Raw genomic sequence first — 72,089 nt, forward strand, 5'->3', positions numbered from 1 at the left:
ATTTGGATAAAAATCCAAAATATTTATTGGCTTTATCTAATTACATTTATTAAACCGTAAATACAGTAGAGTCTCGATAACTCAAAGGGAATAAAAATAAATTCGGCTTTTGTATTTTTCGAGTTAAATATTCTCAAACACAACTTAAAAACACTTCAAAGGGCAAGAAAAAAATTCGAGTTATCAAGACTCGACTTTATAACACATTATATTATGTATTAAATAATATATAGAATCGTTAAAATGTATGATGTATATATTTATATATTATTGCACTTAAACGGCTTAAACAATTTAGTAGGTATGCATTAAAATGGATACATTTTATTGAATATTTTTTTATCGATAAAACATAAATAGCAATACAATTAAAGTGTCGTACCTGATGTACCTTAAAGTTTGATAATAGTTTAATTCACTATAATATTAAAAAGCGGGTAAGTGTATGTCGCTCTTATGTACAGTAGATTACAAGCGGATCTCTGTATAATGGATTGTATTAAATTTTAATTCAATGATATCATATCATTGTATACAAAAAAACTATTCTGAGCGGAGGCGGTTCATCGGTCTGGATATTTTATATTGTTATTATATTTTATTATAGCCTATAAGTTGAATTGATATTATAATATTATAATTTTTTATTCGTTTCTATGGTGATAGACAAATCGTTGGAAATTAATATCCTATTTCGTAATTTGTCGGTGTTTTTTTCCGTAAAATTTTTTTATACAGGATAAAAAATAAATAAATAAAAAACACCATTGTAAAACTACTAGATCCCTTGCTCCGCTCACAGAATCTAAAATGATTTCACTAAATGTGACTGATGAACGCAAATGACAACAAAATATGCAGAAGTGACGTTCTCTATTCATGAAATATAATATTATTAAACATTTTATACATATTTTTTTTAAATTTTTTTATTAATTAACCCGCGGCAACTTAGGCCATTGGGTGGTTTTTAACTGTGGGGGAGAGTACTGTAAGTTTAAACACGTGTGTTTGTTAGTTTGGCAGATTTTTTAGTGGGCACCGGTAGGTATCTGCCATACCCGGGTGAGGGATGGCCGGATGGTGACACTTCTCTCCGGACACCGTTACTTTCCCGAAGAAAAATGGCGCCTGCAGCCGAGGTTTTGAACCGGCGTATATATACAATATACATATTTTAATATGGCCCTAAATTGCCTATCTATTGCGCCGTCCTAGAATGATATATTAATATAATAATCATATTAGGGCCCGGTGCAAAAATATATTGGCCCGTTAATATATTTTTGTTTTCTGTTTAAAATTAATGGAGATACGTCATATACTATGGACAGGCATACTATGTTTTATAATTTATTCTAAAATGTTGCCATTACACCAGTCCACCAATATAATATTGTTTTATCCTTATCAACAATTTGGCCTCCACTACCATACCTGGTAACCCCCCAAAGAGCTACAACACGTTTGAGCATAAAGCATCTTTTTAGTGACACGATTAAGCAAATTTGTCGACGTATCAAAGGATATAGAAATACAAAAGAAAACCTACACGATTGAGCATAAAAAACTCTGCAACGTTGCCATTTTAAATTATGAACTACCTATTTTACACAAAACATATTTATTTAAATAATAATTATAATAATTCAAAATATAATTAAAAAATAACATGATTTCGTAGTAAATAATAGTCACATTTCATAAATCTGTTTATCGAACAATGATATTATTTCTATAATAATTTTGGAATTGTATCTTAATAATCTTATATTTTCCAGCAATGCTAAATATTTAAAACGTTTTAGTATATTAAGGATAAAACTAATATTTATTGCTCTGGAACTAATTTATTAATCGATAACATTGTCGATAAAGCTGGGCTCAAATCACGACTCGCGGTTTGTTTAAGTTTGGTATCATAATAATTGGTGTAATAATACTTTAAAACTTAAAATAATAAATTACAAAATTTCGGCAACGTGAATAAAATATTCTATGCTCAAACATGTTACTAAAAAGGTATATGCTCAATCGTTCTTTACGATATATAGCCCTTCGTGTTTACTATATATTCTGGCGGATTTTTAGTATTTGTTGTTATAGCGACAACATAACTACATCATCTGCGAAAATTTCAACTGTCTAACTTTCACGGTTTATGAGATACAGCCTGGTGACAGACGAACGGATAGCGGAGCTTTAGTAATAGGGTCCCATTTTACCGTACAGAACCTTAAAAAACTAAAAAAATTGTAAGCTGACAAGGTCCGTAAACAGCTCAAAAAGAGTCAAAATGTTATGGTGTATAGAAAATAAAAATATAAACATTTAGCAAAATTTACATGTATCTACAGTTAGGTAAGAAAGGTAGACAAACTTGTGAGTAATCTTGTATAACATTTTCAAATCTTAGATTTAAAAAGAAAAGTTTTCATGAATTCTCAAATCAAAAAAAATTTGCTAATTTTTGCGATTTTTCTGTATTTTGTAAGATATGAACTTTTAATTCTTATAAAAAAACTGTGACTAAGGATTTTTAATTTTTTTCAAATGTCATTGTAACACTACCTATTGTAGGAGTCTTGTATTACATTTTCAAGCTTTTTTACACAACAAATAAGTTTTTTATTTTTGGGTAACCCGCGGCAACATAGGCCATTGGGTGTGGGGGAGGGCACTGTAGGTTTTTATATTGGGTAGGTTGGTACACGTGTGTGTTGTGTTTTGGCAGAATTTCTAATGGGGCACCCATAGGTTTCTGCCGTGCCCCGGGTGGGGGGATGGCGGCCAAATAAGTTTTATTGACATTCATAGAAACAGAATACTAATAAAATTGGAAACTGAAAATGTTCCTCAACAGTTCAACAAATCAAAATATTTTGAAAATTTTATCGAGCATAGAAAATGCGAATATAAACAACCAGTGAAAATTGTATGTATTTGTTTTAGAGTTACACCAAAAACCAAAATCGATTTAGTCAAAAACCGATTATGCGTAAAAATTCCCGTTTTTCTTTAATTTTTATGTTGTTTTTCCCGGCTCTTTTGAAAACTACTGGGAAATGTTTACTTTTGACCCCCCAAAGTACAAACTAGATTCACTTTCCTATCAGTGAAAGTTACTGTTGAAGAAAATCTAAGCACTTTTACCGTCCTAAAAGGTGACGACAGACAAAAAAAAAATAAAAAACACATCATTGTAAAATCAATAAATTCATCGCTCAGAATCTAAAATAAAACACATCATTGTAAAATCATACATTCATCGCTCCGCTCAGAATCTAAAACAGTATGTATAGTAAAACAATATAATTTATTTAAAGTTTAAAAACTATAATATTTTACTCACACTAAGAATATAATACAAACATCCATAAGTGTGCCGTGTGTGGACATATATCACTGGTCCAAATTGTTTTTAATTCACTGTCAATAAAGTACAATAAAGCTTGATGTACCTATGTTAGGTAATTGCTTGTCGAATAGTACTTTGATTTAATTTCCCTAGCTGGAGAGTTTGAGGAGATAACAATGGTCTTGTATAATCATTTTCTTCAGAACCTTTAAAATACATGCAATAAATTATTTGTGTATGGTATTCTGAATAAAATAATATTTTATTTTATTTATTTGATTTGAAATTATTCAATCATTCAAATAATTGGGGTACTTTAAAATATTTGTACATGATCGTTATGATAAAATATTTCATTTTTAACGCTGCACTTGCATAGTAGGTAGGTACCTCTAGTTATAGTCGTTTTACATAGTTAACAAACAAAAAGTACCTACCATCTTCCGTAATGTAAAAAATAATTTAAGTAATTCAGTTTGATTTTATATCATTATATTTAACTATGTCCAATGTTAAATTATAGAATTATATTAGGTACCTAAGTGATTAGAAAGAAAAACAACAGGTAAATAAGTGATTATTAACCTTTATAGTTTGTTCCTCAGGGGAAGGGTATGATAATAACATACGCTCTACAGATAGTATACCTGGATCCCCACTCCCCAAGCATCACTGGCGGAAACCAGCAGCCAGGGGATTCTGTTGGCCCGAATACAATTAGTATTAAAGGCCTATTATTAAACCATAATTTAAGACCTCACTTGTTCTTATTCGGAGTATTTTTATATACAAAGATCAAAGTTCGATAGTTATAATTTATAAGCATTGTTATGATGAGCAGAATGGCGAGTGGTACAACAGGGCCACAGGGATATCCCCGCAAAATGTTTTTGACTACTCCGTTTATCTAAACTTTAAATACTTATAAGTTATAACTAAAGAACTAATTCTCCGAAATTTGACTTTTATACATTGAAATACTCTTAATAATATACTGCATCAGAATATGAAACAAAAAATATTTGGTATGATTCAAATGAGTAAAAAATTAAAAAAAATTATAATTTTTTTTTCAGAAACGTAGTTTTAAAATGACGATCAGATTATACAAAAACAAATTTATAAATAAATGATTGTAGGCAGTAGGCACTTAAATGCATCACCTGGTATAATACCGTCGGTCACTGGTGTCGACCGGTCGTATTTTTGGTGTGGCAATCGGGAATCCGAGGCGATAATTGACTATGGTACTAAAGTAGGTATTAAACAATCACCGTGTTAAGCTGGGTTCTCCTTCTCAAAAATCACAATCCCACGACTCGTGTACTTACTACTTAAGTACCTACTCGACGAATATTTGCTACATACTTGCTACCTAAGTGGGTTCCCGGTAGAAACAAACTAATAGAGTAATTTTACGAATGATGGATGAACTTTTTTTGCATAATATTTATATTGATTTTAAAATAAAGTTTTGAACAAAATAAAATATATAATGTTCAATGTAGCTGTATGTGCAAGTATATTATTTATAGTGATTATAAATAAATATGATTATAAATCACGGGTATATACTATATAGTATATAGGTATTTATAGTTATAAGTGCAGCTAAAGTACAGAGCAAAACTGTATCTAGATACCGCTCAACACTTTACATTCATGTAGGAATGGAAACTGAAAAAAAACTTTAAGCATTTTAAATATAAAAAATACTAACAGAATTAACTATTTATGTATTTCAATAATCAAAAGCAAAAATAATTCTAAACAATAAAATTAGTAACATAAAGCTACAAGAAAAACAAACTATAGATCATACTTGCATTAAAAAATATCATTGCATAATAAATTACAAAAATATTATTACAACCAATTTATATTCAAATTTAATAAAAATAAATATTTAATGATTAATAATATTTAAATTATTAAATCAATCAAATAATTTGGTGCTAGATTTATTATTTCTTTTTTCTTTTTTGACAAAATAAATATGGGTTTGTGTTAAATGACAATGATCAGTTATTAAAGAAATAACAGTTAACTGAGTATAATAATGTATAACTTATATTTTACAAACATGGATATCCATATCACAGTAAAAGTTTTTGTACGATCTTCTCATCAAACATATTATATCCAGTAACCGTTCAAATTTTACAAAAATAATAATAATTAATAATTAATAAATAAAAATAATAATAATAATAATAATAATAATTTTACCATGTGTTATATATTTGAATACATACATACATACATACACAACAAAGTCAACACATTTGTATAATTCGAAACATGCACCATGATAACTGATAATATAACAAAGTCAACTATAAAAAAAAACATATATATTATATACGTAAAATATATAATAACTTGTTACAGTAACATAATAAATAAACTAAGATTTCGAAGAAGTGTATCATATATTTTATATAGGTGGGTTTTTATATAGTTGATGATTTTTTCTTCTTCGAATTCATACAGAATAATTAAATATATTTAATTTTTAATCATATTTTATAGAATTTAACAAAAATATTTAAAAATTAAACTTATGATCCCTGTAATTCAAACACTAAACTAAACACACTGAAAATAAATAATTACATAGGTAACAAGTACTGTCTTTCAATAAAAAAAAAAATTTATAAATAATTTAATTATGTGTAAGAGTACATTTTATTCAATAAAAATGTTTGTATTATTTTTTAGAATGAATAGATTTATGATAAATATTGATGTTTCGTATATAAAAACGGACGGACACTTTTGAAAACATACACGTAGATGACTATTGATCATAATTTATGTATAAATTAATAATAAAAAAAAAAGTTTATAAAAATCATAATTTATAATTTTTGTTTTTAAAAATATTATAATGCCATTAAGAAGGTTTTAAGGCTTTAAATTACCATTACCTATCTACAGAATTCACATCATGTGAATTTGCAACTAAAGACGTATCTGAAGTGGTTGGTATAATTGGTACAATAGGCAAATCCTTTACACTCGATTTTGGAGAACTACCCGCCAATGGTACATCATTGGGTAATTGATCAGATAAAGATGTATTTGATGCAAGTAAATCATCATTTATTTTATCAGTCATCTCTTGATCTTCCAAATGTGAGTCTAAATCAATAACATACAACCATAAAGGTTAAGTTACATACATCAAATTAATTTATACATATTTTACAGTTAACACTAATTCTTACGTATCAAATTGTCTATTGACATTGATGCATTTTCAGGTAACACAAATGATGGAGCAATATCTTGAAACAATTCATGATCAATTACTGGATCACCATTAGTCTCTTGATCTTCCAAATGTGAGGCTAAATCAATAACATACAACCATATAGGTTAAGTTACATATATCAAATTAATTTATACATATTTTACAGTTAACACTAATTCTTACGTATCAAATTGTCTATTGACATTGTTGCATTTTCAGGCAACACAAGTGGTGGAGTAATATCTTTAAACAATTCATGATCAATTACTGGATCACCATTAGCCACCAATGGCTCACCAAAACTTGAATCAAAATTAGCCCAACCAGTTTCTAATTTAGGTGTAGGTTCTGTAACATTTTCTCCCCAAGGGCTTGAAGAAAAAGCACCTGAAACTTAACATCCAAAGTTAGGGTTTAAATCATAAATCTACATACTACACTCTGTTCAAGTTAAGAAACACAGTTGGCGGCAGTCAGGCAACACCCTATTGTCACCCCCACGAAGTTAACTATCTATATACCTGCCGTGTAGAATTACGAGGCTCCTGCGCACAAGTTGGCCGCCAACTGTGTTTCTTATCTTGAATAGAGTACTATAGATCTTTAGTAAGTCTAAAGTTTCAAGAACTGAGAAAAAAAGTGTAAATATAATCTAATTAGTAATGACTAATACTAATTACTGACATAATACTATTCCACATAAGGATTTCACACTAAATAGTCATGAATTTTAAAATTACAAAACTGTATCTAACATTTAAACTCTTTTTAAGAAACATTTTCCATGTTATAAGTTTTAATTATTTTAAAAGATACTTACTATTAATAGAATTATTATCAATTTTCATCTCACTTGATGGTTTTGCTTTTAATTGAGACCTAAAAGTTTCCCAATCAGAGGTTTCTTGGGACCAATACCTTTAAAAAAAATGTGTTTGTTTATAAGTGCATTTTAAGCAAAACTTAGTATAGTAAACTTACAAATTACAATCTTTAGACACTAAATTTTCTGATTTGTCATAAGAGCTGTTAAAAATGTTAACACCATAATCCCTTTTAGATGAATCTGAACCAGAATCCTTCCAAAGTTGATTATTAAATATGCCTAGAGCACCAGGTTGATCGTCATTTGTATCTTTGCATTCGGGTTCATCATCAATGATCATTTCTGATGACCTTACTGAACACATACGATTAAACATTTCAGCTTGCATTTCCATTGAATCTCTAAAAATAAAATAATAAAAATTTAACAATTACAATAAATTTAAAATAAAATCCAACTTACTTATCATCATCATCATCATCATCGTCGTCGTCTTCATCAAAGTTTATATCAACTCTAGATACCCCAAGCTGATTGTCATTAATATTAAATTCTGTTTCAGGTCGCCCATAAATAGCTTCATCTTCTTCCATTTCTTTTCTATCATCTAATGCTTTTTCTTCTCGAGGATGAATCCCTCCCTTAAAATACACATTTACAAAATAGTATATTACATAAATAAACAAAGTCATAATTTACCAAACAAGTAGAAATTCTTTCTTCATTATCTTCTAATGTGGTAGATGTAAAAGAATCCCACCGACTAACAATATCACTATCTAATGTATTTACAATTATTCCACGGAAATGATCAGAGTAAAAAGCTTCAGTGTTATGTAAGTTTTTAGCAATTGTTGCTAAGTGACCAATGTATCCTTTTCTTTTCTTTCCTGGCTGAATACTAAACAACAACAATTTTACATTTAACCTTTTTTTTAATGTGAGGAATGTGTTTATTTTACAACCATGAGAAAGCATTTTAGGGGTTGCAGTTATACATAGATAAAAAAAATAGATATGTATGCAGTCTTAAAATGTATATTTTTTAAAACCTGTTTTTATATACATCTAATTCAAATAAAATATAATTATTATAATCCATAAAGTAAAAAAAAAGTGGAATTCCTGGCATAATCATTTTTAGCAAAATTGATTTTGAGTTATTCTTTTTTTTTTTGTAACTCAACAAATCATAGACATTTATTCACCCATAAATATAGTAATTGGTATTTAGAAAAAATTTTGATGGCTCAATAGATAATTAACATAGTTAAATCTTAATATGTCAATCTAATGCTATACTTCCAGATCAGGGTTATTGACTAAAGATTAAGTTTGTGTAAAATCCGTTAATCTCCAATTTAAGGACAAAAACTTATTGATAATAATATAAGAAGTTTATTTTCAATGTTTCAATTTTAAAGCAAAGCATAATAAATAATATAGTCAATAAAAAATATTATTTAATAAATTGTGATTATAATAATGTATGTTAATTATTTAGGTAATTAGGTAATATTAAAAAAATAAAATATGTATGCATTTCTAAATAAATAATGCTCTACTTTTCAATTTTATAATAATCTATTGTCGTAAAAAATGTATGTTCTAAAAAACTTCTAAACAACGAAAGTTGTACATAAAAGAGTTTGTAATTTTTTAAATAGTATACCTTAATATTTAATTGACACATACCTTTTCTCCTTATCAAGAATAGATTCAATTAATTGACAATCTTTGATAACCTATAAAAAAAAGTAGCATCAGTATATAATAAATAATAATTATAATTTATATATGACTCATCTTACATGAGCTATAAATGTACTGTTTTCGGCAATTGAATGGTTACAACACATAACTTCATGAAAGCATTGAACTACTTGAGTATGTAGAAAATTATTTAAATCGTAATAAAAGAAACAATCCTGAAATTCAATAATTTGTTTATTAATAAGCTAATAATAAATTTGAAACTTTTAACTTTCATGCAGATTAATCTAAAACATTTCCAAAATATTTAGACTCAACAAAATTAACATAATAATAGTTTAAATTCAGAGAGATCGGTCTTATGGATTTATTGATTTTGGAATGATGTGTGTTTTTATTTTTTGTGTCTATTATCACTTTTACTTCAGCATTTTTTCTAATAAGAAAGTGAAACTATATGGTACTTTAGAGGGTTCAAAAGAAGAATATTTTCAGTAGCTTACAAGACCGCTCGGGAAAAAAAAAATGTATTGAGGGAAAATGGAAATTTTTAACGAATTAAATTTAGTAAAATAAAAAGTTAACTGGTAAAAGTAAAATCTTAAAACAAATATTAGTTATTAAAATTATATAGATAATATTGAGTTTGTTTTTTTATTATACAGAACATAATATTATTAACAGTATAAGTATATAATTAAAATAATATAAATTAATAATACCACAACAACCAAGTTGTCAAATTGAAATAAAGATCAATCAAAAATATAAATATTAAATATTATATTAGTCTAATATAATATATTTAAAATTAATACTTACTAGAAGAACTTTTATTGTATTAAGTTGAGCAAATCGTTCATTTATTTGTTGATTATGCATGCTTAGTAATGAACTTATCAACCTCACAATTTGCAAACGTACATTACCAAAAGGTTTTTCAATTACATTTCCCATACATTCTAAACTTTCGATCTAAATTAAAATAATAAACTTTAAGTATAAATAAATGATATACAACTTTTAAAACAATGGTCCAAAAGTCAAGTTTAAGAAGGTTTAGTTTAGAAATCTAATATGAATAAAACTTAATAAAAGTTATTAGATTCTTAATATGTATATGAGTTTCTTTTAAGTTATAAATTTAAAGTAATTATTTTCTAGCATTGAGAATTATTATAGTTTTACTAAAAAAATGTATACTCTAAGAATAAGTTTCATCATGTTTATTTATCCTAAACAGAGCAAGTATGGAGACTTGTGGACCATAGTTCGTTAAATTTTTATGAAAATAAAAAATTTTAAATTTTAAACCTTAGGAGGAATCAACAAAACATTGTGAATATGTTCTAAAAATGGTAAAATTGTAATATACAAAATCTCGGCCAACGATTGCTTTTTGTTATATACTTCATTAGAATCTTCACCTCTGATGAGAAAATAAATATTAGTATGTTTATAATCAATTTTTATTAAAATCATGTGTCTAACTTGAATTTAGTTGCCATTAACAAAGTTTGCAGTATCGATATGCCGCCCAATAATGTGCTCTCAGTCTTCTCATTTTGGCCAAACATTTTCACTAACACTGTATTTATAGTCTCTGGTCTAATTAATTAAACATTCATTTTATTTAAAGTCCTCAAAAACTAACAACAAAAATCCTTACGATTCAATTGAAATAACAAGTGGATTTTGTTCAAGAGGATGTAATTCAGACGCAACTTCAATAGCACAAATTATTTCTGCTGCATTCAATTGTCTAACAGGAAGATTTTTTGAATCCAATGTATCTACTAACTTGAAAATTAGTTGTTCTTTTTCAAATAACTGAAAAAAAATGTATTTTATTTGTATGACATTAAATAAAATGTATAAAAACTATAAAAATAGTTGTACATACTGTGAATATGTTACTTCTTAAAGGAGGTCCTTCTAAAAGTGTTGATATTTTTATAATGAGATCCATTATGGCAGATGTATCGAGATGTTTTAGTAACAAATCTATAAAATTTCCTTTATCTGCAACTTTCTCAAGTGCCTTGAGACAGTTAAACTGATATGTATACCAATCCTATAATTTTTAAATTAAATAAACAAACAATTATCAAACAATAATTTTTCAAAACTAAAATAATTATGATCTTAAATTATAGCTTAAAATAAATAACACAAAATGAAAAAATTTACAATTTTGAAGAGCTGACTTCTTAGAATTTAAGTATGATTATTTTTAAGTGATGTTATGAAATATCATTCTTCTAATACTGTCTAATTGTATATATTGTTATGATTGTTTATAAGCATAGACATATTTTTAATAAATAAATTTGGAAAATAATTAGGATTAAATAGCAATATACATACTTGACTTCCTGTTTTTAATATAAGGCTACATAAAGTTCGGCTAAAATATGATGCCATTAATGAATTAAGTGGAGGTTCATTATCTTCTAGAAAACTAAAAAAACATTTCCAAATGTCTTCTTCATGAGAAAGAACATTATACATAGGTTGAATATCGCTAGTTAATATTTCACAAGCTAAGTTTGGTAAAACAAAGCGATTTTCTGGGTTTTCATTTTCTTGAGGTTCTTGTGTAACTAAACGCACCAATTCCAATGCAATATCAGGCTTTGTTAAGCTACAACAAAATAAAAATAAAATTCAATAGGTAGGTAATATTTTATGTAATGATATATTGACAAATATCATAAAGAAACTGAAAAACATAAAATTAGGCTATAGTGAAGGTTTTTGGGGTTTTGGAAAGACAAAATAATTTCTAGATATTATTTTTACTAATCTTTAGACAGCATATAAAATAAGAAATAACAAAATAATTGTTTTTTAGCTGTCTTTAGATAATTATTATGAAAGTAGGTACCTATTGGATATTAAGAAAAGAAAAAGACAGAGACTCTAAAATATCTCTATAGAAAAAACTTTCTAAAAAGAACAAATATTAATAGAAAAAAAGTTATGATGATTTAGTTAAATGCTGTATACAATATTTAAAAGATAAAAAGAAGTTGTCATAATTTTCAAACTATAAGAAATATTGGCAGTGTTTCATACTGATTACAACACAAAATCTATATTTTTTAATTATATAATAGTTTTTTCTACAAACTCTCAATATTTAAGTACTTTTTAAACTAAGTACATGTTTTAATATTACACAGTAACAAAATATTGAATAGTCAATATTCTAATCAAATGCCTAACATGAAACTAGTATAATCATCAGTATTTTTTATTTATTATAGAAATAATTTGGAATAGTTTAATTACATTTATAAAAACCTAATACAAACCAATTTAGGGTTGATTTTCTCATTGTATCACTATGTAAGTAACTTGAAATATCATGAAATATCATGAAACATTAATTTTTAACCTGTTCTTAAAATAACAATGAAGTTGTTTAAAATATAAATTTTAATAAACAAACTCTGTGTTAACTAACCCTAAATTAACATAGTGCATTAACAGTACATAGTAGTAAATATCATACTAATTTAGTGTTTCTACCTCCTAAAGAAGAATTTTGTTGTTTAATAGCAATCAAATCTAAAATGCAACATTTTTAGTATGAAAAAATTCTTATCAATTTCAAGAAAGCGATATATTAAAGATACTTACAAGTCTATGAGTTTTTTGTTCTGACCCTTAAGCTCTTCCAAGAGATTTTGTTCTCTCATGAGATCGTTGAGGCACAAATTCTAGAATATAAAATTAAATAAATAACTAATTTATAAAAAACAATAATCACACAATAAAGCATAAATCATAAAAATAATTTACCTCTCTATCAAAAATTGAGTCCCAATTGGATGCTGGATTATTTTTCCAATACATGGTGATTATTAAAATTCAAATAAAATATTTACTAAAAAGTAATTAATAAAATCACAAAACTTATTGATAGTTAACACAAAAAATGTATTACATATTAAATAAAAACAGATAACAATTTACTTGAAACGAAATTGTTAAATGAACCACTTCCAAAAAATTTGTTATTACATCTGGAAAATCCCTGCACGTCCAATATAAAACGAAGTTAAACTGTTTATAGACACTACTATACATAAAATTGTATAACTTAAACTCACATATGTTACAGATTTTTTATGAAACTAATTTATGAACTTTAATACATTGTATTTTGCAAAAAAAAAATTGTGAGAAAATTTAGAAACAAAATATACGTCGTATCAACTATCATGAAATGGCGGTCGTAAATTGTATTACAGTGTGGTCACATATAAAGTAGTTAAATGTCCATGTCAATATTTATGAACATCACTGAATTATTGTACTTAATTCCGTGCTATTTGATTTAGACATAGGTACGGTACTACCGTAAGTTTGTGCATTTGCATATTAAAATCAAATTCGTAGGCATTTAATGATATAGGTGGAATAAAAATCCATTTCGATATTGGTACCATGATTATTGATTAAATAGGTACCAAATTATATATTATAAATGCATTTTTTTGTCTCATAGAAATACTTAAAAAAAAACACAATTTTATCAAAAAAGTTGATCATTTATAATTTTTCAGTAGGTATTATCTAAGGGAATGGTCGCAAGTCACAACGTAAAACTATTAAAAATAAAACTTTAAATTGTCTAATAGCCAAGATTAAATGGTAATCGGAAAAAAAGACCAAGGAAAAAAAGAACAAGAAAAAAAGAACAATTCACAATTTTTGAAATTTTTAAAAATGTTAAGAAAGTACCAGTGGCGTAACTATGGCTGAAATGTTGCGGCGGCTGTAGCCCCCACACCCCCATATATGTTCACTTAAAAATATAAAAAAACCATACAAACAAAATCAATTATGTGATCCAATCATAAAAAGTTATTTTACTTTATATTATACCACTAGTTATATTTTATGATAAAGTATGAAAAGGTCACTGTGATCTCTACATAGGGAATTTCCAGTAATAAAAATTTTGATTTTACGTTCGCGCAACTCTACTTGACTGCCAAGCACAGCGCCTGTAACAAATTTTAATTTTTTTTTTATCAACCTAAGCATTAGCCTGTCATCTACCTGAAAATAATTGCATTTTACTAACATTCTGAGGCCAAAGTGGTTTTACACAACAAATCGAGGGATATTTTCGATTTTTTAGCGAGCGAGTGAGTAACGCGGTCATCACTTTTTTTGCAACAGTTCAGCCGATGAAAAATAGCATCATATTGGGTACCTGAGTATTTATGGGTTATAACTAAAGACCGGATTTATATGTTTTTACGTATCGTTACTGGGTCTATGCAGTCTTATGAGAGTAAAAAATGTGGATGATTTGTTCAATTCTGAATGCATAGAAAAAAGTTTTTTTTTGCATATTTGAGAATATTTTATGGGTTAGAAAATATTTAACTCATTTAGCATATTTTGGAATATTTCGTAAATTGTAAGAAAAAATTTGTATTTATTTTTAATTTTAATATTATGGTACTCAGAAAAAATTTTTTTGAACATTTACAGTTTTTTATTTTATCATTTCCAACTCTTACTAAAGTGCAATAATATTCCATTAGAATACGAAACTTTAAATACCTAATAATTAACTCACTATTAATATAAAATTGAAAAAAAAAATTTTAAATGCATATTAAAATCAATATAATGATGTTTATTGATTATTTTTGCATATTTTAGCATATTTTTTAAATTTTTAAGAGAATATAATATGAATATTTTAAGGTTTTTTCGAGAATATTAGCATCATATTTAAGGTATTTTAAGAGAATATAAATCCGGTCTTTAGTTATAACTTATAATAATATAAACTGAAAACTTCGATTAGCTAAAACTTCAAAACTAAATTCGTGCGTAAAATTCTGATTTAACCAGCATTTTTTTAACCCAAAAAATGACTAAGTCCCACTACATGTTAAAATACGTAAAAAAAAAAATTTAATTTGTTTTAGGCGATGCGCGTGGTCAACTAAGAAAAATAGACCCTGCAAACACTAAGCGAAAACAAATCGCTGTGAAAATCAAGGTAGACAACTTCGCAAAATTATCGAGCTATCCCAGGGCAATATAGTTGATAAAAATTAAAAACACAACAAGAAATAGGAAAAAGGAACTGAAAAAACTGAAAATCATCGCAGAAATGAGAAGAAATTTTGCGAACGATTTCACTGAACCAGAAATCTTAATAGCAATACTAGCAATTTATTAAAAACACAGATAATGCAGGATATGAATAAAGGAAATTACAAAGACCTGAAAGAATTGTGCTACGATAGAGAAAATGGAGAGCTTTAACAAACAAATCTACGGATTTAAACCAAAAAAAATAAGAAAGCAGTTTTTGACAAAATCAATAGTTATTTTGGGTTTGGGAAACTCGAAAGCAAATAACCGTAAATACTTACAGTAGAAACTCCATTAACCGTCACTCTCTGTTATCCGTCATCGTCCAAAAAAACGGCATACGCAACGCGTATAGGTCTTACTTCTCCATAAAATTCGGAACTTTCCGCTCAAAAATCTTAAGTCTCGAAGAAAGAAAAGAGAATGACGAATTATTTTGTAAAGTTTGTAATATGTATGTTTGTATTTTTTTTTGTATGTACAAACGTTGACGTTGTAGAATACTAGGTATGTTTATAGCTGATTTTCTGTTAACCGTCATAATCTCAGTCCCGAGGGTGACGGTTAATCTAGTTTCTACTGTACTTGAAAAATACTACTAAATAACTTGTTAGTGCTTTTTGATATATTTTACACATGATATTTTTTATTTTATGTAGTTTTTTCTACTTTATACGTCAATATTTTCACTTAGTCAAAAAGTTGGAAAATTGAATACAAAAGTTGCTTATAAGTTGTTCATATTATAAAATTAAAAAATATCGAAGGTACAGTCACAATATTATTTTATAAGTGTTTAAAAATTCACGACTATTAGCATATTACTTACTAGTTAGAAATTCATAAAATGTTTTCTTTTTATACCTATTAAATATTTATAAATTTAATGCAAGATTCCTCATAAGTTTTTCTAAATAGAATAAAAAAAGTTAGCTGGAAAACCATATTAATTTTCTATAAGCGTTTAATTACTTTGGTTATTCACCCTTAAATTGAAGCTTTGCACCCGAATTAACCTGAACATGTAACACTCTTAAAAACCCTTAACAAATCTAACACCCAAAACCCATTTAACCCGAATGATATTTTCAAAACACCCTAATTAACCAAAAGCTAAATAAAACATTCTGGTTAACCCAAATAACTTTTTATTTTATCGTGATATATAATGTTGTATATATTTTATGTGGTTAGTTCCATTTTGTTTAGAATTATTTGTTTAATAATAACAATTTTCGGACATTTTGCTAAACAATTAAAAATAAAAAAATAAAAATAACTATAAAAAATTATGTTTTTCTGAACTACTTAACACCCGTACAATCAATATTAACTGTTGATAACATCAAAACATTTGTTTAATTTTTTTATTCTGGTGTTTGAATACCCAAATACATGCAGCACCTAAATTCCAAATGAATCATTCGGGTGTTTAAGCCCTGAAAATTAAATTAACTATTTCTCCTCAAACGATTTTTGATATTTTCACCAAATGCTTATATTAGCAATTTCTATACGTACATGGTAAAATTTTTCAATTATTTTGTCGCCCGTTGATATTCAAGAAATTTAAAAATATTGGCATGATTTGTTTTTAAATATTTATTTCATTAAAATAATTCGGTAAAAGGGGATTGTTGGGGGCAGAGTCCTCCAAGAATTGCCACATTAAAATTGTATAATGGGGCTTTCCCCCCCCAATATATTTGATCACCCTATACCTATTAACACACCACTAGTATTGAATAGACATATTCAGGAAATACTCAAATTATTGTTTATTTAATAATTTACAATTTTGAATGTAACAAACTGTTTTAATTTAATAAGCATTAAAAAAATATTAGAAATAATAATTATTATAATGGAATATATAGTTAATGAAATTCAAAATATTTTTAATTCAAAGCAAAATAATAAAAATAGTATTGGATCAATAACAATTGCATTGTACTTTTTATTACAATTATATTTCATTAAATAATTTGGATAAATCTTCAGGAAGTGTCAATGACAAGCATTTTGCTGGAAAGTCTCTCTTGTACATGCGCAAAAGTTTAATAATCTCTTCTTTCACATCTGAAAATACATAAACATTTAAATTATAATTAAATACAAACAGTAATACATAACATTTCTTGAGTATATTCAATTAATTTTATAGTTATTTTGAATTAGTATAATACTTTGTTAATTACCATTTTCATAATATTTTCTTTTATCAATTAATGTAGCCAGTGATGCTTTAATCACTGGTTCTAACATGGAAATCATATGCTCATTGCCAACTTCATATAAATATACCAAACATTTGAACACGGTTAAATTTTCAACAAAGTCTTCATGTAATGGAAGGTAGTTTATCATAACAGGTACCACCTTTAAAAAATAATTGCGTTAAATTTTTTTACAATTGCGGTTTTTACTAAAAAACCACTAGACTGTCTTTTAGATGCCATAAATTTCTTTAAATTATAAAATTATACATTTATAACACACAATTATCTCACACTTCATACATGTCTATACTCTGAAGTCTGTCTTGTCTTTAAACATCACATTTTTATTCAATTAATAATTAATATTGATGTTCAGCCATCAGTCATTTGAAAAAAAAAAAACTACTAAATTAGTTATTTCAATAAGAATTGAATTCAAACTTGCCACATAAAATAAATAACTTAACTACTAAACACAGATAAAATAAAATAAATATTAGTTTTCAATTTAGATTTGTGACATGGAAATATTTACATGGTCGAGAGGAATTCCTTTAATGTTAGTAATTATCATTCGTGCTAATGCTCCATAAACATTGTCTAATACTTTTGATCGTTGTTCTTTAGTAACCACTTGAGAAAATGTATTTAATATTACTGGATAATACCTAAATTGTTATAGAAAAGGAATTATTATTATTATTATTTATAATAATATGTTAACTTAGGAGAAGCAGTAAAGTGAAAAGTTACGTTAATATTAATAGTAAAACTTCTTTCAAAATGTTTATTATTGATCAAGGATAAATAAACATTTCTGGTAACGAATTGAACCATTAACATTATTTAAAAAAATGGACAGAATGAAAAGAATGTAAGTTAATTGTTTTAAAAGGATGTTACACCGACATTTGTTGTCTCCGTCTTACAAGCGTAACATACCAAATTTTACACACAGCAAATCACGTTTAGATCCATTGGTTTAAAAATTAGAGTGAATTGACCTCCTATAAAATTTAAAGGTAAGATTATTATCTAGCAATTTCATAGACTAATAGGCTTTTTATTATATTTTAATTTTAAAGCGAGCAATAAGTATTTTATGATTGTACAAATTAAAATATAATAAAAAGCATGACATTGCCCAGATTATAATCTTGCCTTTAAATTTATAAGAGGTAAATTTACTCTAATTTTTAAATTAATGGAGCTAAGCGTGATCCGAGGAGCATACAATTTGCTATGTTACACACTTGTAATACGGAGATAACAAATGTCGGTGTAACATCCTTTTAATACTTTGAATATTTTAATTGTAAAAGTTAAACCAGAAAATATAAAGGAAAACACTGATGCTACTCCTTCCAGATTAAAAATAAATAAAGCATAACTAAATTTAAATACTAACGTGTATACATTTTCTTTGCCATAAAATGCAATTTCTCCTAATGCAAATACAGCATTATTCCTCACAGTATCATCTTCATCTTCAATGAGTGGTAGTACGAGTGAAAACATAACTTCACACAAACCACTAGCATTTTCTCCTAAGCCTTTTGCAGATTCCCCAGTTATAGCTAATCCCGCAGCTCGTAATAAATCAGATGAATCTTTTGACTGGAAAAAAATCATTTGTTCACATTTATACACACAAGACAAAATAATAAATTACTCAATTTACCATTATTTTTTTTAACAATGGCACCAACGAAATAAAATATTCTGTAAAAACTTGTGGTGGAAGAACATAACTTAAATTTGAGACAACATTGCCTGCATATTCTATAGGTAATGTATCGTTTTCACTATCTAGCTCATCCAACTCACCAGGGTTATTTCCATCACCAATCTGAAATTAAGGAAAAATATTTTTGTATATATTGGTTGAAAAAAAAGCTTGAACACTAGATAAAGCTAGGTTTAACTAGTTAATGCTTGGATTTACGAATAGTACTGAGTAATAACTGAAAAACATATATTGTGTATTATTCAGTGCTTTACTAAAAATATTTTCAAAAAGCTAAGATGTACAAATCATGACAATAAAAGTTGATTGATCCATAACAGAAAACTAATATAAATTTTTACTAATAATTAAAAATAAACTAAGGAATATATTATAATAAATTATATATTTGTTGGTTTAAATACATGTACTTATTTTATCCATAAAAGCAACGGTTGAGCAACCAAAGGGTTGAGTCCCAATTTTGGGTTAAGAATGATTTTGAATGAGACGCCAAAAAATTAATTAATAAAATTATTATTAATATAAGTAAAAACAAAAAAAAATAATAAGTTAAGAATAATACTATAGTTTTTTTTAGTTAAAGTACTGGAAAAATTAAGGTGGTGGGGGAGGGTGGATAGCCCACATTGAACCACATTGAACATTATTTTCAAAAACTACGCATGAAAAGTTGGATAAATATTTTGGGTTGCTAACACACAAAGGTTGAGAACCGCTGCTTAAGAGGCGTCCTCTTGCTATCCATGCATTTTACATATTATGTACAACATAGCAAATTTTCGTTCACTAGTTTCTATACTGTGCAGTTAGTTTTAATATTAGAATGAATTGACCTATTATCAAACTTTTAGGTAAAAACATTATCTGTGCTAGAGCATCAGCTTTTATTCAATATTTTAATTTTCTAGAGAGATATGTGCATTTTTAATTTTTAATATTTCACATACCCATATTTTGTCTGAAAATTAAAAATTGAAAAAAAAAACCAATGAGAGAACACGGATAATGTTCTTAACCTTACACAGTTTGATAATAGGTCTATATCAAAATTAACAGCACATTAATGAAACTAGTAAACAACAATTTGCTGTCGTATGTTTGGAAGACAGAGACAACAAACGCATGAGTAGTGTCCTATTTATCAAATATTTTATGTAGTAGTAGGTGCTAAAACAGTACACCTAGTGCAAATAAATAATAGTACATTTTCTTAAAAACAAAAGAAATGTACATGCCTCCTGACAAAAAAACTCCAGAGATAGACTGATGCTCCCCTACAGGCTACAATCAATGCAAAATACTAGCACTCAACACAGAGACGACATCGATTCTCTTCTTCAACTCCTAAGAGACAACCTGATCCAGAAAATATGACATATACAATGTATAGATTATATCACATGCAATTAAATTAACATATAAGCCTTTCATGCAGTGTTGGGCAAAAATTTTTATGATTAATCGATGATTACAGTTATGGATTTTATAACTGGATATTCATGAATTTAATTAATGAAAAAATTAATTTGCGAGATTAATTATACACTGTGATTGACAATCTAATCATTATCCATTATTGAGTTCACTTATAAATTTTTTTATAGTGAAATTATATTATTTTTAACATAAATAGTGCATCATCTTAATCCTTAAGTAATGGCAAACTCAACGACTGTATATTTAATGAAATGCATGAATATTTAGTGATAGATAAAATTCAAATAAACTGTAATTATTGGTTAATCGTAGAATTTTTTTTTTGCAAACACTGCCTTCATGTATCATATTTAAAATTGTATAAATTATAAAATGTTATGTCCGAAATGCAATTAACCTAGCAATTGAGTCGTATATATAAATCTATATAAAAAAATATAATATAATCTAATTTATTATAACTTTATAAAATTTAAATTATTAGTAAAAATTATCAGTTTTCTGTTGTGGTTTATCAACTTTTTTTTTGTACATCCTAGGTTGTACAAAATGTTTCCAATAATATCCCAAATAATAAATGCTTTGAAGTTTTTACTGAAAACGATTAGTAAATACTTGTTGTCAGTAACATATATTGACATATTAATTTAAGGAAAAACATTTAAAAAATAACTTATTGATTTAAATGGCTAATTTTTTTTCTTACTTTCAATTCTAATATGGATTTAGCGAGTACCATAATTGGTTCAGCATACTTAATCATTTTAGTTTTAATTTCTTTCAACATATCAGCTAATACATCTAGGAATATTGAGTCTAAAGCCGGAAATCCATCTTCTTGTATTTTTTTCTCTCCATATTTCAAATAACTTTCCAAAGCTTTTTCTAAAGCTAAATAAATAAAGTGTAATTATATTTCATTAACATAATTATTATAATATTGACAAACTGATTATAAAGATCTCTATTTTCATATATCACATGTATACCTAACCTGCTACCTGCATTTTTTCAGTTAAGTTGTTGTAGACAGATCTAACATAAACCTAATGGAAAAAATTATTATTTTAGGAGATATTAAGAGGACGTCATACCGGCATGTGTTGTCTCCGTCTTACAAGTGTGTAACATAGCAAATTTTACGCTAAGTAGAACACGTGTAGTTCCGTTAGTTAGAGTGAATTGACCTCTTATAAAATCTAAAGGTAATATTATTATCTAGGCAATCACAAGGGGTTTTTATTGTGTTTGAATTATAAAGCGAGTTATGAGTATTTTAAATTGTAAATTGTTTGCACATCTTAAAATATGCAAACTTGCTTTAAAATTAAAATATAATAAAAAGAGCTCACAAGGTTACCTAGATAATAATCTTACCTTTAGATTTTATAAGAAGTCAATTCACTCTAATTTTTAAACTAACGGAGCTATATGTGTTCTGTTGAGCGTACTATTTGTCATGTTACACACTCGTAAGACGGAGACATCACATGCGAGTACCGCGCCATCTTAAGGAATTTCAAATAGATCATTGTCCGGGTACCACACAATCACATATCAAGTTGCCCATTTCACTACAATTTTGACCTATTATTGATTTTTTAATATTCTATGTATGTTTTTGTGTTGAAGACAATAGTAGAGCCAGAAATTCAATTATCATTTATTTATTATTTATAAATACATGTAAGGCAATTACAGCAAAACTAGTGCTCCAATGTTAATGACTAAATTTCATTAAAATATGCATTTAAAAATGTCAAAATATGCAACTTTATTAAATATACCTAATTTTTAAACAAATAAAGGAAAAAAAAGGGTTAATATTAATTTAAAATAATCATATACTCTTAGGAATAAGAAGAAAATTATTTTATTACAAAATACATAGGTATTAAATATGAAAAAAAACTGAATTAGTGGCCGATCTACTAAAGTTAAATTTTACATAGGTTCATCACTTCAAGTATCTATCAGGATTACACTGTATAACAGTTATTTTGCTGTTATTTCTAAACTTTAAAGACTTTTGACGATCTGACAGTATGTTTTAATAAATATCTTATCTCCTAATCTTCAATGGGTTTCAGCCATAAACAAAATTAACGATGATGATTGATAATAATATTGACAATTTTTAATATTATACTTGTTATTTATAAAATATATGCTACTTAACCAAGAAATAATCAATATATGCATCTATATTCTCAAAAATGTTAAATATAATGCAAAATAAGTTTGCATATTTGTAATTTATACTTCATAAATTGAATTTAATTGCAGTCATAAACATCCGAGTTTTACAAATAATAACTAATTGAATTATGTGAGTAAAAACAACACCTGTTTTTTTTAGAATTGAATATACTTTTAAATTAATTTATCTTATTTTTGATTTTTTGTGCTCTTTCAATTTGTTAACATAATAATTAATTATCTGTTGTATAATAATAGATTATATTACTATAAAGAATTAAAATTAAAATTGCAAATACATATTATTTACATTATAAATCACAATAGCTTAATAATAATATGTATTTATGTATGATCATTGATTTTAAGAATATGAATCATAAGAATATTTAATTTGAAAACAAACTTACATTCTTGGCCACAATTATTAGGTAACTTTGAAAAATATATACAAATTTGCCCATATAATTCAAGTACAGAATCAATAGTGTCTTCATCATCTTCTTGCAATAACTTTGATACTACGTCAAAGCTATTATTTAAATAAGGTAGAAATTGATCTCTAATTTAAATATAAATAGATAAGATTACTGTCAAATAAGAGAATTAATTATATTGACATAATATATTTAATAAATAATAAATACCCAGTGCTTTGAGCAATTTGAGCAATTGTTTGACAAGCATTATCTTTTTCTTCCATTACGTGTGCATCAACATAGACAACTGTCATAAAATTAATGATTAATTGACCTATAAATAATAAATAAATAAAAATAGATAAATTACTTACAATCATCACTATCAGCATCATTGCTGCCGTCATCTTCAGTTGTTAAAGATTCATCTTTATCATCTTCTTCATCGTCATCGCTACTATAAGCATTAAATTTTTTTTTCTGAAAATGTAAACACATTGTTATGAAAAATATCTAATTAATTCATTTAATAAATAAATATGTTATGTACCTCCAGATTAAAACTATTATCAGCAATTAAGCTATTGTCCAAACTTTTCAAAACATGTTGCATTACAAGATCAATATATGGTATCAAATGATTAATAGATACTCTAGCTATGGAACTAAAAAGTCCATAACATACTGCACGGACCTCAGGTTGATCCTCCTTTGCTTCTTGCAATAGAGCCAAACCACATTTTAAACTAATATCCAAATAAGGTTCAAATACTTTAGGATCAAGAGCTACCGCAAATTCAGAAAGTAATTCTAAATTATAATAAAAATAATTATTTAAATAAACTTTTAATTATTAAGTTACAATAATATTAATATACAATAATTAAATTCTACTTACGAATGACCATTATCTGTAAAGGTTCAAGTTTTTCATCTATTCCAGGTTTTAAATAAGCATCAAGAATTTGCATGACTGGGATAAAGTAAGGGGCCGTAGCATCACCTCCAGACTTAACTATATACAAACATTTTTTAATGTGATTATTTAATATATATCAAACTAATTTACTTTAAAACAAAAATAAGTATACCAATGCTACACATGATAGTAATTGCTTTGTCTTTAAGTTCAATACAACACACTTCATTTCTTATAATATCCATTACAATACCAGTCATTTCTGGTAAATATTCATCAATTCCACCTTCCATACTATCAATAAATTTATCAAGTGCATAAAAAATCATACGCACTTCAGAACTACATTCTGGCTTAGTATATTCAACGACTAACTTTTCTTTGAACATTTTCATTAATTCTGGTAGTATTTCTGACGCATATGCACTAACTTGCGGCTAAATTAAATAATTACATAATTATTAATATTAACTTGATAAAATAAAAACTTATATATACTAACTTGAACATATTGAGAAACTTCTCCTAAAGCATACATAGCTGCAGATTTAACCGTTTCATTTGAACTATTTAATCCCATTTTAATAGCTGTTACAAATTGTTTAAGATAACTCTTTTTCAGGTATTCAGAACATCCATCTGATACAAAAGCCATTGTTGTATAAGATGCTCTAAGTGTATTAGGGTCTTGCGTAGTGTATGCTGTATCAATCAATTTTATCTAAATACATTAAAATAAAATTAATTTAAATTTAATATTATATTATGTCAACAATAATAATAATAATTAAACAACTATTTAATGTTTGTTTTTAATTATACATCAGGAATTTAAATAGAAGCAAAAATACAGTAGTTCCAACAGCTAGTAAAACAGTAATAATAATACAAGGATAAGACACAAGTAAAATATTTAATAAAAGTAAAATGACAAAAAAGGCTTAATAAATATAATTTTACATAAACATTATTATATATAAATCAACGTAAAAAACATCTTTCTTTCTAAATAACAATATGCCTATCGTCAACTAACCTAAAATCTTGAAAATTTAAATTCTGGTAGGAACGATAAATGTAATGAATAATGATTAACAATGATGCATGTGCCTTTTAGTCTTTAGTGTAGTCGATTTATAGTAGGAAATTTTAAAGATTAGGTTAGGTAGAGATCAACTTTAAAGACAGTTTCCAATAGTACATTTAGAACAATACAACAATAGAACTAGTTAGTGCTTTTGGGAGATAAAAATTGAAAATTCCTAATATTTTAAAAAATAATTGGGAGAAACATAAAGAAAATTAGAGGAATACTAGTTATTAGAAAAATTAAATTTGTTGTTTGTTATTATTCACTTTGATCAAATTTGGATATTTAAATAAAAATAAATATTTTTACTAAATTACAAATTATAATGCCTATATTATTTAGTATTTACTATACAACGGGAAATTTCTAAAATATTTAGATTAATTTTAAGCTATTGCCTATGAACCATGATTCAATGAGTGCAAGTCAGATGTAGAGGGTAATTCGTATGCTGAATAGAGTAAACGAATAACAATTGTATTGATGTTAGAAAACATGTAGTTGTCCAATTTTATGAATTATTAACTAAACACTAGCCACTAGGGTATAAAGGCTGCATAAGTTGATTTAATGAACTCTTACAAATAAAACTCACCAATATTGGCATAAAAGTGGAAGCAGATAATTCATCAGCAATTGCCGCCATACAATCACCTGCAGCACTCATTGGACTTAGAGCATACTCCTCTAAGAACCAAGTATTATCATCAGTTTCTTCACTTAAAATATTGAACATTAATTCAACTACAGGATTCAATAAATTCAATTTTACTAGAACCTATAAATAAAAATAAAAACACATGTTTAATACATTTAATTATTTTAATGATATTAATTAAACCAAATTTTAAATAAAAACTAATAATGAATACAGTTAAATCTATAACAAGCAATGGACATTAAAATGAAAGTTAAGTAGTTGAATTTAAGTAATACACACAATTATATTTCTTATTATTAATAATACATTTTGATTAATACATATTATTTTTTTTATAAGTTAAAAAGTGTAATCATTTTTATGACCTCTAATATGAGTAGGTACCTATTGAAAATGTTGACCAACAATATTGTTATATTATGAAAAATATTATTTTTTAAAAGAAAAAGTGATAGTATAGATAATTGAGTTATTTTTACTTGTTCTAACAATTAAAATATTAGTTAATTTTAATTTAAAAAAGAAAATAATTTACCTTCTTCTTACTACGGATAATAGTTGAAATTAAATTTATACCATTACATCTTAAAGTTTCATCTATATTTTTGTTACCAGCCAATTGTGCAGAAACTTGAACAATTGGTTTTAAATGTGGAATTAATGCCTGAATAGAAAATTCACACATTGACCCAAGTAATTCATAACAATCACAAGCATGTTCAGGATTTGTTGTTGACAAAGTAAGTATGACTTCTAACACACGAGGTACAGATTGAGAATATGCTTGAATAACCTGTAATATATTTTTCTTTAAAATATTGTCACAAATAAAATTATTCAATTAATTTGAATACCTGAGGAACTTGGGTAGATAATTCTAAAACATTATTCATTGAAGAAATAGTATTATAAACAACAAGGGAGGTACAATCTTCAGCACTGTCCAATGTTTGAATAAAATATTCGACAAATGTTGTTATATGAGACTCAAACATTTGAGGAATGTAATCAGATAAATTTTTAATCACGAATGAACCAAACTGTAAATTAAAACAATAATTAATTTAAAATGCATGTTTTATTTTACAATTTTATGAATAAGTAGGTACCTGTCTTTCATTTATATCGTTGCTCTTAATAAATGATTCAATAAAAGCAAATAGCTCATTCCAGTTGCCTCTCATCAATTCATGCTTAGCCAACACAGCAATCAATTGAAGAATATGCTTTTTAACTTCAATGCTAGGCTCATCAATTATTGCTTTAAGCAAAAATTGTTTTATTCTAAAAAGTTTAAATATTTAAAAAAATATATACATGATATAATGTTACAGCAAGCCATAGATAAAAATTTGACTTACTGTTGACGAAGGTCTTGCGATAAATTCATCCATGCATTACGTTTGGACAATTTTTTTCTTAAGACAAGAGCTGCATATTCCTTTAATCTGTCGTTTTTACTAGAACCAATCACTGTACAAAGAGTGACGTATGTTTGAGGATTTTTTAAAGCCAATGTCAATTCATTGGTTGCCTAAATTAATTAAATTAACAATTTTATATTTTTAAGTATCATACGATTTTGTACAGAGATACTTACCAGCATTATAACTTCATTATCCGGTTCTAACAATCGCGTCAAAATACGCTCCATTTCAGTGATTTCCACAAACATTTTACGTATCAAATCAAAAAGCTTCTATAAACTTATTAATTGGAAATCAAAAATAAAAGTAGCGTGGAAATAAAGTTTCCGCGAGAAAAATGAAAGGAATGATTAAAGAAAAACACATGGCGCTGTACGTTGTTATCAATTTTAATTTTCAGCGAATTGGTTAATCGTGATAAGCAAAACTAATCTACCAATCACGATACAATGGATTTTGGGTACCAACATAAATTCATTAATTATTACCCTGAAAATGGAGGGATAATTTGAAAATGTTTCTTATTACAATATTATTGTACGAAAGTTTGAAATTATCAAATTTAAAATTAAAAAATGATTTTGTATTTTAAAAAAAATTTTCTAACTTTTATAGCAAAGGATTGCTGTAAAACAAGGTCCACGTAATTAACTTACTCTGTAACCAAAAAATATAAAAACGCAGTTTTTCTTACAGTTAGCTTATGTTCAAGTTTGACGAAATTACATATTAAATAACTAAGAATAACGATTTTAGTTATTTTATTGTAATTTAAAAATACTATTCATGGGTACTTGAAGTTTCTCCAATATATTATTATATACAATATGATAATATGCAAATAATATTAATTCAACTGCTTACCGGTACCGTATTAATAATAACAATTTAAGTAGGTGCATGTTATATAAAATATCCTAGGCTCTGTTTTATTAAGTTTGTGAAATTATTTATTTTTACTTCTAAAAATACCATCTAGATTCACTTTCCTACAGAAAAGATATTGAAGTTGATTGAAGCATTTTTACTGCTCTAAAAGACACAATAATCACGATGTAATCTAATTATTTTGAAAATAACATACCTACCGACTTATATACATTATACAGCTATAAATTATAATAAATTTGAATATATATTAAATATTTAAATCTTATACATACAGAGGGACATAATTGAAAGTAATACAATTCATTTTAAATACAAGTAAATCGAAGCTTATAGGTACTATTATTTTATAAAATACAGTACCCATATTATAGTTAATTACATATTTTGGTGTAGGTACTTAGGTACTATAAGGTACCTACCAGTGGCATAGCCAGGGGAGGGGCTGAGGGGAAATGTTGATAACTAAGAGAACCCCCGAAATGTTGAGAAAATTTAAAAATTATTTTAATGGACTATGATAGTCGCTCAAAAAGTCTTAGATTGTATTTAAAAATGTACCATAAGTATTAACACTTTTTAGCTATCTATCTGTGCTAGTACGTATTTAATGTGTAAAAGTGTAAAAGTTAATCAGCCCCCGCCGAAAAAAAATCCTGGCTACGCCACTGGTACCTAATACCTACTGGTGTCTGGTGAACTATATTTTTAGCGTATGAAACATCACAAAATTATTATGTTTAAGGTTGGGCCAGGCATTTGAAAGTAGGTTCATGGCTTTACCTGTGCCCGTCACTAGTAGGTAGGTATAGGGGATTAGTGATTAGTCAGTCATTAACTTTTGGAGTAGTACTAAATACAAATTCAATCTTTTACTTAGAGAGTGGTTTCTGGGTAGTAAATTTGATCTAACAAACAATCACATGCAGAGCTTTTGAAAATAATAGGTGATTTTTATGCAAAACCAATTTTTGACAAAATTTAAGTTTTTTGTACTTACTAATTCTAGAATTCTGAAATCCTTCCTACATCCTAGTATCCTACTCCTCTTTATCAAATCTTATCTTACAGATCGCACATTTAAAATATGCCACGAAGAGTATGAAAAAAAAAATAGGAGAACGATTAACGATATATCTTTCATAGATATTAACTGAAGTTAAATTACTAAATACTGAATATAACTCTATGTTCTACTTGTCTATGATAATATCTTTTATCATAGTCACGTTATGAAAACCTGTTTAGACCTAAGATACGGTATGGTTAAAGTCGTGATGGTATGAATTTTGTTCTCAAACGCTACCGCTATTGTCGACAGAGCAGCATAAATAAAAAAAAAATTCTGATTTTTCGTGCCGATAACATGTTTTTGTACAATTGTACTTCCCATTTTCCTCAGCCCTCGTTAGTCGTAGAAACATGATTTTTTCACCAAAATAAACTTGAGAAACTCTTCTAGATAAATTCATGCCAGTTATATTATTTTGTTATCTATTTTATGATTTTTTTAAATATTAAAAAATTTAGTTAAATTTCTAATACAAATATAATCGGTTTGAAAATCTGGTTCACATTAATCTAGAAGAACTTCTCACGTTTATTTTAGTGAAAAAATCATGTTTTCTATGACTAACAAGGGCTGAGAAAAATGGTAAATACGAAAGCATTTTTTCACGGCCGAATTTTGTTACCAAAACGGCTTCTTAAAGTGATTGAAGTTGGAATATTGATGGTCACGCCAGTATTATGAAAATATGTAAATTATTTTGTTAATTAAAAAAAATATAGGTAATAAATAAAATAGTATAATTTAAAATTCAGCATATTATAATTACAAAATTATATGTATTATTCATTCAATGTTATAACTATTTGTAGTTTTATAATTTAAAGGTGTGTTACTTGAACTAAACATAATATGTACATCGTAGGCAAGTTTATTAGTGTTGATGGGTATAATTAAGCAATACTTCAACTTTTTTTAAGCAATGACAGTATGACTTAAGCCCTAAAAATTAAATTAAATAATGTTTGAAATTTTTTTTCATTAACTTTATAAATACGATGTGATATTTTATCATAAGAGTAAAAGAATTATTTGTACGTACTCTGGGAGTCTACTATTGTTCAACACTGTTCTATTATAAAATGAATAAAAAATATTTTGAAGACCTTTTTTGAAGTGGCATGCTGTAAAAGTCTAGCCATACCTATGATGTACATTACTACATTACATAAACTCTATATATGATATATATATATATTATAAAATAGTATATGCAAATATTAACATAACAGTAATAATATAAAATAAAAAATTAAGATAACTAAAAAACATATTAATTAAGCAGCTTTGTAAGTACATCTAATAATTAATAAACTGTATTTTTTTTACTAAAATGAATAACATTTATATTATATATATAAAAAAAAAAATACTTTAAACAGTTTAAACTTTAGACACATACATAGAAATTATAAATATATATAATATATCTTTTTTTATATAGATTAACAAAATGGAATAACTGAAATACAATATTAATAAGTATAACTAACACAAACACATTTATTTGGAACCCCAAACAATGGTCAATGTAATTACGAATAATATCACAGCACAAATAACTAATAAATAGAATCTTTTTTTCCTGAGCTTGTTCTAAAAAATAAAAATAAAATTATGTTATTTCACAGGCAAATTTTAGGATATTTATTTACTTACAGTGTAATCAGTTGCTCGTCTCAGTTGACCAGTAGCTTCTTGAACTGATACATTAGTAATTTGTACATTAGCTTCAATACTATCAATTATTTCACCTTGGTTATGAACTAAAGTACCAAGTTCTTTAAAAATTTGATTTACGTCGCTTATGTCATTCTAAATTATAAGTAATTATTTTAACATAACTTGAAATACCTAAGTAGTATACAATATTGTTAATACCAACCTCAAGTTGTCTAATAGCTTGTTCTTGTTCAACCACTTGTAAATTTACCTCATCCAAAATTTGTAACTGAGCTTGATCATTTTGGTTTTCATTTGGGTTTGAATAACCTAACAGATGATACAAGTTATATGCTTATTCTCAAGTTACAAGCGAGGATAATTAATTAAAATCAAACCATTTTGATATTTAGAACCAGGTGGTGGAGGTAATTTTCCGGTAGATGAAGATGCTTTTGTACGTTTCATTAGCTCTGCATTTTCTTTGTCGTATGCTTTACGTTGAATGGCTTGGAATGCATTTAAAGCAGATGTGAACGATTCAGCTAAACGTTCTTTTTGAATTTTCAATTGTCTCTAATAATATAAGTTATTCATTAAATAAGATGCAAAATTGAACTTAACTTAAACATACTTGATCTGTTTGAGAAGAATATGATCGTATTTCACTAAGTTCCTTTAAATTATGACTAGTATCTTTAGATAGCTGTTGAGTGTAATGAGATATTTGATGCCTGAAATTGTTTAGATGTTTAAATTAAATACTCAAATTAATTATTTATAATGCTAAATTATATTTAGTTAACTTACAATTGTTTTCTAACTTCTGTAGCATCTTGAACTGTATTTAATTGGTTTACCATTCTATTCATAGATGAAACTATAAAAAAATCAATAAATTAATATCTTACTTTATATGTATCTTTCTAAATATTTAACTAGAATTTATAAAATAATATGACCAACAATTGGCATTCATAAGTTATAAATTATAATACCTATAATAAACACAACAATTAGAAGAAACTTTATTAGCTTGTTATATAATTGCAGAGTAATAGTAATATTGCATAGACACACTAGGTAACAACATTTACAGATTGAAAGTAAGTAAAAAAACCTAAGAAGTTTGTTGTAGCATTTTTCTTTAAAGATTCTAAATCAAGCACAATATTGTTTTTGAGACATTATGCCAAAAAGTGGTATAAAAGTAAGAAAACACATAATTCTAATTTAGTAAATCTTGATTGGTTTGTGATTAGCCAACATACAATTGTTATTCCAATGCACATTAAAATTGTAATTAATAAAACACTACTATCATATTATAAGGTAGGCCAAGTAGGATAAATGTCAAACATCTTGTTAACAATTTATTAAAGTTGTGATCAAAACCAATTTGTTTTCATACCATTCAGCATTCACTAAAATTAATAATTATCCACACTATATACACAATTTGATAAAAAGCGAAAAATGTATTTTTATTTTTTTATCAAATCTCTTGTATAGGTAATAATTATATTATAGCTGTAATTTAATTGTTGCAAAATTGTAACTTTTGTTTAAAACAGGAGTGCACATTAGTTATGCATGATTTGTAATTACGTAGTCTGGGGCTATATATAGGAGAGAAGAGTCCCCACCAAATTTTCTAAAGAATTATTTCTTAAGAATCAAGTTGTTTATTTTAGATATCAATGCAATTTCATTTATTAAGTATAAGCAAATATACACCTAAAAACATTTGGAATTATCTATTATATTTTATTTTATCAAATTTGAATTGATATAGCTAAACAGGGTTATTTACCAAATATGTCACCCCCTCCCTTTTCTTCTTCAATAATGCAGTTATTCAAAATCTGATTTCCAGAATTTGTTTATTTATTATAATAGGTATCAATAACACTTTATTTGGAAATATTTTCAATCTGTATTATATAATAAATAAATAAACTTAATTAACTGTTAAATTAGTTAATAGATACAATGACTTGTACAGATACAATTACAATTTACCCAAGATGGAAAATTACAATATTATTTCAACATACCATTGAAAATGTTTTAATGAAACACTTCAAATTTAGTAGTAATTTATCTACTACACACAGTTATAATTTATAACCTCACAGTCGCAATACGACAATTGGATTAATCAGATTTAGCTTAAATATTCTAATTGAAATAGTATTTGCACTGATTCGTACAAAGCTTCTTTAAGAGTGTCACATAATAATATAAATAATGCTAAATTGATTCACAAAAACCCAGAAAGGTGCAGTTCTAGGACCAGATTTTAGTACGGGCAACAGTATATTCATAATTAGGTCTTAACTGCGAATAACATTAATTCCTCCCCCATATTTTCTTAGTAAAATATTTATGTCTATTGCCTCCACAAATACTTGACAATATTAGCAGAAGGTACATTATTTAATTTTTCAATAAGAGGCACCAGAAATTGGTATAGGCAGCTGCCCCCCCTGCCTATAAACGTCACTGTACTGATAGTGCAAGAAAATAATACATTATTTTAGTTTTTTTTAATGAAATATTGATGTGCGCTATCTTTGTATTTATTGTACAAGAATGTCTTCATAATTCAACATAAACAGTAGTATATTCATTTTAATGACATATTCAGAACATTGATTGTACCATGAATTTAATAACTAAAAAGTGTATATACTATCCAGTGAGGTATTAGGTACCTATTTTAACTTAGTAATAAGAAAATTCCATAAAAACATACAATATGATCTGGAAGATTAAATTTAAAAATACATTTCTAGGATAGAAACCTCTTAAAAACAATAAGTATAGACACTCTTACCATTTTGTGATATTTTCTGGATATTAGTGCCAATCAATTGGGCCAATTTCTGAAAATCTTTTTCGCCTCCATTGCTTTGATATGAATTTCCATAAAAGCTGTCCATTTTTATTAATACGTATTACCAAAATTATCTTGCAATGACACTTGAAGTTTAACTATATAGTAATTAGTTTATAATTTCTATTTTCTTCCAAATTGAATACGAGAAATAAGACTCAGTCAACGAATTATTATAAGCAAAATGTTCATAAGTTCACTGTTTAGTATAAAACTATTGTTGTTAATTGTTATTTGTTATGTTATCTCTAAATATCTCACCAAAAAGATAAAAGAATATTTTCACAATACAGTGTTGTAACTTGTAATAAGTTGCATCAATGGTACAGAAAAGAAATTATTAATGCATTATTGTATGATTATTGACAAATAGACAATGGTTACTGAATAGAAGTAGACAGTCGCGGTATGTAAGACGTAACTACCTATATACGTACTATTTTTGTATAGTAATAAATAATAATCAACTATACCTACTACAATAATAATATTATAGTGTATAATATAAGTATATTATGACGTATATTTATGAATGTGCGATAAGTGATAATTGATGGACTAGAAAATGGTCTGGAAACGACATGATCGGCGGGGGTCGGGGGACGGCCACCAAAAGGTTCCTCACACTGGGGACCCAATGTTTTCAGCTCTACCGGTGGTTTTATTTGGCTTCACATTTTGTAACCGTGTTTTATTTTCCGTGTTATACACCTGCTGACGGCGTTGTAAACTCTCGGTCCCCATTGTGACCCCCCGCACTTGCCTTTTGGATTTGGATAAACATTCGTAGCCACTGATAAGCCGCCTGTTTCCATAGATAATATAAGAAATTCATTGGCGCAACTAGGGGGGGGGGGCTTAGCCCCCTGACTAAGATTTAGCCCCCCCCCCAAAAAAAATATCCCTTATTGATTTAGATATAAGCCTCCTATAGGTTATTTTTAATAAATAGGTTTGTTAACCACCCAGAATTTTAACCCTAGTTGCGCCTATGATAAGAATATTCTCAAAGGCTCGTTACAAATGAAAATCGATTTTGAGTGGAGACGGTGTGTCGAGTTAGCATACATGTATATCAATAATTAAAAACTGCAGAATATCAAAAATTTTAAAAAATTTTAAATCAAACGATTATAAAAAACGAATGATACTGTTCAATGAACTTTATTTTTTGATAAAGTTAGAATATCTTGTTTGGAATCTTCTATTAAAATTTCTAATGTTAGCTATGAAAATAAAAACTTTTATGAATTTCTGACTGAAAAATAATTTGCAAATTTTCGTGATTTTGATGATTTTTTTCAAAATGAGCTTAAATGCATGTATAAAATAATTGTGTCTATATATCTTTAATATTTTTGAAATGCTAATAAAACAATAATATATGAAGACCCTTGTATTAAATTTACAAACTTTACTAAGTGAAAAAGTTTTCATCGATAGTAATTTTAAAATAATTTACAAAATTCGATAAATTTCTCAAGGTTATAAATAATTCAAAAGTTTCAAAAATGTTACCTTATGTAGTTATGTGGAAAATGATAATATAAATATTTGGTGAAAATTTCAAGTGTCTACGGTTATAACACGCTATATATACGTGTAAATTGTATTTAAGTTGTATTACTCTCTATCTCTAACACAACCTTTTAGCTTAAAAAAGATAGATAATCATATACATTTTTATAGTTAAAATTTTGTAATTTATGATGATTTTAATAAAAAAAAAAGTTTTTGAAATAGGGTCATTGGACCCCCCTTCTATCATGTCGTCCCGTCTTGTATACTTGTATCCCCATATTACCTAACCTATTGTATAAATTATTACAGATTATATTATATTCTTGTTTATTAATTGAGGTAGGTACATCAAAAAAATAAAATCAATTTTTTCGAAAATTGGCTTAGCGGAAAAATGCCCATTATTCCTTCATTTTTTTTTCGACGTTTGCAAATAAAACTGGGAATTTCGACCTCCTCAAGGCACCAACTAGATTCACTTTTCTATCAGAAAAAATGTTTATGTTGAAAATCTAAGCATTTTAACTACCCTAAATGTTGATGAGTGATGACAGAAAAAAAACATTGTAAATACAATACATCCATCTCTACGCTCAGAATCTAATAAAACGATGTAGGTACTAGTTAAAAAATTTAATTTTCTTCCTGGATCGTGAATCAGAAAATTCTTTATTACCTATTATATCATCATTCATCATAATTGATGCCGTGAAGGTTATATCACTTATATCACTTTGGATGTTTAATATTGCAGGGGGTAATTTGATGTGTTGCGGTGTACCTATATACTTATCGTTTATGCATAGGTACCTACAATAATTTATAAAGAGTGCATTTTGGCTTGTATAGTATTTTAACAAATATAGTAATATACAACTATACAAGGTGTAACAGAGACCTGGCAAATAAAATAACTTTTGTTTTAATCAATAAGTAGGTATTTAAAGATTTTTAACGAAAGATTCTGAGCTGAGCAATGGCCAATGAGTATTTTGATTTTACAATGTGTTTTAACTTTTAATTTTTGTGTGTCTGTGTACACGATAAGTTATCGAAATTATTCTTCGATTTTCCACTTTAATATCTTTACGGGAGGAAAGTGAATCTAGTTGGTGCTTTCTGGTCGTCAATATGACAATATTTCCATTTCCCAGTAGTCTTGAAGTGTTAGGAAATTAAAAAAAAAATTAAGGAAAACCGGAAATGTTTACACAAATTAAATTTGGTGTATGACAAAATGCAACTTTAAAAAAAATTACAGTAAATACATTACATTTTCATTGAATGCTTATAATATAAGCAATATATATAAATCATACAATTTTCAAAATATTTTGAGTCGTTTTGAGCTATTTATAGGCATGAGAAAATTTAGATTTTTATTAGTTTTTGTTAATAATTATTGTCGATAAATAATTTATTAGTCAAAAAACTTAAAAGTTTAATAAGTAAGGTTCTTCATAAATTGTTAGTGGAAAGAGCAACTGAAGTTAGAATTTTGACATTTGTCAAAATCAGGATTTACTATGAGCATATGTACCTATATCTATAACTTATAATTTATAAGATATGAACAATTAATTCAAGATTCCTCATAAATTTTTATATTTAACAATAAAAAAGTGTACCGTATAGAAGCAAATTAATTTTTTATGACCGTTTGAAGTTATAGACTTTGGATATTGACCCATAAATTGACAAATTCTATAGAACGATTTTCTTATTTAATTGTAATTCAAAAAATAATAACCGCGAATACTGGAAATTGTTACCAAAGGTTCATTGGTTTTTTTTTCTATGAATAACATTTTTTTCATTAGGTTGAAATGCTTGAAAATGTTTTGTATTCAAATTTAAATTATTTATTGCAGTGTTCCTCATAACACCTAATATATAGCAGCGCAGTATCCATTTGCTCATATTTTTAATTTTTTACCAGTTAAGTATTATGTTTGGATGAATTAGATACATTGATAGCTTTATTATATAATTTTCCAACTACATAGACAGAAACCCAAGAACTTATTCAACCATTATAAATTATAATATATAATAGTTTGCAATATCATTGACTTAAATTATTGTGATGCAAGAGTGAAACATTCTGTTTTTGAATTGGTGACATGCAGCAAAACAAAACATGAAATGTTTAAATAATCATGGTAATGGTTATATTAATTATTCATTACAAATTTAATAAATAAATAGTGACGAGGAGCTATAAACATGATTTAGCGGTCCACTAAATAAATCATTTTTTTTTATGAAATTATTCATTAGTCATCAATAGTTATAAGTAAATTATTCATTCTCAACAATATTAAAAGTATCATTGTCTGAAAATACTAAGCAAATAGTGTATAACAATAATAAATATCATATTATACATATTATTGTGCACTTTTGAGTCTTCATAATAACAAATATACTGATACATTGAATTAAAATTTTATACAGTTTATTATTAACAAAAGTTTAAAGTACGAGTTTCCAAAAACAGATTTTTTTGATACATTAGTAATAATTATGCTATTCTATAATAGTTAAATTACATAACACATTATCCATTTTAATATTAACATCAAAAAATGTATTTAACTTCTATAGAACTCTTTAAGTTGTGGATCAATGGGTTTCAGTATAACTTTATCCTTTAGATTAACAACCCAACCAGGTTCTAGACCATAAAATATTTGTCTTTGATCTTTCCTACTGACAAGCATGTCATAATCTGGATCATCTTCAATTTTAGGAAGTTTATATCCATATTTCTGAGCTAAAACAAAACGTTCCCAAGATATTTTTTCAGGATCAGCCAAATAACCACGATTTGCTGCACTTGAATAATATAAAATTGCATCATCGGGGGGAATCATACGTCTGGGTATTGCTTCTCCTATAAAAATAAACAAAGTATGATCATAAATAAATTAAGTGTAGTTTTAGGAACACATAATATGTTATTTTTGAAGTAGAATTATTAAAATAAAACATTTAAAGGGGATACTATTATACTACTGAAAGAGATGTGAGTTGGTATTTATATCATACAATAGAATAAAATATAGTATTTTAACAACCCTACAATCGATACAAGTATTTATAAATTTTGATGTATTATATAATTTAATTTAAAGCATTGGCAGTAATTCATGAAGATTTATTGCTTAATGTGAAAGTACTAAAAAACAAAATATATTACAATGTTGGAATTGCAATAAAATTAATTTATAAAACAACAGGAAAATATATTATCTTAATATTTAAAATACTTAAGGTGGGTTGCATAAAGAACCGTCTTTAAATTAGTAACCAGCCTTGTAATTTATTCATTCTATAATGTTAATGATTGTGTTAAACTATGTTAGTGTTGCGTAAAGAAATATTAAATTATTGATAATTGTGATTATCAAATAAATTAAATCATTAATAACATTGATAACGTCAATGATATTTCACCGATCTGTAAGTTACCGAACCAAAATCTGATCTGTAGTTTACAGGCCCGGTAATTGATCATTTACAGAGCCATTAACACTATAGGGTGTTTAAGCAGCACCCAGTTTTAATTAAAGAACCATTAGCGGCTAACGGTGTTATAACGGTTTGGTAAGGAGTTACAGGACGTTTATGCAACGCACCCTAAGGTGTAGTTTCCGTCTAACAAATTTATCTCATAGAAAATGTTGTGCTTAGCAGTTACAATCATGTGTAGTACTCTTTAATATAAGAATAAATTCACCAATTATAAAAAAACTTAAAGATAAGAACATTATCTGTGTTTTCTCATAGTTATTTTTAAAATATTTTAATTTGTAAGAAAGATGAGAATTTTTAAATTGTAATATTTTACATATTCACAACTTAATTAAAAATTAAATTATTGTAAAAACCTTGATAATGTTTTTAACTTGAAGTATGATAATAGGTCAATTCACTCTATTATTAAAAATTAGTACACAAAACTGGAACTGCTGAACACAATTCAGCTATATTGTAAGTTTGTAAGAGGAGAGCACACACTGGTAAGTCATCCTCTTAATTAACTCTTTCTGTCTTACTTTAAAATGAATATAAATAATTGTTCAGAATACAATGTTATAGTATATGGCTGGAAGACATAAAATATTTAACATAATTTACTTTACAAACCTCTTTGGAAGAACTTTTTAGGATTAATTAAAATAAATAAACTATTAACATCAAAAAACGATGTTGTTATAACTCCTCCATTTCTTTCTATGGCTGCAATTGTAGGTTCACTGGCCCATTGAACTTCTACATTAATTTTTGCCTTAAAATTATCTGCTCCCTTATATTATATAAAAAAAAAAAAACATTTATCAATATATCTGTTTTAATTTATAACAGTGAGCACTATAAATATTAAAATATATAGGTTACACAAATACAGTTAAGTTTAGCAAAACTCCATTTTTATATTGTATCATAACAATTAATTTAAAAAAATATATTAAGAATCGGCCATACTCGCCTTATGTTCAAGTATCTTATAATGAATAAATAATTCACTATATTATGTGCATTGTGCATTGTCAGAGTTATCAGTAAAATATCTACCAACAGAATGCATGTAATTCTAGGAGGGAAGAAGAAAACTCATCCCAATTACCCAATTTATGTTTATGAATCAATCAGCTTAAAATACCAATAGATGGACCCAATGAACTTTCTCTAATGCATCGGATTGGACAAACAAAAAATATAATAATATTAAAATTTAATGTCAGTCATATTATATTAATTGTAAATAAGTATGTATTATGTTGTTCATTATAATATAAATATATAGGTGATACATAGCTACAGAACCAGATTAAGACATTTTGAATCTCGGGGTAATAATTGCACATTTCTGCTTTGTTTCATCCTATGACCCTATAGTTTGATATTTTGCCATTATCTACACCTCATACACATTATGGGTTATAAGAATAATTATTAAATAGTAAATTTATATACAAACAAATACACGACACACAATATTAAATAAAAAAAAGCTTGTTTGTATTTCAAAACATGTGCACTTTAAATCTAGCGTCTAGGATTGAAACACTAAAAATATAAAAAAAAACTTACTTCATCAATCAAATTTACTCCAAAGTGTTTATCTTCTGGTTTAATGTTATATAAACCCGTATTACAGAGTACTGATAAATCAATGGGCTTTGAAATGTCTATACGATTCAAATCAATCATTTTTTGTAAAGTGGTCAATGATAGTGGTGGATATTGTCTTTTAACACTAAAAAAAAGTTATAAGCTTGAGTGGCAAATTATCTTGAATATTGTATTAAGTAATTGTATAACTTACTGATGATCCTTGTAATATTGTTCTCTAGGAAATTTCATATAAAATGGAGTATTTCCTGTCTCATATCCAGGTCTCATAAAGTTTTGCCTAGCTTTTGATCCTTTATTACCATGACCATGTTTGTCACCTCCGTGCTGGGCTCTGCCTCGTTTATTCTAAAATAATATAAATTTAATGTTATTTATGGGTCATAATGAATTAATAACAAATGGAGAAAAAGATAAATATATTTTCTTTATTTTCACAATATTATATTCATAACTATTTATATTTAAACGTTTTAAACGTCCATTGCGAATGATGTCTAATGACGTCATTTAACAGCGTTTCATATGCTAAATGACATCAATTGGCTCCATGTACTTTGTTATTAAACACACTACAATTTGGTCAATGTTACGATTAAACTGTTTGAATTTTGTTAGAAAAACATTTTTCAACGTCTCTAATTTACTCAAATAATACACAGCAAACATGTTAAATACTAATAAAATGATGAGAAATATTTCCTCAGTGCAATCAAGTGGATGGCAATGTATTGTAAAAATATGTAATTGATAATTGTTAAATTGCAGGAATTTTACTTCAAATAAATTATCATTTTTTCTAATTACTTTTTTCACGGCTCCATCATTATTTCGAAGGTTAGAAATTGAGAGTCTCGGTAGATTTCTCAATAAATTCAAAACATATTTATTTGTGAAAGAAGTCATTTTAATAGACAACTGAACTAAAAATAATTATAAAGACAATTAGAGCATTTAAGTTATAACTTTATAAGGTACCAAATAAATTACATGTGCCAATGTCTTTAACTATAATTATTATCTCAAATTATTATCTCCCGTACATTATTAAACACTTGCCACTTATCAATTCTGATAAGGCAGGAAACCGCAATATTGCATATTGTATTGCCTATATATATCTTAGAAGGGGTTTTAATGTTCACATGTAATAATGTTCATGATGTATAAATAACCCAACAAAAACATTCCACCAAACTTAGTGTAAAAAAAAATGGTCTAAAAATTGTGATAACATATTTTATTGCTAAGTCTTTGAACTATAGATAATTATTAGATATCAAGATATCATTCGTGAAAATATGAAATATTTGAACTTAGCTTGGCGATTTTAAAATATTTTATTAGTAATACACTACATATTTAAAAAATAGTAGACTATATTATTAATTATTGTGCACAATATACTCATTAGTCATTAGGCTATAGTATTTTTAAATTTTTAACTTAAGTCGCCAAACTAAGTTCAATTGTTTAGCAGACTATTTTAACATAAATGATAACAGTAGTTCAAAGAATTACATTTTTTTCATGAATCGTTTTGCTTCTTGTAGCTCCTAATTATAATAAAACATATGTTAATTCCTTATTCTCTTTTCTAAGTTATGTAGGAAATGGATATTCACTTTTTTGTATTGTTTAACTCTTAGATCTTAATATAGCTACTCGTATATATTCGTATATCAAAATTCAACTTTACTTTAGTGTTGTTACTAAAAACATAAATCGATAACGCATTTCTTAAATTACATTACAAAATTAAAATTGGACTTCTGGAAGTATATTAGATTCTGAGTGGAACGATGAGTGTATTGATTTTACAATGATGTGTGTTTTTAAATTTTTTTATCATTTTAATTTTTATGTCTGTCATCACCTTAAACAGTAAAAATGCTTAGATTTTCTTCAACAGTATCTTTTCTGATAGGAAAGTGAATCTAGTTGGTACTTTGGAGGGGTCAAAAGTAAAAATGTCTGTTTATTGGTGTAAATGCACGAAAAAATTAAAGCTCTCAACAGCCTTAACGATATGGGTACCTGTGATTTGATTCTAAGCCATAAATGAGTTTTCAGACTTGTTATAAGAAAACGCCCTATAGGTATAGTGTAATTTAGATGAATGTACCTATTGGTTTTATTATGATATTATACGTTTTTATAGGATTTTAGTTTGTCTTTACCTTTTAGGGCAATAAAAATGCTTCAATTACCTACTTCAGCATCTCTCTGGTAGTTAAGTAATTCTAATTCGTAAGTGCTTTGGGAGGTAAAAAGTAAAAATTCTCAGTAATTGGGAAAAAGTATTGAAGAACAAAAAAAAGGTGGGTAAGAAGATGTTGTTCTGCTGTACAGTAGGTTACATGTGGGTCACTGTAATGGATGGTGTTAAATTTGGATTTAATGATATAGATCATTGTATAAAAAAAATGATTCTGAGCGAAAACGGTCAGTACGCCTATGATATTACCAAGTATATTTGATGATATTATTGTGAATAAAGTAATTTATATATAACCTACTTACATGGAGCCTTGTTTTAAATTTTCAATCCTTAGCTGTAAAAGTTGAACAAATTTTAAATTACATAAATTTTTCAAAATTTGAACTTTAAATGCTTATAAAAAAAAAATGTGCCTATGTATTTTTAATATTTTTCAAGTGCTATAAAAACGATATATCAGAAGCCTTATATTAAATTTTAACGCTTTTTTACCCAACAAATAAAATTTTATTAATATTTATAGAAAAAAAAACTAAAAAAATTTAAAACTGACAATGTCCGTAAACAGCTCAAAAAGAGTCAAAGTATTTTTAAAATTGTATGGTGTGTAGAAAATTATTCTAATATAAACATTCAGTGAAATTTTCAAGTATCTACAGTCATTCGTTTTTTAATTACAATAAAATAAGAAAATATTGTTACATGAGGAATCGAGTGAATATCAAATGTTGTAAAAATATAAATTTCAGACACTCATAAAAATTTAATTTAAGTTTCTTGTAGACATTTTTTTTTTGATAAAGGTAGACAAACTTATGAGTAATCTTATAGATTTAAAAAGAAAAATTTTTATGAATTCTCAACTCAAAATAATTTGCTAATTTTCGTGATTTTTCCGTATTTTGTCAAAATTTAAACTTTAAATGCTTATAAATAAAAACTGTAACTAAGGATTTTTAATTTTTTTCATCTGCCTTTGAAACAATAACCTAGGAGCCTTATCGAAATAATGGTTCGATTTTCAACTTCAGTCTTCAGTGTCTTGTTCGACGGTAAAGTGAATCTAATTAGTGCATTGGGATTTGGGGAAGTTTGAAAGGTAATGAAAATTCCCAATATATTTCAAAAGCGCCGGGAAAAACAAAATAAAAATTAAGGAAAACCGGGAATTTTTACGCAACAACAGTTTTTGACAAAAATGTTTTGGTTTTTGGTGTAACTCTGAACAAATTACCGTATACGGTATATCTATAGATATATGAAATTTTCACTGAATGTTTATATTCGCATTTTCTATACACCATACAATTTTAAAAAAAATTTACGGACATTTTCAGTTTAAAATTGTTTAGGTTCTTTTTTTTTTTATACCTACAACCTCTTGCACCATCCTCAATACTTTTGCCGACGACACTTGTATCCTAGCCACCGATTCTGATCCCTCAATAACAAGCTTCAAACTCCAACACCACCTCAAGTTACTCGAAAACTGGTTCACGCTATGGAAAATAAAAATAAATACAAACAAATCCAGCCACATTACTTTCTCCCTTCGCCCAAACAATTGTCCACCAGTCAAACTCTGTAACCAATTATTACCCCAAACCAACCAAGTTAAATACTTAGGACTCATTTTCGACAAAAGGTTAACTTGGAAAGACCACATATTCGACAAAAGAAAGAAACTAAACTCCAGATTACATACATCTTACGATCAAATTTAAACCTTAAACTCAAAATCCTTATCTACAAAATGTTGATTTTTCCTCTATGGTATTATGGTATTCAAATTTGGGGCAGCGCCGCCCCAAGAACATCCAAAAAATACAATCATTCCAATCCATCTGCCTTCGCACTATTACAAAATCCCCCTGGTATGTAAGTAACAAAACCCTTCACTCTGACCTGAGAATAAATTACGTAAACCAAGTCACTAAAACTGCTTACCAAAAACTCCACAAAAAATTTAGCTCTCATAGTAACCCCAACATTAGTAGTTATCTTGCTTCTCAACACATCCCTGACAACCCCCCACGAAGACTCAAACGAACATTGGTTAGAGACCTCCTCCATTAATTAATAAAATACCCAAGTAGGTAGCTCCATTGGGAGCCCTCCTACATCGTGCTATTTTTCATGTTATGTAATCCTCTTCATCATTATTACTTGTTGTGCTTAATTGTATAGTTGTATATTTTCTTATTGAATAAAAAAAAAAAAGTTTTTTTTTTGTGTCAATAAAATTTGTTAAAAATATTAAAATTACTTAAATACATAGACATAGTTTTTTTTTAATTAGCATTTAAAGTTCAATTTTTGACAATATTTATATCAAATTTAAAATTTAATAATAATTTTGTAGTTAAAAATGTATAAAATGTTAGATTAATATGCTATCTAAAAGGACCATAACCGTTGTAGAGGTACTTACAACGGATATGCAGACCCTGAAATTTCAACAAGACATGTGACAATTAAAGGTTATTTAATATGCTAGAATTATATTAAAATATAAAAGGCACCTATTATTGTAAATGAAAAAATTTTTCTTTTTGAATAATATTTGTTTATTATATAAGCAAAGTAAATATTATATTAAACGAATGGTTAAGAATTGTATTGTAATATATGGGTTAAGAACTTAAACCTACATAATAAATAGGTTCTGTATGGTGGGTGTTCATTTAATATTAATGTATAATAAGGACCCCTTAGAATAAATAATATGTCAAAATAATATAGATATACACCTCAATATGCACTATACCTAACGAATATATTATTTATCATATAAAATATAAATTTAAATGTAGGTATATTTAAGGAAACACCTTGTCATAACTCAATATATTACTATACCTAATACTTACTATAGTGACTTACAGAAATGTTTTTAATAGGTATACCTAGGTACTTTATTATAATTCTCTTTTGGTACTCAGTAGTACCACCCGACAGGTCAAGCCAGCAAGTCTCTAGGCCAAGAGCGTTTGAATATTTTATTCTGTTTATCATAAATTGTTCTAATTATACTATTATTTCGACTTAAAATATATTTTGTTTTTTAAATTTATTTTGAAATGATTGATTCTCATTTTAATGGCATAATTATTCGAAGACGGATGGGTGTATTGAATGGTAAACAGCTAAATATTAAGCCAATAGGATTTGGCGAAGGAAATTATTTACGGAAATTTTCCATTGCTACAAGTTTACATGGTGTAATTTATTTAGGGGAACCCAAACGACCATATTTAGAAAGGTTGGTATCAGACAAAATATGTTATTCTTATTAATTGTACGAACAAATGTGTTATAACTTATAAGTATAACTTTAAAATTAAATTTAAATACAGATTAAATAATTATTTTTTTGTGATTTTGTGCAAAGGTTGTTCAAGTGACGGTAGGTAGTGAGTTGGCATAGTGATTTCGGCATATGAGATATGACGATTTTTCATTGGGTTTGACCCGGGAGGTCCGTTTCCTAAATAATTAATATACCTTCAAAAAAAAAAAAAAAACGCTTGCCAAGTCAGGGATTGGCATGTAAACTTTCTAGATTTTCAATGTTTAGAAATGTATTAACTGATATCACAATATCACACCCAATCGGTATAATAATTTGAATCTAGAAAAATTTTGGTGTGCCCCACAAAAAATCATTTTCATTTTGTGAGATGGATCTCCGAAACCAGAGAGCAGATTTTAGTGTTTGGGGTCTTGGTAGATTCACATTGGCTAGGAGAAGTGCAGTGAAGATTTTCAGAACTTTATCTTTAATAGTTAATTCACTACAGAACATTAAAAATTTTATTGGGCGTTTTTTGATGTTTTTCAACTTTACAGTTTTGTAGTGGATTAACGATTGGAGATCAAGTTCTGAAAATCTTCTCTGCACTTTTCCTAGCCAATGTGAATCTAACAAGAGTACAAGACCCCAAACAACAAAATCTGTTCTCCAGTTTTGGAAATCTACCTCGCTAAATGAAAATCTAGCGAAAAATAACTCTTTTTTTATCTGTGAAAAATTAAATAATTTTTTTTTAAAAATAATAGGTATTAATTCTGCAAATGTGCTGTATGCAGTACATTATTGCATGTACGGATTTTGCAAATCATTTTCTAGCTAAATTTCATGAAATGTTTAATATTCATATTATGTCTTGTTTGAAAATTGAATACTAGATTCCTCATAAGTTGTTATTGTTTGAAATACAAAAAAAAATTGAACGTAAATCCACAAATAATTTTTATGAGCATCTGAAGTTTAACTGTTGACAAAATTTGATATTCTTGCAAAAAATAACGATTTTTTTATTTTATTGTAGGTAGGTACTTGAAAAATAAACATAACCGTAGATATTTAATACTATTTTCATCAAATGTTTACATTATCATTTTCTACAATAATGGTATAATTTTCTAAACTTTTTGAGCATTTATAGACATTTTTTTTAGTTTTTTTTTCTATTCATGTCAATAATATTGTTAAATTATCGTTATCGTAAAAGGGTTTAACGTCAATCTTTATAATAATTGTGAAGAACGCAGGGTGTATTAATCTGGAAAATAACTGGTTGGAACGTATAAACTCCGGAACTTTTAAGTGACTATTGATTTTAATGATTTTTCCAGATATTATAGTAAGTTAACTGTTAACAAGATGGTTTATTGGCTTATATAATAAACGTAAATTTCATATTAATACAATTATATAAATAATACATACTATACTATAAGTGGGATATATTTAATATATATTTTTTATATTCATAAAAATAAAATGTCCACATAGACACGTCATAGTAAAAAAAATTTCCAATCAATTTTTCTATCTTTATACAGGCAAGATTTTAAAATATTTTTTAATTTTATATGCGTCCCCCAAACAAGTTAATTATTTTTTTTGTGATAACTTTAAAATATCATATTTTTGTATATAACCAGGATATTTTGGATTTGTGTCATATCATTGGTGTTTCTTATGTGTGGATGTCAAATACAACAGTTGTATAACAATTGGATGGAAGGAGATATTATGACAATATTAAATGAAAGTAATAGAAATGTTTCAGCCTTGAATGATGTACCATTCCCTGGAATCACAATATGTAGTGATTTGCAATTGCAGAACCTTGACAATAATTTAACCATTTTAAATCAAACGCTTGATAGGTACGTATAACGTACTTACTCATATAGGACCTTTGACCAACCTGCTAATTATATAATAATATTCTATATAACATATTATGCATATCAGAAAATATATATTTATTTCAGAGAATATGAAGATAGCATAAACTTAATGTGTCATGTTTATGAACCTAATCTAAATATCGGTCAACATTCCATAAGTTCAAAAACATGGGATTTATTACTAAACGTAAGATTTTATGGCAATATTGATTGAATGTGGTCTGTGTGACTTAGGTAGTTAGGTACGCTTAATCTTAAACACCAATTGGTTGGCGAAGAATGTAGTCTAGAACTTCACAGTTCCTGTAGAATGTAGATAGATTAAACATCAGAATGTTCATATACCTATTAATATATTATAGACTATGGGCTAATATAACTAATAAATAAACTAAAAAATAATATATTAACTTATATTTAAATGTCATATTTATTCAAGATTTAGAACGGAGTATTAGTTATTTATTGATTGTAATATATTAATTATACTATTTATACTAATAACTTGTAAGTACAGTGTCGCAACTAGGTTTTATGGGGCACTGATGCGAAAAATGTTATAGGGCCCCTGTGGCCTGTACTTGTACTCCAATATAATGAATAAAAGTTTGTGCCACAACTAACGTTTGGTAGACGCCCAGACCCTAATGCGAGACAACATTTTATGGCCTCCAATTTTTAACAAATTTCCAAGTACTGTAGTAGTTATGTTGGTTATAATAAGTTCATCGTACTTTCATAGATGATTGATATAAATAAATTACACAAATATTAATTTTTGGGAGGGGGGATTGACTCCCCCCATCTACTCATGTATACGTGTCTGTAGGTACCTAAGTAATAATTAATATATACGTACATATTATTTATTATTTATATTTTATTTTAGTTTTTTACCTTAATAATTATTAAACTTAAATATTGAGTGGCAATTTACAGGTAGATAGGTGTATCTATTTACATGAAAATGCAATTGAATATTATTTTAAATAATTATAAAACCACTTAATTGTTCAAGATAGTGTTAGATAACAATAATAATAGGTACTTAACTTGATGATTTATATGCACCACCAGCAAGAACAAGGCTAGGTGCTTATGTGGTTCATACAAAACTGACAAATAAAAAAAGTTTTTATTATTTATTTCAAACAATGTTTCATATTACTTAAGTTCATTTAAAACAAATTAAACATTACATTTACTACGAGAAAATAATTACTAGTATTTTATGAAATATACGGTTTTAATATGTCTGTATTTTTTTTAAGGCTCATAGAATTTTTTGTAAACAACGTGTTATATCAATAACTTGGATTAGAGAAAAAATCAATGTACCTTGTCAATATTTCCAACCAGTATATACAATTTATGGAGTTTGTTATTCATTGAATATGGTTCCTTTTCATCAACTGCTTAATAATGACTATAATCAAGTGTAAGTTAGTATTGAATACCTATAACCTATATAGGCCGATACCTACCTACCTATAATCTATTTCATAAAAATCAAAATTAAGAATCTTGATAATCCATGTACTATATACTTATATATTAATATATTATTATTATATGCTTTATGCATCGTATGTATAGATTATCGAATTTGAATCATACTAAAGCAGATATTATAACAAATGCAACAAACACTGCATGGGATCCAGAAATTGGATTTAATAAAAACGCAAAGCCATTTAATTTACCATGGAAAGTTATAGGTGATACTGTCGAAGATTCTGTTATAATAAGATTCAATTTACAAAACGAAAACACTAGAAAACACTGTCCTAAAACTGATAAAGGAATGACGGTAGGTGTATATTTACAATTTAGGTAGGTACACCTACCTGTTTAAAATTATTTATCTCTACACAAAAAACATAAAATTACATACAATTTCGAATGCTTATAATGATTTGATTTGCTATAATTTGTTATAGTTATTTTTACATAGTCCGATTGATGTACCTGCTAATATCCAACCTACAGCTTATATTGCTGTCAACAATATAGCTTATATTACAACAACATTTACTTGGTTAACAACATCTGAAAGTATTTTAGGTTGGAAACCGGATATGCGACACTGTTATTATCAACACGAGAGGACTTTAAAGTTTTTCAGAATATATACAATTAATAACTGTGATATTGAGTGTAGAGCCAATAATTCATTAAAGATGTGTGGTTGTGTGGCTTACTACCACCCAAGTGAGCATAATATTTTTAGTACCTATACCAATAATAGTACCTAATATAGTATAATATCCATTGGTTTAAATTTTAGTAAGGGCACTAGGGCATCTTTATTATTCAAAGAATATACCTATTTAAGTCAGTGGTTAAAACCACATTTTTCAATTAAAGGATATATAGGTACCTACTATTAATACTGTGACTACCTACCTCCCCTTCCAATTTTAAATGCTTGTATAGGCAGTGGCGTTATTTCAGTTTTCAATAGAGGGAGAGTAAAAGTTAAAAAAACTAGTCCCTTTGCTCGCGATTAACTACAAATTTATCATTGTTACAGTAATTTCTTAATAAACAGTAAGATACTTTATCCAAATATTAAGGAAATAAAATATAATAATGGTTAAACGGAAACAACTGGCCAACGGCCAACCGAGTTGCTTTTAAAAAATCGTTGAATTATATTGTATTTAATAGGTATATTAAAATATTACATATTATTAAACAATTTAATATAAACATGTCATATAATATAATAATTAACAGAATACTGAATAGGTAACTACTAGTTACTAACTAGTAATTTTGACCACGAGGTGCGGAGTTTAGCGAAAATGCCAGTTCAATCTTAAGTGCAAATCCGGGTGGATTTTCTCGCTGGAAAACTGTGTAGGAAAAAATAACCACCATCCCCCCAGCCACCGTGTACTATTAAAACAATTATTCGTTACTTACTACTAACAAGTTACAACCTACATTAATATAAATTACGTTATATACAGGAGATATAAACACTCCAATATGCGGTTCTGAAAATTACAAATGTATGCGACAGTATTCAAATGATGGTAAGCTACATACTATTTTACTATAATAATACAAAAACATAATAATTAATGCAACATTATATTTTTTTTTAGTTTATTCAATCTTTGACAAACATTTGTTTACTATAAATACTACAAATGATTGTAATTGTTTAAATGTCTGTACAGAAATCAGATTCAAACATAACGTTGTATACACGCATAGGAATTTGACAAAGAAAGTTAAAAATCCCCAAAAACGGTTGAAATATTTAATTAATTTTGGGATTTTAAACATAATATTTTTTATAATTGAATTTATTTATTTAGATATCCATACAAATCAATTATCGTTATGTACTACAAGAGAAATTTATGGGGTGTACAAAGAACTGCCTTGATACCAGTTAATGAATTTTTAGGTGAGTAGGTATATAAACACCGCTGCAGCACTTAACAACTATTATTTATTAACTCAACTCTTTATTAATATAACCTATAGGGTATATAAGAAGTGTAGGTACCTATTATAATATAATAGAAACATTTAATCATTATTCATCTATTGTCCTTCTTTTCCTTACTCCTTAGGTAATATTAATTTTTCTGTTGACAGTTCTTTAACTTTTTAAGTAGGTAGCTAGGTACTTCAGCTACCTACTTCTAATAAAATATCTAAATTAAATATTTAATTTAATATACAAAACATTTTTTTTTTCAAAACTGCACAATAATCGAAATTTATTTTTTAGATTCAATAAAACTTATATATATAATGTGTTTTTTTAGGTAATATTGGTGGATCTTTAGGATTATTTCTTGGCGCAAGCATAATTAGTGTGTTTGAACTAATATACTTTTTTGTAATACGATTATACGTTGATCGGTGGAACAAAAACAAAGTAAAAAGAAATTTTAAAAAAACTCGTAAACTTCCTCTAGTGTAGGTATAGTATATTTCGAGTGTAAGTACCTACTTACCATCGTTGAAGAGTAATCATCAATGACCAATCATTGTAGGTATTTGAAAAATCGATTTTAAGCACAGCAGATGACCTCAGTATCTATTTCTAAGGATAGTTCATCTTATATATTTGCATTGTTGTAAGTGTTTTATTAATTCAGTAAATGGTAGTCTCAGAGGCGTAAATTTAGTTAAAAATCTGGGGGGGGGGCTATAAATATAATATAATATTACCAGTCATTACAGCGCTTACTAATATTATTAGCGATCGCTTTTAGGAAGTCTTCAACGTTTATTTCATAATTTTGGATTCTTGTACATAGTTCTTTCATTCTTCTTTCTATAGTTTGGGTCAATCCTAGTTTTATTCTTTTGTTGAATGGCTCACCTACATCATTTAAAGCCAACTTTGTTAGATCTGCAGCTATTTCATTTTTAATTTTTCTAAGTAATTGGTCAGTTGGAATTACACCTTGATCGTGTTTATTTTGAGTACCATATTGTTAAAAATGCCGAAAAACACCATCGTGGCATACATTATATATATATTGTATTTTTAGGGACTTAGGGTATAAGAAAATGTTTATAAAATCACAATTTTTAACATAATATACGATATTTATTTAATTTTTTTAGGTACAGATCAGGTAATAATAATATATACAATTAATAATTTATTTTATTTCTAATATATAATTTATAAAATAATATTAAAATAAAATTCTTATAAATTATTTATATTTAGTCAATCCCCAGTATAATTCTATACTAGGCATTTTTTTTCCTAGTGAGGGGATTTTTTTTCGTAATTCGATTACTCAGCCAACCACCACGGTGGTGTGTCCTGGGTAACGCTAATAGGCTGAAGGGACTCAACTCGAACAACCTAACAATATTGGTCGGATTCAACTCCGATAACCCATAAGTATTTGCGGGACTCAATTCAATGTTATCAGTGAATAGGTCTGAAGTATAATTAGCTTAAACTTCCTAACTAATATAAAATATATTTAGAAAATGTCATTGTTTATGGAGAACAGTAAATATCTACGTACCTACCTAATGGTAAATAGTTTCAACTCTTAATATTTTAGATTCTGAGCGAAGGGAAAGAAGCTATTGATTTTACATTGATGTGTGTTTTTTTCTGTCTGTCATCAACTTTTGGGATATCTAGTAAAACTTAATAAAAAATCCCATCAACTAAAATGTATTATTCTATATTTAATATTCAAATATCAAACTTCTATCACATTTTAAAGATCTTAGGTAGCGTTATTTTTGACTCAAAATTAATTTTTTCATCACATATATAGGTACCGAAATTATAAAAAATAAAGTGATGCGTAATTTATTATTTCGGTTTCATTAAACGAACATAAAATTTTAGATATTAGTAATTTCTTATTATTAGTACATACTTAGGTAATTTTATTAATTCTTCTAACTACCTATTTATTCTTCTCTTGTTCACTCTGATTTGGATTAACAATACTTCGAGTCTTCGAAATAAAATAATATTATTGAATCGTTCTTACGTGTTTAATTTCTTTATACTTTAATAATGTAAGTAAATATATACCTCTCCATGACGCCATGGCACGTTCAAACTAATTTTAAAATTTACCAATTTAGAAAGGCGCATGCTATTATATATTATCAGTGTTGGTATCAATTATCAATGCTATTACGTAGGTCATTTACTTTTGAGTTTTGGGCGACATAGTCCCGAACTTCTTCCCTCATCCACAGAAAAATAAGCTACCCCAGCTAATGCAAGGAATACCAATATATTCTATCTCATTCCTTCCAGTACTAATTATATGTCTTTTTTTTTTGTGATTTCATCACTACATGGGAGCCGTACGCTTTCACATTCCTTGGTCCCAAACGTTTCTTGACCCCTCGGCCCTCACATTCCTTGGCCCCTACTAATTATATGTCTAATAGTCCCAATAAACTTCTAAATCCTAATAGTTGCAGACTTGCAGCCTGCAGGTGATTCTAATATAAGTACCTAGGTATTTAATTTTGTTTAGCAATTACCATTTTATATATTTTTGTAGTTTTTTTAAAATTGCATATTCTTGCACAATGTTACCTGTTTGTAAATGTATAACAGCGTTGTAAGTTGTATTTCTTTTTATATTCTTCACATCATTATGATGTAGGCTTATTTATTTTTTTGTGAACAGGGGTGGCTCCAGAGACATTGTTGTGTGTGGGGTGAGGGGGCTAAGTCTTAATTAAAAAAAAACTTTCGATATTACCTTAATGTTTTTTTTTAAAATTTGTTTTTAACAATATAACATTTTTTAGAAATACACCCTTGAGGTGGGAGGGCTGCCCCTAGGACCACACCTGTAGCCGCCCCTGTTAGGTACTATTCATGAACGCACAATAACAACTTTGTGTGGTTATATATTTAAGTGGTCAAGTAGGACTAAGGTAGTTTAGCCGTATAGGAGTTTGCATTATTTTTTTTATGATTAACAGGATATAGCTTTTTAAGCACAAAATGTGGTTTGTTTATCCACAAGTTAAAATAATGTATAGTTTTTACTTTGTAATTTTTTTTTTTACTTTTTGAATCTCAAGTAATTTTTTTAGCATTTATTCAATTTAAATTTATTTTATATTTAGGCATTTTTTGTTCTTTATCAATATCTATGTAATATTTTTATTCATTTTCATTTACACTCGATGTTTTTGATGGTAATTATAAATTTGCATTAATAATAATATCATCATTTGTATAAAGATAGTCTGTTAAATAGGTTTATTTAAAAACAGTATTAAAATTTAAAATAATAGAAATCATTAATTTCATTTTTTTAAATTTCTTCGTAATATTATAATTTAAATAATTTTTACTAATTAATAATTATAATACATTTCTAATATTTTATGGTCATTATTGGGTAATTTTTTTTAGGTTCATTAAAATCCTAGTCTTACAGTAATAAGTAATAACTAAAAGGTAATTAGTGATAATATGTTATACACTGGTACCTAATTAGTAAATAAATTATTTTAATGGAATTTAATTTTAAGCTTAAAATGTATTAAAAGGTTAGGTAATGGTATTATATTATCTTGGTTTACATTTATACAATATTACAATTTATATTGTAAGTATAGTAGCATTGATTATGAACACTAGTTCTCCCGGAGTGTAAATAGTAAATATTGTAGTTTAAATAAATAAAATAAATAATATTAAATAGTCATTACTCATTATAAACTATAAAGTGTAAGCGTCAAACCTACAAATTAAATTAAAAGAACATCAAAAGATAACATGGACATTGAATCCTTATTATAAATTGATTTTGCATTATTATACAATATGGTTGACAGGTAAGTAGTTAAATCTGAAACGAATGACTTGTTATTATAACAAGGCATGTGTATATTTAAATAAATACCACTGATGCCAATCAATTGCAATTGGGCAAAAAGAGTATAAGACACACACAAGATATTGAATGACATAAATTACTTTATTTATGAAAAACATTAGAATTTTTAAGAAATATTATATAAATAAGTTTTTTATGATACATACAAATAATGAACATTAATATTGAACATCTCAATTTCAAAAAATAAAAGTACCAGTCTTGTAAGTTTCATAATACTTACCTAGATATTAAATACAAAATATATGTCTATTATGACAACAAAATTATACAGTAAATAAATTATTGATGGTGATATTCATAGAAACAATTCCTTTTTTTTGTTATACACAAATGTACATTGCACTTTGTGCAAGTCATATGAGTTTTTTTTGGACATCCCTCGTTTTTACATAAGGTTGCATCTTTCAAGTCATCAAATTCAGGTAAGTGATTTATATGATCATAGCGTAGTTCATCAGGAGAGTTTGAACTATCTGAACTATCATCTTCACAATTTGTTGATACATATTTTGGTTGTTTAATAGATTTAGGGGATAATATTGGACTTTCACAATTCCTTGGTGCAATTTCAGTGTTCCCTACAGTTATAAGTGTTTGAGCTAATTTTTGCTTAAATGAAAAAAAGTCCATAGTATTTTTTTTTGGTAAATTAGCTGCTTGAGCATCGTTTGTATATTCCAACCAAGAATTACAAATTCCCATGTCAAAAAAGTGAAAAAGCATATGTAAGGTCCATTCTTGAGATTTTAAAAATACCCTATAAATACCAGTTAGGTGATCGTTTATAAATACACCTCTTATAGTATCATTGTATAATTTCACAATTTCTGGACGACTTACTTCAATATAAGATTTTTTTTTTCTGTCGTAACGTTCAATTATATCTGGCTGCCCTGAAGTTATAAAATTTGAAGCAAGAGTTATCGTTTTCTTATCAAACCATTTGATGATGCCAATTTTTTCATCGGCCGAGCTTACTTCATAAGAAGCTCCCCTTCCTAACTTTTTGAGTTCTCTATTACTTAATATGGGGGGTTTTGCAAAACTATTTATGCGAACAAGCCCAGCTGCTTTAATTCTTAGGTAATCAAGTGACATAAATAAATTGTATGATCCAAAAAAATGATCAAAAAATAAAATATGTTTATCCATTTCTAAATGTTCTACTAATTTTAGTACAACAGAACCACCTAGGCCATATTTGTTTTGTATTTCAGGATTCAATTCAATCATATTTTCCTGATGTAAAATTATGTTGTAGACTATTCCATTCTGTGAGCAAAGTAAAAATGTTTTAACACCCCACGGACAGGGTTTGTCTTCCATATTGTAATGTAATTCATCTAGCTCTCCATTAAAGACAATCTTTTGTTTACCAGCAGCTAAATAAGTTTCCACTGGCAATTTTTTACATTGATTTAAAAAAGAATTATATAATGGTCTAACTGTTATAAATGTATCTATGTTATTAGTTGGAATGTTGTTATTGTCAATAACATGAAAACATGATCTTAAAATAAGAAAACGATCTAATGCCATATTATCAGCAATTCCATTTATTCTGAAGTTATCCTTCCAATACATATGAAAGCTAGTGTTTTTAAAACAACCAATAATTAAGTGTATTCCGACAAACACTTTTATTTCTCCTGGTGTAGTATCTACATAATTTTCAATACATTTTTGCTTAGCATTCAGATTAGTATATTTTGCCATATTTTCAAACTCTACCTCAGGAAAATAATTCATAAAATATTCTATAGGAGATAAAGTTTGATGAGTTGTTGATATTTCTGGAACTAATGCTTGAATGTTTAAAGGTTTAGATATAAATGGTTTATTAGTCCATTGAATATCTGTATTTTGTACAAATGGTAGATTTACCGTTGGCGTTTGATCATTAGGTGTGCATCGTGGTGTAAACTGTAGAGCAGGTGATCTCTTGAACTGTTGAATAAATTCATCATTAAAAGATTTTTCTTCTTCAGAACATAATGTAGTACTTGGTTGTGATACAGAATTTGTACTGGATGGTTCTATAAAATAAATCTAAATATGTAAATTATCAAACATAAGAAATAAATTAGAATTATTTCATGTACCATTGGCTTCAATAAAAAGGTCATCATCAGATTCTTCAATTGGCTTAAATACACTTAATTCTGCTTCTTCAATTTCTTTTAGTATTTTATCTAGTTCCGAACGAGGATAAACACCATCTTCATCAATATCATCATCGTCATCATCATCAGATAACCCTGACAACTCTGAATCCATACCATCGCCAATCATATCCATTATATCACGATAACAATGTTTTTTCGCCATGTTTTGGATTACGATTCAAACAAAATTTTGAACTAAATATAAAAATAAAATAGAATACGTGTTGAAGTAATATGCATTAACTACAACATAGCACATAGGTATATGCATATATATACCTATTAATAGTAATCCAAAGCATGAAAACATATAAATAGATATATAATATTATACTATCCTAAGTAATAATATAATATCAATCATGGCTTAAATATATTTAAGTATATTTTTGCCATGATATCGATATTAATTATTCAATCTATTCTAGTATATTAGTATATTATTAGTATGTTATTAATATTTATTATTTATTATTCTGTTTTACATTTTAGTACCTACCTATTAGCATGTAATATATTAACGTAACAATAACTGAAAACTGAAATAGAATATTTGCAAATTATTATATTGAATTCAACTACTACAAATAGAACCCAGTAACCCACTACTTGTAGAACTCGCTACTCAGAAACATATATCACGGACTATATTATACAGGAATGTCAGGAATAACAGAATACGAAACGATGTGTCTTATCAATAATATTTTTGAATCTCTGACCACAGAATAAATGATAAGTGAAAACAGATTGTGCACTTCTTATGCTGCAATCTGTTTTTATTTAATCTGTGGTCATCTTCTAATCTTGCGGCTAGACACTTCGCAGTTTCGCACTTAAGGCAGTGGCGTAATTAGGAATTTGGTTTGGGGGGGGGGATATACATTTTTAGCAAACCAGATATATCCCCCCCCCTAATTACACCCCTTACTTAAAGAGGATACCTGGATACCGGTAGAATCAAAACTAATGCAATATAATTCCTAAAATGGATTTTTTTGACGATATTTAATACTTACCTAACTGAAATGATAAAATCTAGTTAAAAAGTCTACAAAATCAAATATTTTAAGTTATATCGAAGAGTCTCGCTAGACTCCTTTCTGTGCGTAAGAAACTAAGAAACATCGAGAAAAAACAGCACACAAATAACGATAGCGAGACTATTATACTAGACTATTAAATAATTTATTATAAAAATATTATAAGTATCAATAAAGATATCCGGGGCCAATGAACAACAACACTGAAGATCCCAGAGACATACTACACAAATATGTACATAATTTCCTATTTTTTTGTTTTAAATAAATGTATCACCCAATAATGCAATTATATATGTAACTAAAATCGCGTAACCCGCACTGATGTACCTATAAGGCTCGGTCAAACAGAGAGCGGGCTGCCATGGTCTACGGGTACGCTGACCGCGGCGGGCAGCGGCCGGTTGTATTATTTTACAGTGCCCGCGCGGGCAGACCGCTTTCTGTTTGACTGAGCCTTAAGTATTTGCGATCGGACCTCTCACTCGCACGCGTTGGTTGTATGCGGAGTGCGAGAGGAGAGACAGAGCTAAAAACTGCAGTTTTATGATTCTCATTTCTTTATTAAGCTCCAAATTCTACTTTTTCAACCAGTGGCCTTTTTGGCACGGAATTTTGAGATTGATTTTACTTCTTTATTAACATGGAAATTCTATTTGTTCACCTAATCGCTTCAACTTACGCACAGAAAGCCCTTTTCACATAAGTACTTTTTTTGTAGATACATTGTATACAAATACATAATATATTATGGATTATAAATTTAAAATATATAGACACTAGACAGTAAATAACAATAAACACACCAAAGTTACAGGTTATTCAATTGATTTGCAGATAATTTTGATAACTTTTTCTTCATTTCATTTGTTGCTTTCTTTTCTTTATTATGCATAAATGTGAACTGCCTAATTCTCATCATCAAATATGATATGAAAATATATTCAATAATTTCAGATTTATGTTCATTACATGGAAAAGGGATTGTGTACACTGAACGAAAAATACCAGTCATTTTAACAAACATATAGATTAAATTAATAATATCATTGTTAATATTCAGTCAACAATACGCTTATTGATACTGAGATGAAAAAATTGTTTAAATAAGAATTAAAAAATTATTTGATTTAATATTTTAGATTTTGAGCGAAGCGATGAATGTATTGATTTTACAATAATGTGTGTTTTTTTTTTAAATTTTTTAAATTTTTTTTTGTGTCTGTCATCACTATTTAGGACAGTAAAAGTGCTTGGATTTTCTTCAACAGTAACTTTTCTGATAGGAAAGTGAATCTAGTTGGTACTTTGGGGGGGGGGGGGGGGTCAAAAGTAAACATTTCCTAGTAGTTTTCAAAAGCGGCGTGAAAAACAAAAGAAAAATTAAGAAAAACGGGAATTTTTACGCAAGCATACATTGCACTTCTACGCCACCCAGTTAACAGATTGTCCGTGGCAATAAATATTTAATTTAAGTCTAAAAAGTAAATGTAAATTATTAATAATATGAAAATAAGCTCACGCGTAAACATCGACTCTTACCGGTGAAACCTGGATAGAGTGCGGCTACCGAAAAAACTATCTTCATCTCACTCAGAACTAAAACTTGAAAGTATCGAAATATTTAATGAAAATAACCTGGTTATAACGACATTTTCGAGTTCGTGTTATAACTTACATTACAACATACCTATACGGCTTAACGAACTTACTGTCCGTCTATAATGATGGCTCATTATTTTGTTTGTTTACTGAAATTATTAGAATTGTTAATATCGTTGACGACGAATGTCGACAATTATTAACGATAGCCATAGATGATATAAAATATGTTATTTATTATGATAAATTCATAGAACTTATATATTATACTCAGTATCTATACGGTCTATTGATAAATCGTACCTATGTTATTTTACAAAAATATTTTTGATCTACAATGTATAGGTACATTGAATACCAGAATAGTCTGCTTTTCTCTTTCAGTTGTTGTTCGAAATTTGAAATTTCGCATGCCAAATTTAACCATACAAACTAGCAGGCGCGGATCTAGAACATATTTACGGGGGGGGGGGGGGGGGGGAAATCTTAAATACAATTTCAGCCTAAGTCTGTTGAAAACATTGTACATACTATGTAAGCTAAATATTATTATTTAAAAAATATCAAAATATCAAAAATATACAATATTTAGTAGCTTGGCTCAGCCCATGGACCGTGGTATCTGGTATCATGCAATTTATCACGGGCTATAAATTATTATGACAGTTATTAATTAATTAATAACAATGTGGATTGATTAATAACACTGAACTGTTTTGATGTTTTAGACACGGTTATAGGTTAATAACGGTGATGGATACATAGCCGTGGTTTTCAGTTGAACATTTTTGAAGAGAAAAAAAAATCAGCATACAATTGCCCTAAACCGGGCTTAAACTTAAAACCCTAAACACGCCAATTTGGAATAATTGCTTAATCGCCCAATTGGCGGTAACCCGCCAAACTATCATTTTGGAGGTATTCGGCGATAAACCACTCAATCTGGCAACCCTGGCGGGCCAATGTGGCGCAAGCTAAAGTGTGTTGCCTGTTCTTTTATAATCGTGGTAATAACCACGGATAATAAATAATAATTGAGTATATACCATTGACAATTGACCACGGATAATAATCGTGTAAATAAAGGTATATAATCACAGAATGTCAAATGTTGTGTTATAATAATGATGATAATAACTGGTAAATTGTACCTGTAAGACAACTACAGTTGTTTATTATACTAAACTTACGATTACTTTTTTTTTTCTTACTTGCGTATCGCTAATTATGCTTAAGCCATTTAGAATATAGTACGTAATCATTGACAAAAAAACGGTACAGCTCTCTAACTTTCTTGTGTAATATTACTAATATCGTTACTTAACATTTTTATGTATTATATTTCTACTCAAAAATCATGCAACTGTAATTCTTTCTTCAAAGGTAAATTTCACACAATTTATGAATTCCAATTTCTATAATGTTAAATATCTTGTTCAAATTATATTATTTTATTTTTGTTTTATTAGCGAAACAGTAACTCATAATAACAAATATGAAGTCCATATTATGTGTGTCATTTATGTTTGTGGTTTATATGGTAAACTACGCTGTTAGTCCTCCGCCAGCATATGTTGTTAACACTAGACCAACGGTACGGTTATCTGACCAGGAATTTGAACATATTATAAAAGACGAACAAGATAATACCCAAAAGAATCATCAACCACCTCCTGATGAAAAAACATTAGTATGAATACGTTTAAAAAATTAAAATACCATTTATTGTTAAGCAGCAGCTATTATTTATATGAATTTTCTTTAACATTATACATTTAATTAAGGATATTGACTTATTATAATGACTTGCAAGTTGCATTTGATACTATGTTAATTAATAATTATTAATATCAAAAACATCATAATAAAGTCTATCATAATCAGTAACTCAAATTATTATGCTTTTAGTACCAAGCATCAATGAAAGTAGTGTTGTCCTAGACACTTCAATTTTTTATATGTGTGTAGCATGAATAACTAATTTTTATTGGGCAAAATTAATACATTTAACTTTAAACTAAACTATTGAGTATTAAAAAATAATTAATTTTGCTTATTGAAAGGTAGGTATCGAGAACTAGATTGTGTATGGATAGTCATAATTATTGTTGTATTAGATAATTTTAATGTTATCATGGTTGAAATATAATATTTCATAATATTTTTATATCAATAATATTTTAACCAGGGGACGTAGTTGCCAAGCGGACTACAGCATCGGTTATGGCGCATACCGTTGCCGGCTCCTCTCTCTGGGTAGACAACTGTTTATAGAGAGAGGCGGCTATCCCCCGGCCGTGCATGGCAGAAACCTACGGGTGCCCAATTTGAAATTCTGCCAAAACCAAACACACGTGTTTACCAAAAACCTACAGTGCCCTCCCCCACAGTTGATAAGACCACCCAATGGCCTAAGTGTACCGTTACAACCGTAACCCCCACAGTAGCTAATGGCCATAGTTGCCGGGCTCTAGACCAATAAAAAAAAAAAATATTTCAACCATGAACGTAATGTAATTGTTATTTGTAGAAGATTTTAGTTTGTCTAAATGTAGAAAAACAATTTCGATAAGTAATGTCTAAATAGTATAAAATATAAATTGTAAGGGTAAGAAATGCTTACAATATGTAAACATTCATATAAGTACCTATTAGTTATAACCGACATTATGTTTTGATAAAATATTTAATTTCATAATATTATGTGTTGTCTAAACAACTATTTTATATTTTATAGGTTGATTTAGGTATTGAATATAACCGTTATTTACGAGAAGTTGTGGAAACCTTAGAAAAAGATGACGAATTCAGAAAAAAACTTGAAACTGCTGATGAAGCAGATATTAGGGTATGTACTATGTTAAAAAATATAAAAATTTGACCTTTATAGATATTGACTGATATTTATTTATATTGCCATCAGATCTAATAACCTATTACGGAAAAAACATATAAAAATCAAATATTATGTTCTAACGATATGTATAATTTATATTTCTGGTGAATCTAATTTTTTAGACTGGTAAAATTGCTGATGAATTAGAATATGTAGGGCATCATATTCGTTCAAAATTAGATGAACTTAAACGCCAGGAACTAAACAGACTACGTGATATAGCAAGAAAAGCTTATAGTGATTCTTCTGATCCAGGTCATGTTGATCATCAAAATCCACACAGCTTTGAAAAGAATGATCTTTTGAAACTTATACAACAGGTATAGTGAATGCTTGAATAGGATATTATCAGTTTACTTCTCTTTAGTTTTATTTACTCTGAAATTAAAATGTAATTACTGATATAGTAGTGTTGGGAAAGTTCCTTTTAAAAAAGAATGCGTTCCCATTCCTTTACATTTTTTTTACGATCCGAGCTGTTTTTAATTGTGTTTGGACAACTTTTAAACCAGAAATAATCAGCTAATTTTTATATTCATTATAATTAAACTAAATTTTTACTTTCAAAACTAACAGAAAGTGGCAGAAAAACTGAGTTACTAAAGAAGTACTGATTTTTAACAAAAATGATTTAATTATTTGTTAGAATTCAAAAATTGTATAGCCTGGTGACTAAGTCAGGCACTTTCTAGAAAATATTATTATTAAAAATAACTTTCATTATTTTTTTTTTTTCATAATTTAAGGATTGGAAAGTTCCTTAAAAATAGGAATTCTTTTCCATTCCTCGTTTCAATATTTTAAAAAAAAAATGCATTCCAAGCTCCATTTCTATAAAAGGAACGCGTTTCTTCCCAATACTGATATAGTGATATTATTATTATTTTGTTCACTCTACTTGGATTAGGTTGCTAAAGATCTGGCAGATGCTGACCTGAAACGTAAGCAAATGTTTAAAGAATATGAAATGCAAAAACATTTTGAAAGAGAACAAAAAATGAAACAAATGACTGATGAAGAACGTCAAAAATTCTTGTCGGAAGAGACAAAATTGGAATCTGAAAGAGAAGTCAAGCATAAACTTGATCCAGTATGAATTTAATATATATTATTTAAAAATCTGAAGTGGTTCCTAATAGTTTTTGCCTTTTTAAAAAAAATTAATAGATTCATCATCCAGGAAGCAAAAAACAACTTGAAGAAGTTTGGGAAAAACAAGATGAAATGGAAGGAGAAAGTTTTAATCCTCGTACATTTTTTGCAATGCATGGTAAAAAATTCAATAATAATTAAAATTTGTAATTTTTATTAAAATTACAATCTGTGCTCTAATTTTTTATTCATGAAAATGGAATGAGCGAAAGCAACAAATTTTAACTACTTTTTTTCCAATTATTTTAAAAGTACCTACTAAGTTTTTAATTTTGACCTCCTAAATCCTAAAACCTAAACCTAAACCTCCTAAAAAGAGTACCTACTAAATCCAATTTTCTACCAGAAACCTCCCTCAAAATTGATGATTGGATCATTTTTTTATTTTATAAAGTGTCTTCAGACACAAAAATAATTTTAAAAAACACTTATTATAAAATCTATACAGTCCTCGATATGCTCAAAATCTAAAATAATTACTTTTTAAATTGACAACTATAAATCTAATTATATATTTGTATATTTTATGTAATTAAATGGTTAAAACAACTCTTGTTAAATTAAATAAAATCCAGCATATTTTTGTTATTACAAATAGTTAATATCTTATTTCATTTATTTTTTAATAGACATTGATGGGAATGGGTTTTGGGATGAAGAAGAATTAAAAGCATTATTTGTACGGGAGCTGGATAAGCTTTATCAACAAGGTATGGCAAAATCAGATTTAATGGAAAAAGCTGAAGAAATGGAACGTATGCGTGAACATGTTTTTAATGAGGTTGATTTAAATCGAGATAGACTAATCAGCTGGGAAGAATTTAAGCGTATGTCAGAACAACCTAACTTTGAAAAAGATGAAGGATGGAAAACTATTGATCAAAATGAAATCTATACTAATGATGAGCTTAAAAAATTTGAACATGAAAGGCAACAACAAATTGATCAAATGATTCAAAATGGTCAAGTTAGTATAAACCTTGCTAACAATATTGTATAAATCAAAATATTTTCCTACTTTCGGTTATTTATTAATTATGTCAAATTATGTACTATTTTAGATTCCACAATATCCTCCAGAATATTATCAACATCACCCAGTAAGTACATTTTATAATATACATGTCTTCAAATAAATTACAAATGAATTACTATTTAGAAAAATCTCCGAATTTTGGTCTTATTAAGTAGTGGAAATTTTGAATTTTCTAAACTAGGTTATTCAAAATATAAATTGATACTGTAATGTGGTAGAATGTTACAATACCTATAATTTAAATTCTGAGCAGAGAAATGAATGTATTTATTTTAGAATGATGTGTTTTTTATTCTTTTGTGTCTTTTATCACATTTGGGGCAGTACAACTGCTTTGATTTTCTTCAACGGTATCTTGTTCGATGGGAAAGTCTTCTCTCAGAATCGTTTTTCTTCTACAATGATATTATATCATTGAATTCAAAATGAACACCATCCATTACAGTGACCCATACTTATAACCTACTGTTCAGCAAAACGACACCAACTTGCCCACTTTTTTTTTTTTATTTATATGGTGTGTATGCAGTAAGCCTAATTTCCAAATATACAATATGGGGCAGGGTTACTAAGTCATTCTTAAAGGAACACACAACACAAAAATGTTGTTCTTTAATTTAATATTAAATACTAAATTATTTTAGTTAGAACTACTAAAAACAACTTGGTCAATATTTAACAAAAATTTAATAAATATTATTTAAGGAGATATTTGGGTATTTTGAATGGCCATATGATATCATTGGGTCGGGCTCGATATAATCATCTATCTTATACATGTAAAAGTTGCTCACTTTACACAATGATTTACCCACCTAAAATTATATTTGATTTGGATGTGTGAATTTTCGTGCGAAAGACGATGTATGAAACATTTAATTATTTTTAAATATGAAAAATTATAAAAGAGATAATGGCCGGTTGCTCTATAGGTGGCTGCTGCAGTACCTAGTGTGATTGCAGAGATGTTTTTAACAATACTATTATACCTAAATGCTAAATTATTGTGTGTAGCGAGCATCTTTTAGTTTTTACATGACATTCTATAAGATAGGCAATACAGTAAGCCAGGCACAATAACGTTGTGCATCTTAATTTAATTCCTCAGAACTCATTGAATAATGTGAGTAGAAACGTTAAACCTATACCATTTTTTTTTTAAATTAATTCTTTCAAATTAATAAAAGCTATTTTTTGTTTTGTGCTCCTATATAATAGTCCCTCATCAATCCCTACTCAATATTAGTAGACTTCATTTTTTTTTTTTTTTATACTATAAACTTATCATGTAGTTATAACTATATATGCAAATTAATGTATTAAGTATATCACTAAAAACATATTTTATTTGTACTAATTTGTAATTAGGTAATTCAGTTGACTGAATTTTATTAGAAGTTTAATTTAATATTTATTATAGTATTTAATTGATATGTATAACATTATAATCTTCACCTTATTAGTGATGGTTGTGCAAACCAAAATTATCCATTCTTCAACTTTTGCTATAGCTTTTGTACATTCAATAAAAATTAATACACTTGATGTCTAAAATAGTATAGAAATTAAATAGTCATACAGTCTGAATCAAGAACCAATGAATCAATTTATGGCCTATATAAATGTCTAGATTGAATGAAACAAATTTAGTTTTTAGGAATAATGCTGATTGGTAGAAATATAATTTAACTTTTAAGTATATATTTTTATGTCATATAAATAAAATGTTGTCATTATACTTACTGATTATTGTAAAAATAGATTGTAAATATATTCTTCTTAATAAAAAACTATATAAAAACCTTTTTTTTTTTTAAAGTATATATTTGTAAAAATATAAAATCAAAATTAAAATATTGATTAGGGATCGATATATTATTTAGATTAACTATCTTTCTACTTCATATTGTATAAATATTTTAAAATTTTCTTTTTTTCAGAATATCCCAAAACCTTCACTGAATCATGGACCGGCTTATCAAATGCATCCTAATTATCATCAGCCTCAACAAATGGGATATCCTCAAGAGCCATATGTGGGACAACAACAAATGAACCAACAGCACCAACAATTCCAGCAACAGCACCCACAAAATCAACAACAGTTACCACAATATCAGCAACCACAACATCAGCAGCCACATCATATGCAACAGCAGCCACAACAAATGCAACAGCAGCCACAACAAATGCAACAGCAGCCACAACAAATGCAACAGCAGCCACAACAACAGCAACATCAGCAGCAACAACATCAGCAGCAACAACATCAGCAGCAGCAACAACAACAACACCAAAGCATTTCTCAAAATGCAGTTCCACAGCAACCAGCTCAGACAGAACAAAAATCTAATGACACTCAAACACAACAGCAACAAGGTCAATCACCACCTCTTCAACAATATGCTCCAGAACAAAAACAGTACCAAGCTGTAAATAGCGATTCGGCTGATGCCGTAAAAAAACAAAATATAGGTCGAATGAATGATGTGAATGCAAATCAAATGCTAAAGAACCAAAAAGAAACTTTTGGAAAAACAGGCCATATAAATAAAAACCAATAAATCAATTTGAAGTAAATCATCAAAATATAATATCTCTATTTTCTTTAATTCTATTATATCTAAATATTAAAATTCTTACAAATATTCAATCTTGATTTTTTTTCAGTAATGGTTCCTCATCTTTCTTCTGATCTCTAATATGTAATAGTTACAAATATATTATATTGTCTTACAAAACTCAATAATTTTATTTACCATAAAAACTAGCAGCTCAAATGCTCAATGTTTAAAAGTTTTTGTAATCATTTTGGACATGGAATTAACTCCATCTTAAGTAGACGCTATACAGCTATTTGTTGTCTTTGTCTTACAAGTCCGTAACATAGCAAATTTACGCTCAGGGGAATGCGATTAGTTCCGTTAATTTAAAAATCTATAGTGAATATTATGAAATTTGATGGTAAGTACGTTATCTGTGTTTGTATGTGGTTTTTATACGATCGTTTTTTAGTAAGTTATGCGTGTATAATATAGCGTGAATCAAAAATGTTCATAACTCACTTAAAATCTGAAGTATTGTAAAAAACCAACACACAAACACAGATAATGTTCTTACCACTTGTAAGACGGAGACAACAAATATCTGTATAGCGTCCTCTTAATGCTTTTCAGAATAAAATTCACGGTTTTAACAAAAACTGTATTGCTTAAGAGTTTGAAGAAATCTTTTTCAAACTCATTTACGGTTTTTTTCCTCTTTTTAATGTATGTATTTTGTAAACCGTGACGATTTGTAGAACTCTAACTAGAAATTCGCTTAACTAGACCAATTTAACATTATCCCACGTGTCTTGACGCGGCGCGTTGACTACTACCAGTCGCTCAACGCGATTGAGAGTAAATAACGCCCCCTGCTGCCAGTTCCCAGATGGGTGACCACCCGGGTTGATAGTAGTAAAAACCTTGCCACACATACGCGTGTTTGCTTACCTACCGTAACAACATCTTACTTACAGTTCATAATCCCCTTCAACAGCTAATGACCATCGCTGCCAGGCTTAAGTTATACAGTGTGTTCACCAATTCAGGAAACACTGAATTTCACGGCCGTATTATTTTGGAATAAATCGATTTTTTTTTTAAAAGCTGGTGGTATATAAATACACACTTATAGATACATTTAAAAATGTTTATCATTTTGGTCTGCGCATGCACAGTCAAAACTTATTTTTTTTAATAGCAACACCTATTTTGAACACTATTTTCGGATGAGCCTATTTTTTTTTAAAGTCATCATTTTGATGAATCAACTATATAGTTGTAGTTAGGTTAAAATGAACAACCAAGATAAAGTGCAAATGCTTTTAATTCTCGTCGGTCAGAAAAAATGTATGCTGAACAATTACCAGGTCGGTACCATCCACCACACACATTGTTTATTGAAATAGAAAAATTATTGATTGACCATGGAGCATTTTCTGTAAACGTAGTTCGTAACCAATAATAATTAGACAAAATAATATTATTGAAGATGTAGAAGTTCAAGTTTTAGCATACATTAGATAATAGATTGAATCCACGATCTTCGGTCAGGCGTGTTGGTAGATAAGTTGGAATCTCGTTTGGCTTTGTGGATGAAATTAAAAAAATATATAAATACAATTTGCATCCTTACAAACCGGAATTGGTTCAACATTTACGACCTGCAGATCCAGAAAGAAGGTAGATTTCATTGCTCGGTTAATGGTTACTATAGTTCGAATCGATACACAACTGTTATGTTCTTAAATCAGATATTATGGACTGATGAATCTAAATCCACGAACAACGGAGTTATTAATAAGCAAAACAACCGTCCACGCAGATCCACCGGTAAATGTAGCAGATTTAAAAAATGAAATCGCGATCGCGTGTAACCTAACCTTACCGAAATTCCAATGTAAGCGACCAATAGGGTATGTCTACGACGTTTTCAATTGTGCTTCCACAATCACGGAACAAACTTTGAACAGTTTATTTAATTAATTGTGTAATTTTAAAATGACCGTTGTTGTTCACGTCTTGTACCTCCTAATCGATTTTTAATAAAAAATTTTGTACCCATACTATGTTAGTCTTGTTTATAACACTTATGTAAAAAAAAAAAAACGGGTAAGTGGATGTCGCTCTGCTGTACAGTAGGTTACAAGTGGGTCATTGTTTAATGGATTGTATGAAACTTGAATTCAATGATATAATATCATTGTATAAGAAAAACGATTCTGAGCGGAGACGCTTTATTGTCAGTCTGGATATTTTATACTGTTATTATTTATTATATGATGTAAGTTGAATTAATCTTTTATATTCGTTTCTATGGTGATAAACAAAACGTTAGAAATTAAAATCCCATTTTCAGAGGATTATCGTAATTTTTCGGTGGTTTTTCCTGTGGCATTAAATAACTAGCTATTAATAAAAACGAAAAACGACCTCTCTAAAGTACCATCTTGATCCAATTTTCTAAAACATAAGGTACTATATGTTGAAATCGAAGCACTCCTTCTGGTAGGATTTTGTATACAGGATATAAAAAAAAAAATTAAATACCATTGTAAAACCACTAGTATCCTCGCTCCGCTCTGAATCTAAAATACGTACAAATATTCAAAAAGTAACCAATAAAAATTGGTATAAATGATTTTATAATTTTTTTAAAATAATAAATTAATAATGTATTATTTATTAAAATTTACATGGATCTTATTCAGTCGATTTTGAATTTAGAATCATAGTTGATTCATAGAAATTACTTTAAAAAAATAGGCCTATCCGAAAATGGTGTTCAAAATATGTGTTGCTATTAAAAAAAATATAAAATTTTACTGCGCACGCGCAGACCAAAATGATAAAAATTTTGAAATGTATCTATAAATCATAAATGTGTATTAATATACCACCAGCTTGTAAAAAAAAATAGATTTCTTCCAAAATAATCCTGCCGAGAAATTCAGTGTTCCCTTAATTAGTGAACACACTGTATATAAAAAAAAATTATCCCGCACTGGGACAGTGAACCATGTAAATGATATTGGTCCAAACATCCCGGAGCATTATTTTCAGTGGCGTGGTGAACTAAAAATTTTCCAGAGGCAAGTTACAAATATCCCAAGTATTTATGCATAATAATGTATTAATATAATATAACAAATTATACTTCAGATCGTTATTGACGGCCTCTGAAACAACCGTTTGCCACGCCACTGATTATTTTTCACACTGGTACCATCTAGAAAATTTCTAGTAATAGTCTGTACATTTTCTATGGTCAATATATTTGTTATGGCTTAAGAGAACGTTGCACCCGCATATGTTGTCTTCGCTTACACACGTATGACATAACAAATTTTTGTTCACTAGTTTCAATAGTGTGCTGTTGTTTTGATATTACAGTAACCTATTATCAAACTTTTAGGTAAGAACATTATCTGTGTTATCTTGTTGGTTTTTTAAGATATTTTAATTTTGAAGTGGGTTATGACTAGAGATAGGATGTCGAAGACCTAAAAAAGTATCAAAAATGAACTAAAAATGTTCGTAAACAACATTTAGTAAACATTTCAATATTAACGTTAATTTACAGTAAAAAAATTATATGAAATTATAAGAAATAATTTAAAAAGTAAAATATAAATAAAAAATGTAGTTTTCATTGTTTGTCAAAACCCACCAATAATAATAATACAATTATTTTTTAAACAAATATTCTTTAAAATTTGAGAAAAATTACCCACATTGTACAAAAACTACAAAAAAATATCTATAATTATAAGAAAATGCATTTAATACTAAAAATGTAAAAAAAAATGCAAAATAAATTTAGTATATTCTGAACCAATAGAACATGAAACAATTTTTTATAGCTAAGATAGCATTTTATAGTATCAAAGGAAAAAAATGCAAGCCATCAACATCCTACCTCTAGTTATGAGTATGTAAAATATTAATATAAAATAAGACCATAATATATTAAAGAAATATGAATTGTATAATATACATTATACATACTATAGTATTATGTGGCAGTAAGTGTGTTCATAAATTGAAAACCATGAAGTTTATAATATACTAATATGTAATAACTTATTACTAATAAGCAAACAAAGTTTTTGAAATATAAGGTAGGACATTATGTAATAAATGTGATGCTAAGATAAATATAAAAAAATTATGAAATAGATTTAAATTTTAAACACAATTTTGTGAGTGTTATATAATTAATATATAGGTATATTATTGAGGGCTTCTTGTCTA

At 27.5% G+C, this 72,089-nt stretch overlaps 8 protein-coding genes across 13 annotated transcripts in view; 2 read left to right on the plus strand and 6 right to left on the minus strand.

The window, feature by feature from the left end:
* Positions 1–5,141: 5,141 nt before the first annotated feature.
* LOC132939402 (serine/threonine-protein phosphatase 6 regulatory subunit 3) lies at positions 5,142–13,369 on the minus strand. Of its 5 annotated transcripts, none has more exons than XM_061006548.1 (18): positions 12,961–13,369; positions 12,799–12,878; positions 11,521–11,797; positions 11,057–11,227; positions 10,823–10,983; positions 10,645–10,761; positions 10,468–10,582; positions 9,976–10,128; positions 9,252–9,368; positions 9,136–9,185; positions 8,140–8,341; positions 7,903–8,081; positions 7,596–7,841; positions 7,435–7,532; positions 6,798–7,007; positions 6,589–6,711; positions 6,289–6,502; positions 5,142–5,694 (listed from the first exon to the last, which is right to left on the minus strand). In XM_061006548.1, the coding sequence occupies exons 1-18, from the start codon at positions 13,012–13,014 to the stop codon at positions 5,691–5,693; spliced, it is 2,571 nt and encodes an 856-aa protein (XP_060862531.1). In that variant the 5' UTR covers positions 13,015–13,369; the 3' UTR covers positions 5,142–5,690. The 5 variants fall into 5 exon arrangements, with proteins under 5 accessions (XP_060862531.1, XP_060862534.1, XP_060862532.1 ...); XM_061006549.1 differs by lacking the exon at positions 5,142–5,694 and having other exon boundaries at positions 5,729–6,502; positions 12,961–13,045; positions 13,135–13,369; XM_061006550.1 differs by lacking the exon at positions 5,142–5,694 and having other exon boundaries at positions 5,729–6,502; positions 12,961–13,045; positions 13,106–13,369.
* A 3,679-nt stretch (positions 13,370–17,048) lies between these two features.
* On the minus strand, positions 17,049–27,771 carry LOC132939039 (importin-4-like). Its single transcript, XM_061006035.1, has 19 exons — positions 27,580–27,771; positions 27,341–27,513; positions 27,089–27,263; positions 26,834–27,019; positions 26,515–26,772; positions 25,914–26,096; positions 24,731–24,949; positions 24,401–24,665; positions 24,208–24,324; positions 23,860–24,119; positions 23,684–23,789; positions 23,538–23,616; positions 23,301–23,452; positions 21,398–21,582; positions 19,186–19,353; positions 18,913–19,121; positions 18,040–18,172; positions 17,484–17,664; positions 17,049–17,364 (listed from the first exon to the last, which is right to left on the minus strand). The coding sequence occupies exons 1-19, from the start codon at positions 27,652–27,654 to the stop codon at positions 17,252–17,254; spliced, it is 3,237 nt and encodes a 1,078-aa protein (XP_060862018.1). The 5' UTR covers positions 27,655–27,771; the 3' UTR covers positions 17,049–17,251.
* A 2,315-nt stretch (positions 27,772–30,086) lies between these two features.
* Positions 30,087–34,395, minus strand: LOC132938483 (syntaxin-7-like). The gene is made up of 7 exons (XM_061005344.1): positions 33,865–34,395; positions 31,836–31,905; positions 31,660–31,759; positions 31,424–31,601; positions 31,249–31,355; positions 31,023–31,178; positions 30,087–30,959 (listed from the first exon to the last, which is right to left on the minus strand). The coding sequence occupies exons 1-7, from the start codon at positions 33,968–33,970 to the stop codon at positions 30,867–30,869; spliced, it is 810 nt and encodes a 269-aa protein (XP_060861327.1). The 5' UTR covers positions 33,971–34,395; the 3' UTR covers positions 30,087–30,866.
* Positions 34,396–37,881: 3,486 nt separating this feature from the next.
* On the minus strand, positions 37,882–41,603 carry LOC132939604 (large ribosomal subunit protein uL15m). The gene is made up of 5 exons (XM_061006864.1): positions 41,395–41,603; positions 40,781–40,935; positions 40,546–40,711; positions 39,598–39,757; positions 37,882–38,341 (listed from the first exon to the last, which is right to left on the minus strand). Exons 1-5 carry the CDS (start codon positions 41,491–41,493, stop codon positions 38,040–38,042), a joined length of 882 nt encoding a protein of 293 aa, XP_060862847.1. The 5' UTR covers positions 41,494–41,603; the 3' UTR covers positions 37,882–38,039.
* Positions 41,604–45,985: 4,382 nt separating this feature from the next.
* LOC132939724 (pickpocket protein 28-like) lies at positions 45,986–55,137 on the plus strand. Of its 2 annotated transcripts, none has more exons than XM_061007053.1 (10): positions 45,986–46,070; positions 47,759–47,986; positions 48,095–48,197; positions 49,282–49,448; positions 49,607–49,820; positions 49,951–50,221; positions 50,986–51,051; positions 51,124–51,271; positions 51,340–51,431; positions 51,799–55,137. In XM_061007053.1, the coding sequence occupies exons 2-10, from the start codon at positions 47,796–47,798 to the stop codon at positions 51,954–51,956; spliced, it is 1,410 nt and encodes a 469-aa protein (XP_060863036.1). In that variant the 5' UTR covers positions 45,986–46,070; positions 47,759–47,795; the 3' UTR covers positions 51,957–55,137. The 2 variants fall into 2 exon arrangements, with proteins under 2 accessions (XP_060863036.1, XP_060863037.1); XM_061007054.1 differs by lacking the exon at positions 45,986–46,070 and adding an exon at positions 46,203–46,214.
* Positions 55,138–55,455: 318 nt separating this feature from the next.
* On the minus strand, positions 55,456–58,213 carry LOC132938647 (piggyBac transposable element-derived protein 2-like). Its single transcript, XM_061005596.1, has 3 exons — positions 58,063–58,213; positions 57,501–57,758; positions 55,456–57,434 (listed from the first exon to the last, which is right to left on the minus strand). Exons 2-3 carry the CDS (start codon positions 57,724–57,726, stop codon positions 55,678–55,680), a joined length of 1,983 nt encoding a protein of 660 aa, XP_060861579.1. The 5' UTR covers positions 57,727–57,758; positions 58,063–58,213; the 3' UTR covers positions 55,456–55,677.
* A 3,081-nt stretch (positions 58,214–61,294) lies between these two features.
* On the plus strand, positions 61,295–67,945 carry LOC132939040 (nucleobindin-2-like). Its single transcript, XM_061006036.1, has 9 exons — positions 61,295–61,591; positions 61,678–61,898; positions 62,946–63,056; positions 63,227–63,424; positions 64,012–64,194; positions 64,272–64,374; positions 64,886–65,223; positions 65,318–65,356; positions 67,233–67,945. Exons 2-9 carry the CDS (start codon positions 61,704–61,706, stop codon positions 67,854–67,856), a joined length of 1,791 nt encoding a protein of 596 aa, XP_060862019.1. The 5' UTR covers positions 61,295–61,591; positions 61,678–61,703; the 3' UTR covers positions 67,857–67,945.
* Positions 67,946–71,851: 3,906 nt separating this feature from the next.
* The window catches only part of LOC132938580 (armadillo repeat-containing protein 6 homolog), a 3,515-nt gene continuing 3,277 nt past the window's right edge, over positions 71,852–72,089 (minus strand). Inside the window, exon 8 of the mRNA XM_061005496.1 lies at positions 71,852–72,089. This exon is cut by the window's right edge and continues 483 nt beyond it. The gene's annotated coding sequence lies outside the window, so the exon portion shown is untranslated.

Source organism: Metopolophium dirhodum, chromosome 2 (assembly GCF_019925205.1).
Source record: "Metopolophium dirhodum isolate CAU chromosome 2, ASM1992520v1, whole genome shotgun sequence".
In the NCBI taxonomy this organism is placed as follows: domain Eukaryota; kingdom Metazoa; phylum Arthropoda; class Insecta; order Hemiptera; family Aphididae; genus Metopolophium; species Metopolophium dirhodum.

What these genes read in the sequence shown, in the direction of transcription:
- LOC132939402 (XM_061006548.1), bottom strand. Translation starts at nt 13,014, where the DNA reads ATGTATTGGAAAAATAATCCAGCATCCAATTGGGACTCAATTTTTGAT. An exon ending in TTTTGTTGATTCCTCCTAAG is followed by an intron (nt 10,129 to 10,467) that starts GTTTAAAATTTA and finishes ATTTTAATTTAG; the next exon opens with ATCGAAAGTTTAGAATGTAT. An exon ending in GTGTCTAAAGATTGTAATTT is followed by an intron (nt 7,533 to 7,595) that starts GTAAGTTTACTA and finishes TTTTTTTTAAAG; the next exon opens with GTATTGGTCCCAAGAAACCT.
- LOC132939039 (XM_061006035.1), bottom strand. Translation starts at nt 27,654, where the DNA reads ATGTTTGTGGAAATCACTGAAATGGAGCGTATTTTGACGCGATTGTTA. An exon ending in TGATGCTGATAGTGATGATT is followed by an intron (nt 23,617 to 23,683) that starts GTAAGTAATTTA and finishes ATTTTATGACAG; the next exon opens with TTGTCTATGTTGATGCACAC. An exon ending in AAGGAATTCCTCTCGACCAT is followed by an intron (nt 17,665 to 18,039) that starts GTAAATATTTCC and finishes TATTTTTTAAAG; the next exon opens with GTGGTACCTGTTATGATAAA.
- LOC132938483 (XM_061005344.1), bottom strand. Translation starts at nt 33,970, where the DNA reads ATGGACAGCTTTTATGGAAATTCATATCAAAGCAATGGAGGCGAAAAA. An exon ending in TGGTTCTAAATATCAAAATG is followed by an intron (nt 31,356 to 31,423) that starts GTTTGATTTTAA and finishes ATCATCTGTTAG; the next exon opens with GTTATTCAAACCCAAATGAA. An exon ending in AAGCTATTAGACAACTTGAG is followed by an intron (nt 31,179 to 31,248) that starts GTTGGTATTAAC and finishes CTTATAATTTAG; the next exon opens with AATGACATAAGCGACGTAAA.
- LOC132939604 (XM_061006864.1), bottom strand. Translation starts at nt 41,493, where the DNA reads ATGACTTCTTTCACAAATAAATATGTTTTGAATTTATTGAGAAATCTA. An exon ending in ATGATGGAGCCGTGAAAAAA is followed by an intron (nt 40,936 to 41,394) that starts GTAATTAGAAAA and finishes ATATTATTTTAG; the next exon opens with AATAAACGAGGCAGAGCCCA. An exon ending in GAGTAAATTTGATTGATGAA is followed by an intron (nt 39,758 to 40,545) that starts GTAAGTTTTTTT and finishes ATATAATATAAG; the next exon opens with GGAGCAGATAATTTTAAGGC.
- LOC132939724 (XM_061007053.1), top strand. Translation starts at nt 47,796, where the DNA reads ATGTGTGGATGTCAAATACAACAGTTGTATAACAATTGGATGGAAGGA. An exon ending in TTAAATCAAACGCTTGATAG is followed by an intron (nt 47,987 to 48,094) that starts GTACGTATAACG and finishes TATTTATTTCAG; the next exon opens with AGAATATGAAGATAGCATAA. An exon ending in GCGACAGTATTCAAATGATG is followed by an intron (nt 51,052 to 51,123) that starts GTAAGCTACATA and finishes ATTTTTTTTTAG; the next exon opens with TTTATTCAATCTTTGACAAA.
- LOC132938647 (XM_061005596.1), bottom strand. Translation starts at nt 57,726, where the DNA reads ATGGCGAAAAAACATTGTTATCGTGATATAATGGATATGATTGGCGAT. An exon ending in CCTTTTTATTGAAGCCAATG is followed by an intron (nt 57,435 to 57,500) that starts GTACATGAAATA and finishes TTTATTTTATAG; the next exon opens with AACCATCCAGTACAAATTCT.
- LOC132939040 (XM_061006036.1), top strand. Translation starts at nt 61,704, where the DNA reads ATGAAGTCCATATTATGTGTGTCATTTATGTTTGTGGTTTATATGGTA. An exon ending in TTTTGAAACTTATACAACAG is followed by an intron (nt 63,425 to 64,011) that starts GTATAGTGAATG and finishes TACTTGGATTAG; the next exon opens with GTTGCTAAAGATCTGGCAGA. An exon ending in AATATTATCAACATCACCCA is followed by an intron (nt 65,357 to 67,232) that starts GTAAGTACATTT and finishes TCTTTTTTTCAG; the next exon opens with AATATCCCAAAACCTTCACT.